This window comes from Cannabis sativa, chromosome X (genome assembly GCF_029168945.1).
Source record: "Cannabis sativa cultivar Pink pepper isolate KNU-18-1 chromosome X, ASM2916894v1, whole genome shotgun sequence".
NCBI lineage: Eukaryota > Viridiplantae > Streptophyta > Magnoliopsida > Rosales > Cannabaceae > Cannabis > Cannabis sativa.
Window position 1 is genome coordinate 10892190 of NC_083610.1, and position 71035 is coordinate 10963224.

The 71035-nt window shown below is 32.0% G+C and overlaps 8 protein-coding genes across 11 annotated transcripts; 3 read left to right on the forward strand and 5 right to left on the reverse strand.

Moving 5' to 3' along the window:
- Positions 1–4837: 4837 nt before the first annotated feature.
- LOC133031772 (pathogenesis-related protein 1A-like) lies at positions 4838–5838 on the reverse strand. The gene has a single exon (XM_061105428.1). It carries the CDS (start codon positions 5758–5760, stop codon positions 5272–5274), a length of 489 nt encoding a protein of 162 aa, XP_060961411.1. The 5' UTR covers positions 5761–5838; the 3' UTR covers positions 4838–5271.
- A 6618-nt stretch (positions 5839–12456) lies between these two features.
- Positions 12457–17191, reverse strand: LOC115711543 (uncharacterized). The gene is made up of 3 exons (XM_030640127.2): positions 17031–17191; positions 16628–16737; positions 12457–12983 (listed from the first exon to the last, which is right to left on the reverse strand). Exons 2-3 carry the CDS (start codon positions 16722–16724, stop codon positions 12739–12741), a joined length of 342 nt encoding a protein of 113 aa, XP_030495987.2. The 5' UTR covers positions 16725–16737; positions 17031–17191; the 3' UTR covers positions 12457–12738.
- On the forward strand, positions 16973–24858 carry LOC115710745 (uncharacterized). The gene is made up of 11 exons (XM_061105822.1): positions 16973–17113; positions 17517–17699; positions 18152–18220; positions 18301–18698; positions 18814–18937; positions 19055–20369; positions 20875–20931; positions 21058–21573; positions 21721–23093; positions 24527–24570; positions 24688–24858. The coding sequence occupies exons 1-6, from the start codon at positions 16973–16975 to the stop codon at positions 19322–19324; spliced, it is 1185 nt and encodes a 394-aa protein (XP_060961805.1). The 3' UTR covers positions 19325–20369; positions 20875–20931; positions 21058–21573; positions 21721–23093; positions 24527–24570; positions 24688–24858.
- Positions 24859–25918: 1060 nt separating this feature from the next.
- Positions 25919–27968, reverse strand: LOC133031768 (probable xyloglucan endotransglucosylase/hydrolase protein 10). Its single transcript, XM_061105423.1, has 4 exons — positions 27600–27968; positions 27417–27517; positions 26801–26994; positions 25919–26716 (listed from the first exon to the last, which is right to left on the reverse strand). Exons 1-4 carry the CDS (start codon positions 27805–27807, stop codon positions 26314–26316), a joined length of 906 nt encoding a protein of 301 aa, XP_060961406.1. The 5' UTR covers positions 27808–27968; the 3' UTR covers positions 25919–26313.
- Positions 27969–29186: 1218 nt separating this feature from the next.
- On the reverse strand, positions 29187–33974 carry LOC133031769 (uncharacterized). 2 transcript variants are annotated; one of them, XM_061105424.1, is made up of 7 exons: positions 33897–33974; positions 31464–31645; positions 31163–31254; positions 30955–31050; positions 30248–30351; positions 30023–30159; positions 29187–29595 (listed from the first exon to the last, which is right to left on the reverse strand). In XM_061105424.1, exons 3-7 carry the CDS (start codon positions 31220–31222, stop codon positions 29513–29515), a joined length of 480 nt encoding a protein of 159 aa, XP_060961407.1. In that variant the 5' UTR covers positions 31223–31254; positions 31464–31645; positions 33897–33974; the 3' UTR covers positions 29187–29512. The 2 variants fall into 2 exon arrangements, with proteins under 2 accessions (XP_060961407.1, XP_060961408.1); XM_061105425.1 differs by lacking the exon at positions 33897–33974 and having other exon boundaries at positions 31464–31646.
- A 21410-nt stretch (positions 33975–55384) lies between these two features.
- On the forward strand, positions 55385–58341 carry LOC115717030 (uncharacterized). Of its 2 annotated transcripts, none has more exons than XM_030646287.2 (2): positions 55385–55659; positions 56347–58341. In XM_030646287.2, exon 2 carries the CDS (start codon positions 56398–56400, stop codon positions 57979–57981), a length of 1584 nt encoding a protein of 527 aa, XP_030502147.2. In that variant the 5' UTR covers positions 55385–55659; positions 56347–56397; the 3' UTR covers positions 57982–58341. The 2 variants fall into 2 exon arrangements, with proteins under 2 accessions (XP_030502147.2, XP_030502570.2); XM_030646710.2 differs by having other exon boundaries at positions 55519–55659; positions 56313–58341.
- Positions 58342–62111: 3770 nt separating this feature from the next.
- On the forward strand, positions 62112–63876 carry LOC133032014 (uncharacterized). The gene is made up of 2 exons (XM_061105823.1): positions 62112–62833; positions 63084–63876. Exons 1-2 carry the CDS (start codon positions 62112–62114, stop codon positions 63874–63876), a joined length of 1515 nt encoding a protein of 504 aa, XP_060961806.1.
- A 1771-nt stretch (positions 63877–65647) lies between these two features.
- On the reverse strand, positions 65648–67873 carry LOC115703004 (ergosterol biosynthetic protein 28). Of its 2 annotated transcripts, none has more exons than XM_030630488.2 (4): positions 67722–67873; positions 67277–67408; positions 66467–66673; positions 65648–66252 (listed from the first exon to the last, which is right to left on the reverse strand). In XM_030630488.2, exons 2-4 carry the CDS (start codon positions 67389–67391, stop codon positions 66182–66184), a joined length of 393 nt encoding a protein of 130 aa, XP_030486348.1. In that variant the 5' UTR covers positions 67392–67408; positions 67722–67873; the 3' UTR covers positions 65648–66181. The 2 variants fall into 2 exon arrangements, with proteins under 2 accessions (XP_030486348.1, XP_030486341.1); XM_030630481.2 differs by having other exon boundaries at positions 67616–67796.
- Between the last annotated feature and the right edge of the window lie 3162 nt (positions 67874–71035).

Below are 71035 nucleotides of genomic sequence, written 5' to 3' on the forward strand. Positions count from 1 at the left end.
ATAATTGTTATAGTTCAATATTAAAGGTTAAATTGAACTGGTATTTTGGACGCTATCTATCAAGAAACTATCATTTTTAAAATGGCCACAACTATTTTCTTGTTGTTCAACCCATTAGTTATTTCAAACAAAACTTTTTTTGATATAATATATATATTAAAATTAATGCAGTCCAGGTGGGAGAATAATGTTTGACTTTTATTTGGGCTTACAACAACTTTTATTGGTTTTAGTTTTTTTGTTGTATTAGCCCATAATGGGTTTAGCATCTATGTTATAAAATCTAGTTGAAATAGAAGTGTAGATTTTTCTAGTTAAGACTACAAGAATGTGTACTTTTGCTGGCGCAATGAAGGACTTACGCCGGCAAAAGTTAAGCAATGCCGGCGCAAGTCAACAAAGTCGCCGGCAATAGTGGTCAACTTTTTTTGCCCACATCAACCTTTTGCCGGCGATTATATTCGCCGGCAATAGACAATATTGCCAGCACCGTACACTAATTGCGCCGGCAAAAGTTGGAGCCAAACCGCCAAAAGGTGGGAATTGTTGGTTGTACAGTTCCCACTTTTGCGGGCGCAGTTAATTGCGCCGGCAAAACCATTAAATTAATTTTTTTTAATATTATTTACTTTTGTCGGCGCATTGTAGCGCCGACAAAAGTAGGGGAAAACTTGACGGTCAATTTTTCCTCTCAGTTAAAAAACATGCGCGCAAAAGTAGGTAGGGGTTTTGCCGGTGCATCACAGTGCGCCGGCAAAAGTGGGAACCGTTTCACCATAGGACATGGGGATAGGCTCCTGAAAAATTTTGGCGGTCAATTTCCCACCCAAATGAAAACGTGTGTGGAAATTTTGTGGGAAACTTTTGCCGGCGCTATTAGATGCGCCGGCAAAAGGTAAAACTTAAATGAAACGTTGCGTTTTGTGCGTTTTTATTCAGCATCGACTTTTGCCAGCACATCGAATTGCTCCTACAAAAGTCGATGCTCAATAAAGCCAGGGACGAACCCTTCTCCCCCATGTTCCTCTTTCTCTTTCTCTCTCTTCTCTTCTCTCTCTGCAACCTTCGCACCTCACCGCCGGCAACCCCTATTCTCCCCCTCCAAACACCATTTTCACCATCCCAAAACCCCATTTCCACTACCCAACCTCTTTTTCTCTCTTTTTCTTCATTTTTTTTCATTTTTTTTCCAAAAAATCACATTTATACCGAGACTCCGGCGAGAACCGCCGCCGCACCTCCGACAGTCGCTGCCTGAGCCGCCACCATCTTGCCGCCGCACATCACCGCAGGTACCTTTTCTCCTCTATTTTAGTTTTATTTAATTTTTTTTTAATTTGTGTATATATAATAATTTTAATTTATTGTGTATAAAATTGTGTTTAATTTATTTTTTAAATTTAAATATGTGTGTAAATTTTTATAGTTTTATGTGTATTTTAAGAAATTTGTGTGTATATGTGTATAATAGTTTATATATGTGTATTTGTATATATGTGTAAATGTATACATATATATATATGAATATGTATAAATATATATGTGTATAAGTATATATATATGTGTATTTGTATAAATGTATATAACTGTATATATATGTAAAACTATTGTTATATGTGTATATGTAATTGTATGTTAAAATATATTGGTGTGTATATATATGTATATATAAAGACATATAGGTAAATGTATATATTTATGTGTATATATGTATATATATGTAAAAGTATATATTTTTGTGTATATATATGTATATATATGTGTATATGTAAATGTTTATATTAGGTATAGTTCTATACTTTTAATTTTATTTAGTTAATATTTTTATGGCGTACTCAAACAAGTGTACGAGTTCACTTACTTGAAGGATTGTAGTGTTATTATTTTTAGGTGCAAGTGGTGGGACACAAACGGTACAGGACAGAAAGTGATGGTTTTTTCACTAGTGTTTGCGTTGCCCGTGAATGGTACCAAAATGAACCATTCATACTTGCATCCCAAGCAAAATTAATATATTACATTCCTGACTTGAAGAATGGAGTTGATTGGAACCTTGTCAATTTTTACACCCCTCGCAATGTCTGGGACTTTTCGAATGAGGATGATGATGAGACCACAACTATACAAGAAAGAAACTCTTCGGGAATTTCTTTAGTCGTTCAACTTCCACAGTTGGATTATGTTCAATATGTTCGTGATGATGTGGACCCAATTCAAGTGACCAACATGGGCCGTCATGAGCAGTCTAACCGTGAAGATTTAGATGACTTCATTGTTTATAGTGATCATGAAGACACTAGTGATAGTGATAATGAAAATAATGTAGTTGTTAATGATGATGATGATGATTATGATGACTTGTAGACTTTCAAGTATTATAATATAGACGCCACTACTGATTTAATGAAATACATGTCTTTTTCGTCAATAGTATGATTAATTAATTACGTAGCTTGTATTTGTAGAATGGCTGATGCAGGTTCAAGTAGTGGTCAGAAAAAAGTAGTTAGGGGAAAGTACAAGGGAAAAAATATTGAGGAAGAACTGGCCAAGTTGCCAGCAGGTCAAAAATTGAAATTTAGATTTCATATGGCGACTGGGGCCCCTGTAGATGACCATGGCAACAAGTTTAACAATTACATAAAGTTTCTTGTTCGCAATACTATTCCTATGAACAAGTTTGAGTGGGAGGACGTTGAGGCTACACTCATTCAGACTATATGGGATAGAATAGCAGTAATATTTTAATAAACGAAATCCTTATATAAAAAATACAATATATATGACTTTGGTATTTTTTTTTTCAGACCAAGTTTGAGTTGCCAACTAATAATCCTATGTTCGTGGATTACGTCACCAAATCTATGTCAAAAGGATTACGTGACTGGAGATCAGACACGAAGAAGGCATGGAAGGAGAATATTGAAAAATATGGGGAGGAAGAAGCAAACAGGAGATCACGTCCAGATATGGTGATACCAGAGGTGTGGGCGGAGGTTATCGCATACTAGAAAGACCCGAAACAACAGGTATTATTTGAAAGTTTTAATAATTTTTCTTATTTACTTAATATTTTTTTTCTCAATTTGCTAAGAATAACTATACGTCAAATTACAGGCAAGAGCTGAGCAAAATGCAAAAAAACGAGGTAACATGAAGTGTCGACCATTGTCATCGGGGTATGAAATTTTCAATATATGATAAAAATATGGTTTACTTGGAAATTTTTTAATAACATTGTTCTAATTCCAATTTTGTAAAAAATTAGGCTGATCCGCAGATGGGAGAGCTTCCCAGTGCTGTGGATACATTTGCAAAGTTCCACTGCAAGAACAATAAGTGGCGAGACGAGCACACCAAACAACTGCATGTAAGTAACTTTATATTTTTAATAAATTAGTTTTATAATTTAAATTTCTTTCACTCTAACAGTTTCATTATGAAATTTTTTGCAGGCCAAAATGGTTGAGATTCGTGACACTCAACCAACGCCAGCTGATGCCCCCCGCCAGTACAGTGTCCACCCCACCCAATTTCCGACAGATACGCATATCATGACACAGGTATTGGGTGAGTGGTGACGCCACTTGAGAGGACTCAAGCAGTTGCCAAGACTCAAGGCGGGGGCAAAAAGAGCAACTCTTAGGGCAGGTGCATCTGGGCAGGCCAGTGTCACTCAAGAGGAATATGAGGCACTGAAGCGAAGGGTGGAAGAACAAGAGGCACGGAACCAGTGGCAACAACAGATGATGATGACTCAAAATCAGATCATGAGTTTGTTCCAACAACAAATGATCCAATTGGCAATTGAACATGTTTCGTCTGTGGTTTACCATGCCGGATCTGCCTCCGATTCCACCATTTCAGCCTCCTGGCCATGTAGCTGGTTCCTCATCACAGGCTGCCCCTCCCGTTGATGACGAAGATGATGCTGTTGATTTGTAGTTTTTTTTTTTACTTTACACTGTAGATATTACTTTTATGAATTCAGAATACTTTTACTTAATTTTTATAACGTTTAATATATATAGTTTTGTAATAACATTACAAATTTCGATTTTGTAATATATTGGATATTATATTTAGTATTATTTCGATTTTTAATATAAATTTAATTTAAAAATAAATTTTTTTTAAAAAAAAAAAAAACTTTTACCGGCGCGTAACATGCGCCGGCAGAAGTAGTTACGCGCCGACAAAAGTATTATATAAATAAAAATAAAAAAAATAAAAAAACCTTTTGCCGGCGCATGTGTCGCCAGCATAGATAAATTTAAAATGAAATTTATTTTTTTAATTAACGTTTTGCAAAAAACAGGCGCCAAATGCCCTGGTTCGCACCAAAACCTTTGCCGGCGCAGTACATCGCCGGCAAAACGTCGTCAGAGACACATCAGTCGGCGGACTTATTGCTGTCGATTACGTTATACCGACAAACAAATGTGCCGGTGTAAATACTTTTACCAGCGCAAGTCTTGACGTCGCCGGCAAAAGGTCATTCACCGACGAGCCATTGCCGGCAGCTTTTGCCGGCGACAATTGGCGCCGGCAAACGTCTGCCGGCGAGTTACACGTACTTTTGCCGACGAGCTTATGCGCCGACAAAAGTGGCTTTTCTTGTAGTGTAACTGAAGCTTTTGATTAGTATGCCTATGTCCAACTAGAGTTATGTAACTAAGTCTCTTCCTTAACTCTATAAATACTTATTGTCTCATTACAATTATATACTTTTGATAATTAGGTAAATAAAAGTTACTTCTAAAAAATTTAGAGATTTAAGAAAGAAGACTTATTTAATAGTATGACACTATCGAATTGAGATAATTGTGATAGATATATATTTGAGGGAAAGAGTTGGATTTCATATGTATCAAAAAAGAATGATGATCATTAAAAAAATAATTAAAAAGAAAAAATTGTAAATAATAAAGTCACTAACAATTTCCATATATAGTGTTAATTATTTAATAAACATGGAGAATGTCACAGTACTTTAGAAAAGTATGCTTCTCTTGTTTGGCAGTAACTGCTATTCCAACAAAAAGAAGGGTTGCAGTAGTTTACATAGTTAAACACATATCATCAATATATATATATATATATGTATATATATATATATTAATCCTATATTTATATAATGGTCATTCCTTGTATATCAAGAGAAAACCAAAACAATCTTATTATTACAAACCTTTCTTCTACTATAGCTTGTTTATTAAAGATCAATGTGCCTAATTATATCAGCTCATCATGATCATAATCAGTAAGTAATTAATAAGGGTACTCCCCCACGTAATTGCCTGGGGGATTGTAGCTGCACACAACGTAATACCAGCCGTTGGTGCACTGGACCCTGGCGCACCCAACTTGAGTGGAGTCAGTCCAGACCACCTGAGTGTAATGGAGGCACTGCTGTCCATTCACGCACGAGTTTGAGTAGTAGTCATAGTAAGGCTTCTCGGCCACCCACAGGTTGACCGCGACTATGCCCGTGAACGATGCTGAGCTGCCTTTGGCTAAGTTTTCCCCATAAGGGCCGTTAGAGTGGACCAGATTACAGTCTCCTTTTCTTTGGTTTGCATAGTTTAGTGCATAGGTTGCCAGAGTGGTGTTCCACACTATGTTGCTCACCCCAACTTGGCTCCTAGGTGTGTTGTGGGTGTTGACGAAGTCTTGTGGGGCGCTTTGGCCTTGGCAAAGTCCCAAAACAGAAGTTAACATAATAAGTACTAACATTGTTGAGATTTTAGACAAATCCATTGTGTGTTGTACTCGTAGTAATGTATATAAAATAAGATAAGTTAAATAATCTTTGTAGTATTGTATATAGTGGGTTGTTGTGATGATTGACTTTGAGGATGTTAATACGGTATTTATAGAGTTGGAAACTATGTAAGTGCATGAACAATGGTTGAATTTAATTAGAAGTAAATAGTAATAAACAAATCATTTCCCACTTTTGAGAGTTTTGTACACTTTGCTGCAACTTTTAGTAAAGCATTAATCGTTAATAATTAAAAGAAATCTTAGTGGTACATATTGTTAAGATAACTTCTATGTGTGTTATTTTTGTCAAATTACTCAAAGTAGAAATGGGTGAAATTAATAAAAATACTATTGAAAGTGTTTTTCCTCATTGATTTTATCCCAGTATAATAGTAGTATAATCAACTTGTAAATGATAACTCAATAATCACTAGAGTATAATGTGAGCATAATATATTAAAATATATTTAGTGTAATTGCTTAAAGAAGAGTAGTCCAAGATAAAATACTCGGACAGAGACACTTGGAGGTACAAAACTAAAATAACAAAGCGTAGTTTCATTTATAGGAAATGTACATGCACCATGAGACATGTAAAATTTTAGTTATATTTGGCACAAAATACGGTTTTGTGAATTTTTTACATAATTTTTATTATTGTGATCTAACTGATAATTGTAAATTTTGATATAAAATTTAATATGTCATTTAATATTTTTTTAATAATTTATTAAAAATATAAAATAATAATAATGTAAAGATAAATATAAAATTTAATAATAATAATAATAATAATAATAAAGGTCATTTGATGTAAGAGTGATAATTTAAATCATGACACTAGCTACAACACGATATGAAGTCCACGAATTATTGTGGGTTAAGGTAATAAAAAATAGGCATTGGTCAAAATTGGGTCGAACTCAAATGACACGATTATTATTTGGGTTGGGTTAGGGTTAACACATGTGACATGAAATCAATACGAATTGACTCGCTTATTATTAAATTTTATATTATCTTTATATTATAGAAAAATATATAAATTAAAAAGAAAATTACTTACAAGAATTTAAGATAAATATGTATACTTATATCAATAATTTTACTCATTCTATTTGTTAATTTGTGATAAATTATTTCAACTAATCAATATTATTTAATTACAACTTGATGTATTTTTATTTAGTATATTATTTAAATGAATAAAAAAATTTATATTTAAAAATATATATGAATTAAAAATGGGATATGTATTTTAATATAAATATAGTCAACAAGTAAATAAGACAGGTCGATACGAGAACACGACACATCGTGTCAGGGTTAAGATCACTACAAAAAAACAACTATTTTTAGTGATAATTTTTTAGTCACAACATAAATTTTTTGTGACTAAATGTGACTTTTGGTCACAATAAAAAACTATTTGTGACGAAAACAAAGTATTTAAAAACAAGTTGTCACTAATTTACTTTTAGTCACAACAAGTATTGTGACTAAAACCACATTTAGTCACAACAAATTGTAATTTTTGTGACTAATACATTTAGCCACAGACTTTTTAGTCACGACATAGGAATAATAATTAATAATTAGTTATAACTTTTTTACTTTTAGTCACAAATTTTGTTGTGACTAAAAGTAAAATTTTTTGTAGTGGATTTTTTAACATGAAATATATAGAAGAAATTGCATTGTATACCCATTTTATTATATTTATTTTGATTTTTACCTTTATTTACATATTTTTTAAATTAGTATCTTTTCCCCATAAACTTTAACATGTACCAAATCACGCCCCCTGAACTTTTTGGTCGTTAAAAATTCCCTTTGAACTATTTAGATTGTTGGATTTAAGGACTTTTGTCTAATTTCATACAATTTTACTATTTTAGTGATTGTTTAAGTACTAAACCATGCTCCCCAGACTTTGATATCTACCAAATCATGCCCCTCGAACTTTGACATGTACTAAATCATGCCCTTTAAACTTTCATCCATCCTATAATTTTATACTTAAATTGGACAAAAATCCTTAAATTCAACAATCTCAATAATTCATGGGGCATTTTTAACGACCTTAAAAGTTCAGGGGGCATGATTTGGTACATGTCAAAGTTCAAGGGGAAAAAAACCTAATTAGCCTATTTTTTAAAATATACCCGCTTTTATAGGTGATGTTCCCATTATGCCCTTAGGTTAATGTAAAATATGTGCTAGACTTAAGTGAAGAGTGATAGTATATTGGTCAATCCACTCAAAAAAGTTGGTATATTTTAATAAAATATAATAGAGAGTATTTTTGATTAATAGATAAAAAAAAAAAAAACATTCCTCAACTTATCCCAAATATATATGGATCAAGTTAGAGTTGACCAATTAATATTAGTTTACTAAAATATCATTACAAGTAGTTAAAGTGTTTTAAGAATAAAATACATTGAAGGGTAAAACAGAAATTTATCCCTACTTGATGTAGATCATCTATAGAGGATCTTTGAATATTTGGATTGAAACAATATGTGATTCAAAGCGCATCTATTTTTGGTATATTTAGTGTTCTATGTAATTAGGAATGCAATTCCGAATCTATAGTGGAGTTAGGAGGAAATAATAAGTTAAAAAATTTACTTGGTAAATTTTGAATCTACTTGTTGGGAGCTTGATTATATATGGTCCCTACACTAATTGGGATAATATTATTTTGTAGTCCCAATTTATTGATTTTAATTAATCAATTAGAATTCTAAATAACACTATGTCTTGTTTGTGAATTTTTCACTAAACAAAGGCTTATTTGAGAAGAAAAGAAGATTTAGGATTTGTTTATTATTAATTAAAAGAATCTGCAATGTATTATTAATAAATAATTTAAATAATAATGTTATTTGATAATTAATTATAATTATTAAATAGATAGAATTGACATTTATAGAGTTAGAATTAAAATATGGCATTTGTGAAAAGAAAGATGAGTTAAATAAAATGGCAAAATTGAAATCTTAAGGCCCATTAAGGGTTCAGCCTAGGTGGATCAATAAAGCTATAAATAGATAAGTATAGCTCTTATTTTTAGATGACTCTATTATCCTTTGTTAGACAAAATAGAAAGAGAGTCACTATCTATTTCGAATTCCCTCTTCCTCTTCCTCAAATAATTCGAAGCCTATGGTGAATTGAGAGTGTGCTCACTCATGTCAAAGCAATACCTAGCATAGTGAGGAAGACTGTGTCTAACCAAATTGAAGGAGAGAAGATCCAAGTTCAGATCTTGATAATGCTCTGCTACAGACAGGAATCAAGGGCTAGAGATCTGAATAGAATGAGTCATTATATTCCGCTATCATCAATGTAAGGATTTGTTAATCTCTTAAGTGTTTATTTCATTGTTTTAAGAAAATCATATTTAGGATATTAGATTATAGTCTATAATAAAACATACCTGTTAGTAAATCTAAATCCTAGTAAAATAAATTTCAACACAAAGAAGCCAGAAGGCATAAGAAGACTAAGCACAAGCGCTAAGATGGAACTAGAGTTTGAGTGGAGATCAGAGGGTTGTGCCAGTGACACTTAGTAGTCATGTGAGCTTACGAAGCTCAGGAGGGGTGCTAGAGTTTTCATGAAGGCCAGAGGGTTGCATCGTTAGAACTTAATACATCAAGGGAGCCTGGAAGGGTGTGATGCTAGTGGGAATCAGTTGGATGGTTGAGTGGACAGTGCATGCATATAGAAATCAAAAGGGGTGCTATATGAGAGAGTTGACTCGAGAGTCACATCTTGTGGGATGCACTTTTTGATGGTATGGTGAGCATGAAGAGTTGGGAAATTAGGTATTCACGTGTGGGCATGTTGTCGAGGACGCCAACAGATGAAGTGGGGGAGAGACCCTCACTGTTCACTCAGTAGACTAGATATTCATTTCAAGCATCGAGATGATTATCATGGAGATGGATAGTTATTCAGGATGTAAAGTCAAGAAAATTCAGAACATAGGCAGTGCAAGTTATCTAGGGTGAAAGTCACCAAGACTCAAGTACTAAGATAACACCATGGCTATATTGGCCTAAGGTGAAACTCAGCAGGACTAAGGTACTAAGGCACTAAGGCAACATAGAAATATCGAGGGGCAAAGAGTCATAATGACTGAGGCATTAGTTTAACATCTTCATCAAAGTGACATTTAGAATAGAGGGACTGTATGCAAGTATGAAGTTAGCTTGCGAGCTATACCTTGAGAGATATTCCTCTAAGAGAAAATTTCTTTCCAAGTTGAAGTGGGAGCCCACTAATTCATATGTTTGAAGAATCTAGGTACTTGTTCAGTTTTGGTGTGTGGATCCAGAGAGAAAATTACAACATATGGATTGTTTAGTGCAAAGACTTGCATGATTTCTGCAAGCTACATATAGATAATATGCATGGATGTAGGCTGAGATCAATAGTGAGCTAGTTTGCGGTATGTTATGGGTGTGATTTGCGTTTATGGGAATAATGGTATTGTATGGGATATTATAAGTCGAATGGTTCAAAAAGCATATGCTGATGGGAGATAGCAGATTGGGATGACTTCAAGTCTTAAGAGTAAGACTTCGTGTTATCAAGTTTGTCAAAATTTAGCAAGTCGTTAGAGGATGCAGGGTTGAGTTTGGGAGATAGACTTGTGACACAGTGTAGGAGAAGCCAGAGGGCCAGAGGGCCTTTTGTATGAAGTCATGGGTGTGTGGTAGTGCTAGAGGGCCAATATTGAGTACTTCGCGAAGAGATTGTGTGCAAGAGTGCACTTGGTGCTGCATTGGGTGCAGTTGGCTTGCGAGCCTCGTCCAAAAGAGGCATATCAAATTTTGTCCTGCGCTAAGAGTGTCTTGGTCGATTGCCATTAGGAGGATGGTGCGCCAATGAGTTGGCTTGTGAAGTTTTTGGAGGGACTTTTCTAGAGAAACTTTGCTTCAGTGGAAGCGTATTCTGTAGGTGTTGTTGGATACAGTTGGTTGCGAGCCTCACCTTGAGGGGTGCACCATACTTAGTCCTTATTAAAAAGAGTATGCATTGAACAATTGGCGAGTGAACTACCATCAGATGATGTGTTAGCTTCAGAGTTAATGTTGCAAGAGCTACTTAGTTAACTGGAGGGACATTGTGATAGACTCAGAGGAGTTCATGTTGGAGTAAGTATTCAAGGGCGGAGGGACTACTCCATGGGTGATTATGAATAACGACAATGGCGCAGGTTCCTTGATTAACTCTAAGAGTGGGCGAGGGAGATTGTCACCAAGAGGATGTAACTATAAAGATAGAGAGACAAGTGTAGACATAGGATTCGGAAGAAGCTTAGAGTAAGCTTAGGATTTGAGATCAGGAAGATTTGCCTACAGTTCGTCGATGAGGGCATCAACATGTTAAAGTGGGGGAGATTGTAACGTGCTACCCACGATGGCACGATACAAGCTAGGTGATGCCCATAAGGTAGCCAAGTGGTGGTCAAGTAGTGACGCATGTTGGTGTGCATGCTGGTGGCATGATAATGCTTAGTTTGTATAGTAGTGGCATTTTTATAAATATGTTCAATATTGTTCAAATTGGGACGAGACTTGGTATTTGCCATTTATTTAGGTTTATGAATATAATAGTGCAATTGGATTCAAGAAAATTTATGATTTGGTATATGGTGATGACCATATGTCTATAGACCAAAATTATATATGTTCCTAGTAGAATGTTAAAAGTTTAGAATGCTCCTTAAGGGGGAGTAGCTGGTGTCAACTCTCCACCACCCATTGTCACCTTAGTTCTAAGTGAACTACTAGTAGTCAGTGGTAGGGCGGGCATATGAGGACCACAAGGGGACTCATATGTCTCCATAAGTTGGAATACTCATGGACACTATCTAGCCGACCTGATAGCGGATCTAAAAATGTTGCCAAAGTTTAGCATGTATGTTTCTATTGGTTTGCCGGTATGTCGCTTGCACGAGACATGGACTAAAACTTCTGAGAGACGTTATGGTGCGCCTGGCCACGAGTCTTAACAGGAGATGACACGGGTAGTTATTCGTGGGCTAGTTTACACGCTCATGGGGCAGATGCACCATGCTGAAAAAGAGACAGAGATTCAACGTATGCTACTAGTTTGGTGGCTTGTCTCGAGGGCCTGCCAACATGCGTGGAGGCATGGTGCCTTGAGGATTGGACCATGAACGTATGGAAGTTCTTGGGCGATGAGGAAGATTTTTCGAATAGTATCGAATGGGACATAATTAGAAGCATTGGCACGTTAGTTTAGTGTTGGCATCTTGCCAAAGATGCTACATTGGTCACGAGTGACTAGGTGAGCGATGGTGTTGGAATTGGCCTTATCATAGTGGGAACCTATAGATAGTGCAAGTATCTTGACTAGAAAGCCTCGATGCATGAATACTCATTAACGCTTGCTAGCATGACTTGGCAGGAGTTGAACCGTGTGAAAAATAAACTCATTGTCACTCGAATGGTTAGAAGGCTGACCTTAGCTTAAAAAAGTCAATGTGTCGCACAGTGATTCAACTACCTAAAAAGGTGAGCCCATGCACTAGGCACCACTAGCACTTTATAGTTTATACCAATGCTTGTAATATATATATTTTTCATTTAACCAAAATATATTTACATTGATTCTAAAACAATTCTACGATGTATATATTTTTACACATTTTAGATCACATTGTAGTATATTCTAGTTCAGTAAAATATTTTACATTATATTTTCTTTGCTAGTAAAATGTATTTACATACAAGTGAACCAAAATCTTACCTTTGCTTATTCCTCTACTTCCTAATTGTTTATTACAAAATCAATTTCATATTTTTTTAATAAACATAAAATATAATTCTCGTAAGCCTCATCTGCTTTAGGTATTTTGTTACATAAACCTCAAATCTCTAGTTCAAAAATAGAAAATACTAAAATGTGAAAATGACAGAGTAGTTCATGTCACTCTTGTTTTTTTGAGAATTGCAATGATTTACTGGAGTCACCTGACTGGTTTTTACCAGAGTCATCCCCAGACTGGTTCACGCTAGCTTTGGCCGCCGCAAGAAATGCAGGATCTGGTTCGTGTTTATCTGAAGGTTCCTTCATTGCCATGTATATATAGAATGCAATAACTATGTTGACTGATATTACAGCAACAAATCCACTCAGTAGTGTCAGAGAATGGGGAGATAAATCACTTGAACCTGTTCCAAACGAACATATATAGCTCAGATTCTAACATAGTAACATCTTGTATAAAAAAGAATTCGAATATTACATTTTCCAGTATCCTCATATATTGATGGTTATTCTAGAAGTTTTCTTTCTTGCAATAAATATAAATCAGCACAAGTTCAAATTATTACTAGTTCTGTATGTTGAAACAACTCCTCTGATAGCATGGTCACATAACTATGATATAAGCTCTTTGAACTAGCTTCAATATACACTCACTAATAAACCCTATTTTGTGTTATTTTGGTTTAGGAAAAAGATAATGGGGTATTTGTGTTGGAGAGTAGTGAAGTAGTGTATATCGTGGTAGTAGTAGCTAGTAAGATGCGCTAGTGATGATGAGTTGATGTTGTTGGTGTAATGGATGATAATAGTTCGGCTGAGAAGAGCTTTATGTATTAGATCAGTATAGTATAGTAGTAAGTAATAAGCTTTATTGATGGTTTGTAGTTTTTGGTGTTACACATTTTGAAACACATGATAGAATATTTATGCTAGCTAGCCTCCCAACACTCGCGGCTAAAATATTTGGTCTGGATCATTTATCCGTACAAATCTATAGTTTTCTGTGTACAACTAGAAGATTCAAGACTAAAGTATTCTAGAAGTTTTTATGATGTTCTAGAGCATAGTATTCTTTACATGTTTACAAACCTCTAGAGTAAAGTAGTTTCTTTAGAATTTGTTTAATACATCGTATTAGACTGCATTATATTATATTGTATTAAATTTTAACATATTGTATATTTATACACTCATAAAAATTAATACCTCTTATAATTTTACATAAAAATATAACATAAACTACAATTCTATATAATATTACACAATACACTACAGTTAATACGACGTACCAAACGAATCGTTAAGTTATTCCAAAAACATCTAAGAAGTAGTAAAGTATGCTAGAAATGTGTAGCATCTTCTAAAGCATCTTATCAAAAAATTAAAAATGTAATAATAATCTTATTCTTCCAAATCTTCAGTTCAACTAGATAAAATCAAAAGAGTGGAAGGCTAAAAATTAGATAGCTCGTTGTTCTATGGAAATTGCTACTAATTCATTTATCTTCAGAAACAGAAGAGAACTATCAACTCACTCATAGCTCACTGAAAGAGATATAAACTCCATAGGGATGTAATTAACACAGCTCATTTACTTGAGCAGAAGCAGATATCCTCAGAAAATATTATATAATTCAATTTTGATCTACAATATTAAAATTGAGCAAGGTGGTGTTGGTTTGAATGAATGTAAAAAATACCATTATCGCTATTTGGTAGTTTTAGATGCATGTATGGTGATAACAATCCCAATGCAATTACTACTGCTGCAACTAAGACTATCCAGTATCCACTTGCCTTTCTCTCTCCTCCATATCTCATTTTTACGTTCTCTCTCATCCCTTTCGGTAACATTGTTTACATTCACTATTCTTACCTACATATATCGTTATCTAGTTACCCAATTGTATAGTTTCCTAAGATAGATTCTTAATTGTGTATATATGCATCACTTTTCAATGAAGACTAAGAGAATATAAATCTTTTCTCCTCACGTAAAAATTATCTTAAAATATACAATTATAACCCCCACCCTTAAGGCCTTCACACCCACCTCCATCTTTAATTCCAAGGCAGGTATTTTGTCAAAATCCAAATAAAATTATCTCATTCATAGTTAATCTTAAGTTTTCAACCAGATAATTTAGTCAATCCTTTATTCAAGCTACACTCCTATTCCATCACCATCGTTATTCCTTGCCTTTTCATTCTATCAAGGGTCATCTACAAATCCCACCATAATCAGCTTCTAATTTCCAACTTATTATTATCATTATTATTTTAAGAAATAGTTAGCCCTTAGTCCCAAGTGGACTACAAACCCCAGACTCCTTACACACTCATCTAACTACTTTTTTTTTTATTTCGAAACTAGGATCCCGCCTAAGCCTACAATATTTGGAGACCAAGAAACTATAGCAATTTCTATGTAGGTACCAGGAAAGACTCCTCAAACCTTGTGGGAGCAAACCACATCAAACCACACTCATCTAACTACTTGAGCTAGATTCATGTGGCACACGTCATGAAATTGTCAAAAAATTAATTTCTATAAATAAAGACTAATGGGAAAAAAAAATCGCCAATGCTTGCCAACGCAAAACAGTCTGCTGACTGATATAATGAGAGGCAAAACAAAGCAATTTTTAAGATACACATGCAGTGAGCATTTACCCAGCAAGCCTTATAGCAGTAAATACACTATGTATTTCACTTGAATACCCATATTTATCCTCACATGGCTAGTTACTTATTTCTCAATCATGCTAGAATTTTCTAAAAGATTAGTGTTACTTTTTCAATCTTTTCTACTTGATACCCTTGTAAGGAAATCGTACTTGTAATTTCTACAGCTATTAGTTGACCTCTTTAGAAACTTCCCATGGATTTGATGAATCACAAAGATAAAAAGGTAGAGAAAGCTTAGATGTGAAATAAAATCCTCTCATTCCACAGTAGAAAGTTATTAACTTCAGAGAATATATACCCAACAAGCAATTCACAGAGAGTTTGACTGATGAAATCAACCCAACTGGTGGGGGTGCCCATGGGACTCCACCTATGATGGTTAGAGCCCATTTTGCTCCACATTCTTGTAATTCTTCTCTCAAAACAAATGCCCCTTGACTTATTCAAATAATCAGAACAAACGAACTCTCCATATCAATCTCTACATCGGCCACGCACTAACCCCAAAAACTATAAACATTTAGTAAGCAAGAATTTCCAGCTGTCATCAACTTGGCTACACCTGTGCTTTACTAGACACTAATACATTATGAACTGCAATTAGTATTTCAACTTTATAAACTTTCTTCAACTATTGAAATACTAATATCACATTAAAAAATTCTAATGCAGAACACGTGTTCTGTTTTCTTAAGCTAATAATAGACAGTTGATATCTCATCATCACAATTGATAAGTACACTTTATATAGGACATTAGGATGCTCGAATAAAAGAATAAAACATATAAACATTAACATCTGCATTCATCAGCACCTCAAGGCAAGAAAATGCTACTCTAATAATTTTGGTCATGTAAATTCATGTAGTAAATAGCCCAGACTACAAGTAAGGTTAACAATTTAAACAAGGATGAAGACAGAAATTTTGTTCAGAGGAGGGTAAAACGATAAACTTAACATTATTGAGTTTCTCTCGAAGACTTGTGGGGCTTATGCATTTGCTTTAGGAGTTATAAATATGGTTATGATAAAGTTTTTTAAAAGATTAAACTGAACACGGAATCCATCTCTGACCCTAGAATCCACTGTAACTAAACTAAACCCATCTCTGACCCTAGCTATTAATTGATTTGAGATTATAAAGTTAAAAATATGGTGTGGTTAAATGGGTAAGAAAGTTTATAAAGTTTCTATCAAAACAAGCATTGTAGTATGTAGACCGTAGTACGTGAAGAATTAAAAGGTTTGTTGAGTAAAGGAAAATTACATATGAAGCAACATTACTTGTAAGTTGTTCTAGGGTTCCAATGTATAAAATGAATACACAAAACAGAAAAACAAATTCACAAAAGAACTTACCAGGAAACAACTTATGGTTAAACCCGTACAAAATCGCAACGGGAACCATCCACATAAACATTGACGCAATGAAGAACTTCTGTATTACTCCTCCCATAATTCTCCGATCTCTATGAAAAGTGATATATCAGAACAATCACACAATAAATTGATAATAAAAGGGATTCGAGAAAAGATTGAGAAATTGAAGTGATGAGTAGAAGCTGTTTCAACTACAGATTAATGAATTGGAGAGTAGTGAGTAGAATTCTCTGATTCAGGAAAAGAATCACGTTGGCGGAGTAAAAGAGAGAAATGAATAAAACACTTATGTGGAAATCTCAATGAAGCATTTCCTCAAACACAATGTCAACAAAAAGCAATGAATATAATAGATTATTGGGTGAAGATTTCGTAGATTTACAGTCAGGGGTGGGGAGGAGATCTGGGCGGGTTGAGGACAACGAGCACCGAAGACAGAGGTTGGGTTTCTTCGTGAGAGAAAGAGTTTGATTTAGGTGGTGGAATGGGTGAAACAAAGTGCAAAGGGAGGATCTAGAATAGAAATGCATATTACGATTAAAGACCATTTAATTACCGATACACTTTTTTTTTATTTTTTTTAAATTTATGGTTTAAGTTTCTAAAGTATGTGTAATAAGAGTTTTTATATGATTTTTTTGTTGCGATTTCGGTTGCCGGGCGAGTTGTTATATAAATTTCTATGTAAAATTCTTTAAAATAATATAAAAAAAAAATATTTTAAAGTATAAAAATTTTTAAAAAAAAAAAAAAAAACCCTCAATTTAAAATTGTGCTAAATTTTATCTCAAAAAAATCGGTTAAATTATTGTCAAAACAAGCACAAAATTTTATCTACTGCAAATTATCTCATGGAAAGTTGGACTAGATTTGTGCTGAAATTACTTCTATCAAAGAGTGCCAACAACAAATTAAGGATGGTATTTCTAGCTTGAGGATTGAATTTTTGAGTGAATTTGCTAAATTAGCAGAAATTATCAATGGATTGAAGAAGAAGGAGAATGATGGAAGTTATAAGGACTCTGAATTTTTTTCATCCCCTATAAGAGAGGTAACTAGTTTCTTTGTTTAGTGTTTTTTGATTATAGGTTTGTTGTTTATGGTTTTATTATAGTTTTTTATTATAGCTTTTATTATATTATTTTACACAGTTGTTTGAAACAGGTTTCTGTTTTGGGTTTGGTTTACATTTTTTTTGTTTATTGGCACTGGTTTCTGGGTGGGGTTTAGGTCTCTGTTTTGTGTTTTTTTTTTTTTTTTGTAAGAAACCAGTTTCTTGATTTATGTTGTTCTTGGTTTTTTTTTATATTTTTTTCATCATCTTGTTTAATGTAGTTTCTGTATTGGATGTGTTGTTATGATTTTTGACTGTTAGTGAAAACAGGTTTCTGTAGGAACTGGTTTCTGGTCTTTGTTTATGTCTATGTTTCTGTGTTATTTTCGGTAGGAAACCAGTTTCTATATTTATGTTAAAAATCTTGTTTCAATTAATTTATGGTTCAGGCATACTATCAGGATATATCGGATGATGGTGGTGGGTTACAGTTGTCCGTTCATACTGTTCAAGCTGAGGTACAAGCTTTTTCACATTTATGTTTTACATTGTTTGGATGCTATTGTTTGTTCTAAATATTTTTTCTTCAATTCTGTAGGAGGAAAAGGACACTTTGAATTTTGAAAATATGTTTATCGATCCTGATTTTCTTAAGGGTGTGGTTGATAGCACTGTTAAGAGTGCTTTGAAGACAGATGATGTTTCGTTTCATGATGATAGTGATAAGTTGAGTTTGGTTTTGTACGATGAATCGTATTTGTCTCCGGAGATTCAAAAGAGGCAGCCTAAACCAAGCTCTGTTGTTCTGTCGCCATATGTTGTGGATTTTGGGTCTTCGTCATCTTCAAAGGAAGACTTAATGAGGATTGTGCAAGATGATAAATTTATTGTGCATGGAATCAATCCTTTTAAAGATGAAATTGGTTTTAATACTGGTGCTGAGCAGTGCATTAAGTTTTCCAAGTTTATTGATGAGAACATAGTCATGAATAGGGGGTTAGTATTTTTTTTATTTATATTTATATTATTTACATTTGTTTTTATGTCTTTTTTTTTTATATGTGATTCACTTTTTTTTTTTTTTTGTGTTTGTTGTTTTTTGTGTTGTCAGTGTGAAGAAGTACTCCGATGCGAACAACATCTTATGTCCACCGATAGATTTTTCTTTCATTGAAATTTCCGAGAAGATGTGGTTCTACGAGCTTCATGCTTGTGGTGAATTTCTGCGTGACAGTGTAAGAAACTAGTTTCTTTTTATTATTTTCTATGTTTTTGCTGTTTGAGTCAATGTTTTTGGTATCGGTTCTTTCGAAAACCGGTTTCTAATACATGTGTTTATTGCTTTTCTGTAGCATTTAGATGTGGTATTCTATTACCTTAGGAAGAAGATTAAGCAAGATGATACTTTGAACCAGAGGATTACCACTACCGATTGTTTGTTTGATCAAGTCATGTGGAATTCCTACAATCAGTTCTTGAAATCGGGTTCTAATCCTTCTAAGATTGACTTTGATAATGTCATTCCTAGATACATTGTTGGTGAGTATTTGTTTTGCAATACTCCTTGGGTGCTTACTGACCATGTTCTTATATATGTCAATATTCAAAAGCAAAAATATTAGATATTGGTCCATTTTGGCATCAAGGAGAGGATGTTGAACGTATATAACTCCATGTCTAGTGCTCTCAACAAGAAACGCGCCTTGGATCATGTGAAAGCTTATTCTACTATGCTGCCATTTTACTTGGAGTATCTTGATGTTTATTCTTCTAGGCCGGATCTTAATTTGGATCAAGGTCCATATTCTGTTGGAAAAAGAGAACCTTTGAATTTCAAGTTCATAGATGGGCTTCCAAGTCAGGTCAATAGGTAATTCTTCTTATTTTCATCATATATTTTTTTTAATTGAAACTAGTTTTATGTTTTGTTCTGTTTATATTTTTTGTCAGGTTTTGTTTTGTTTGCACAGAAATCGATTTTTTTACTTGAATTAATTTTTTTTATTGCAGTGATTGTGAAGTGTTTGTCATCAAATTTGCTGAATTTTTCATTCGTGAAAAAATTGATGACATTCCAGCTAAGATGTCTGATTTGGTAGCGGTATATAGAGATGATCTTGCTGTGAGTTTGTTTATTCATGCTAGGAGGAAACAAATTAGTGGTTATATAACTGATGATGAAGTGTTGAAAAAGGAGAAGAAATCAAAGGATAATGCAAGTGTTAAGGCAAAGGTCAAAGGGAAGGATATTCCAAAGGGAAAGGGCAAAGCGAAATGATTTCAAACAATGTTCTATAGTTTTTAGTTTTCAGACAAACTGGTTTCATTTGGTTTTTTTTTTTTTTTTTTTGTATTTGGTATTTTAAGCAATGTTCTATAGTTTTTTACTGTTGTTTTTTTTAAAGACTTGTTACTTAGTTAAAGTGGTTGTATTTTTTTTTTGTTTGTAAAGACTGGATGTTTCAATGAATCAGCAACACTTTGTATTATAAGTTTTTAGTTGATGGCCAAATTTTTCTTTCTTTTTTTTTTGTAACTGGTTTCTTTTTTACTATTAATTTCGTTTTTTTTATTTGAATGTACTGTTAACTGATTTTTGTTTTTGTTTTGTTTTGTTTTTCTTTTTTGTAGGTGATACCAATGGCAGTATGTGTTTTTATTTATTTGGTAAGTGGCAATTATTTTTTTTTAGTATACTTTTGTCAAAAACTGGTTTCTTGTTTTTATAAAATTTATAATTTTTCATGTATCTTTTTGAAATAATCTAGGATATTAAGAAAAAATCTTTAAAACAATGATTATGTAAACAGATAAAATTTCAAAAGTGTAAAAACGTTGTTGAGTGTATCTTTCTGAAAAAAATTATATTCTGTTCAACTTTATTCAATGTTGAGAAACCAGTTTTTATAAAACTGGCAATCACTAAAATTATATTCTGTTCAACTTTATTCAATGATGAGAAACCATTTTTTATAAAACTGTCAATGAATATCTATTTCTCTTGTAGCTGATCAATCATTCTTCTTTGACTCGTTGCTTTTGTTATTCTGTTTTGGAGGTTTGTAAAGCTGTGGGTTATTGCACGTTCTTCGGTTGTGGCCAACTTGTCCGCACCTTGTGCATTTCAAGACAACTTTTGGTTCTCCTTTTGATCTTATTCTTTTCATTCTAGGTCTCCCAGCTGGTTTTCTTGATTTTGGTGGCCACACTATTCTTTCCATGCTCTCAGGTATAGTCCATTCTCTTTCATTTGGTAAAGGATGTACAGTTCTTTCATAGGTTGCCTTCATTGTTTCTGTTTTGTAGTAATCGGCAACATAGTCATAAGCTCTTAATCCTCTTTTTGCAAATACAGCTATTGCATGTGAGCATGGGATCTCATCTAGTTGGAACCTTCTGCAGCTGCATGTTCTTTCCAGTATGTTGATTGTGAAATCACCTTTTTCTTGCACCTTTACTTGGTATTGGATTGTTGTGATTGCGATGACCTATTTTTTTTTTTTTTTTGAAATATAAGATATGTGTTAGAAACTGGTTTTTCATGATGATCAAGAAACAGGTTTTTTAATAACTGTTGTCTTCTATGATTTAGTTATTGTACCTGGTATTTCATTGCTTTAAGCAGATTGTCTCTCAGTAGTTTTTCAGCATCTGATGCTACTTCAGTAAATATTCCATGTGCTTCATTGCCATTTTTTCACACCCATTTTTGTACAAGGCTTTTGAAGCACTCAATCATTGTTGTTATAGGTAATGATCTTGCAGCTAGGATCGCCGAATTTATTGATTCTGCTATGTTTGAAGTCATCATTGTGTACCTTCTTGTAGGGCAATGGCTCCTGGTCCAAACCTCATGTCCAATTTTCTCAAGGTATGGTCTTATTCGTTTGTCGATTCTATCTATCTCTGCCATGTATCTCTCGAATGAGGTGAGCTTGTACGTCTTTGCTGCCTTTACAAAGTTTATGGTCAGATCGTCTCCATGCACTCTAAAGTTTGTTTTGATGTTGTTTAGCAGGTGGAAGATGCATGCTCCGTGGAAGTGGTTTGGGTAGACATTGCTCACCGCCTTCTCTATACTCTTATGCCTGTCTGATATTATTGTCAAACCTGTTCACAGAAACCAATTTTTAGAAGATCAGTGGGTATGTTTTGGAAGCCTAATCATTTTTTTGTGGAAACCAGTTTCTAAATTTTGTTATCTTTTTGTCTGAGATCAGTAGCTATGAAGTTAAATTTTTAGCTGGAATTTACATTAAAGGGAACCAATTTTTTCGATAGCGTACCTTCTCTATCTCCGAATGTTTCCCTTAGTTTTGTGAAGAACCATTCCCAAGAGCAGTCATTTTCTGAGTCTCCTATGCCAAATGCTAGAATGAATATGTTGTTGTTTGCATCCATTGTAGAGGCTGTGAATAGGGTTCCTCTAAATGATGTTTTTAAAAATGTTCCGTCGGTTACAATGACTGGCCTGCAATGTTTCTAACCTTCTATGGAGTTTGCAAAAGCTAGATACAAATATTTGAAACGATCCTTCTTATCGGTTTTCAATTGTGCAATTGTTCCAGGAGTTACTACTTTTAGCATGTGCAGGTATTTTGGTAGTTGTTGATAAGATTCATCTTGCCTTCCTCTTGCCAACTCCAAAGCTTTCTCTCTTGCTCTCCATGCTTTTTGGTAGCTCATTGACACTCCAAAATCATCAATCATGTCTATCATAATGTCATTTGGTCTGCGATTTCTTTTGATTGACATAAATTTCTTTTTTATCATTTCTGCAATCATGTTGCAGTTTGCCTGCTTGTGGTCGCCCATTACAATATCCAGTGAGCAGTTGTGATCTTGAACATGTTTTCTTACTTTGAATGTTGAGGTACTCTTGAACTTTGAAGCTCTCAGAAACCAGTTACAGTTGTCATCCACACAAGTCACCACATACTCTCTTGGTTCAGATCTTTTGGTTTTAAACTGGAAATTGTTGATCATAGCAAAAAAAACCCACTGCAGTCTTCAATACTTTTCTGTCCTTGTAGATCTGTCCTTTTTCAATGTTGAAAATCTTATGATCTGTTATTATTTGTCTTTCTTCTTCTTGTCTTTTCCTTTTGTGTTCTTGTATTTTCTCAATGATACAATCAGCAACACTATCAGCTACTTGAAATATGTTTGGTAATGCAAGTACCTCGCTTATTTCTGAGGTTTCATCATCGTATTCCATATAGTCGTATGTTGGCTGGTTGGTTATTTGTAAAACCAGTTTCTGAACATCTGTATCTTGTCTTACAAATTCACTTTCTGGTTTTTGTTGAGCAATGATCTGGAGTCTTGTCTCGTCTACTGTTGTGATGCAGAGTGGAGACTCACTAACTGCATTTTGTGTCTTTCTCAGTTGTAAATAGAACATCAGTGAGTTGTCACTAATTATTTTCATTGGTGGTGAGTATGGGCATAACTGGTAATGCATTTCTATTGTTGTGTTGCATTTGATTTCAATCTTTACTAATTCCAACAAACTTTTTAGATCGCAGTTTGTTGGTATTAGTAGTCCAGTCATTATGTAATCTTCATGCTTTTTATCCTCTTTCCATTGCCCTCCATATTTGACCACACACATTATTGAGTCCATTCCTGTACAGTATTTGAAAACTGTTAGTTAAAAATTACAATGTATTAAGAAACCGGTTTCTTTTTTTTTTTGTTTTGTTTTTATTTGTTTTAAATTTATATGTTTTTTTTTTTCACTTTATATTTGAGAAACTGGTTTCCAACATTACTGTATATTTGTTTATTTTTAACAGGTAATATCATTTTGAAAACTGTTAGTTAAAATTTATAATGTATTTAGAAATCGGTTTTCATTTTTTTTGTTTTTATTTGTTTTAAAATTATATGTGTTTGTTTCACTATATATTTTGAAAACCGATTTCCAACATTACTTTAGAGTGCGTTTGGAAAGCCACAATGTAATTGAATTTGTGTGTAATTGGAGGTAATTACACAATTTGGCATGTTTGTCTGACCATGTAATTACACTGTAACTGTGTAATTGGAAGTAATTGAGGGGTTCTAATTACACTCTCCAATTCTCATGGCCTCCCATGAGAATTGGATGTAATTACACTGTGTAATTACTAAAAATTTTCCATATTAAACATTACCTACTAAAAAAATATTATTTTCCCATGTAATTACTAAATTATTTTACCAAACAAGATATTAGGAATTCATATGTAATTACCACCTCATATCCAAACACATCTTGCATTTTAAAATATAGTGTAATTACTAAACTGTGTAATTACCACCCTAGTAATTACCCTACCTAGTAATTACACAGTTACTACCAAACACACCCTTATATTTATTTATGTTTAACAGATAATATCATTTTAAAAACTGTTAGTTAAAATATATAATGTATTTAGAAACCGGTTTTATATTCATAAATTTTAGTAATCTTTTCATTTTTGATCGTGGACGTCTAAAACTAAATTTTTCATAATGTTTAATTTTCGTTTTCTTTTTTTTTTTTTTGTTTGTGAAACTTCATAGTCTAAATCTAGATTAAGTATGGACATTTCATTATGAAGCAATGCAAGATCATATAGTTTTGGTATGAAATTTACTTCAATCTAGTTTTTTTTTCTTTTAACTTTAAATTGAAAATGCACATATTCGGTGTATTTTTCTTTTTCAGTATATATATATATGCCTATAATATTCATAGCATAATTTATATAGTTGTACCTGTATTTTATTTTGATCGTTGTTGACAGGGACGATCGGAGTTGGCTTGATTTGTTGATTGAATTTTCTGTGTGCAGGTTGATCGGTGCTCTGAGCTTAAGAATTCGTTTTCTGCTTTAAGGTGAGAGCTTCATTGCTTGTCAGGTGCCGATGTTGCAGGTTGCTTCTGTGTGTATGGCCATGGCCATGGCTGTTTTTCAGATCAGTTTTGTTTGAATCAGAGGAATAATTTGCACAGGGAGAAGAGAGGAATTGAATCAGAGAAGATGGAGAAGTGAATCGTAGGCCAGTCGAATCGCAGTAGAGAGAGAGAGAATCGCAGGAGAGAGAGAGAGAGAGAGAGAGAGAGAGAGAGAGAGAGAGAGAGAGAGAGTGTGTGTACAGAGAGAGGATTTTGTTTATATATGGTTAAAAATAGTAAACTTTATTAATTTAAAATTAGTTTCTGTTTTTAACTTATTTTATGGTTTTTTTTTTTTGACATATTTGTAGTTTGCTTCCTTAATGCCATATTTTGTGGCATTTAGTTTTGTTACCATATATATCATAAGATGGTTTATTTTTCCCATATTTTTGAAAATATCCCTTATTTAATTAATAAATATATAGATAAACAAATGCTATTTATAGTTATATATCTATTTATACTAAATGCAATTGTATTTTTTAATTATATTATTTATTTATTTTTTTAATTTTATAATTATATTTTATTGAAAATATGAATCAACCACTACAAAATTTTTTACTTTTAGTCACAAAAAAAATTATGATTAAAAGTAAAAAAAATTGTGACTAATTATAAAATATCATTCTTATGTTGTGACTAAAAAGTCCGTAGGTAAAGGTATTAGTCACAAAAATTACAATTTGTTGTGACTAAAGACTAAATGTGTTTTTAGTCAAAATATTTGTTGTGACTAAAACTAAACTAGTGACAACTTGTAACTAAATGATATGTTTTAGTCACAAATAGCATTTTGTTGTGACTAAAGTCACATTTAGTCACAAAAAATTTATGTTGTGACTAAAAAATTGTCACTAAAAGTAACTATTTTTTATAGTGGCAACTAATACGTTCAAATATTTCACCTTAATATATTTTAATAGGATTTAATGGACTTATGGTGATGAAAGTAACATAAATGTAACTTTAGATATTTAATCTGCCAGAAAATATATATAGTATATAAATATATGAAATTTAAAACATCAGGTATTTATGTCGCAAATACTTTATGTTTGACAGGATTTAACAAAAAAAATAGTGACAGAAGTAATAGAAATATAACTTAAAATGCTTAATTTGCCGAAAAAAAACATGTGGTATTAAAGTATATAAAACCGAAAACTTATGATATTTATATTGTAAATATCCTTATTTTTTATAATTTTTCAAAGATAAATAACAATCAACCAATAATGAGTCAAGCCCAAAAAGTTAGGCAGAAATAAAGTGCACAATTCAAAGACCAAACAAAAGCACCCCACTCCGATACAAAGGTAAAATCCCACAATTATCTATAAACAATACCAATTTGAATGTAGATAAATGAATTATTCATGCTCATGTACATATATTGTAGTATACACGTTCAATTCATCATATCGTAGCATTAAAATACAAATGATAATTAGATCATATAATTCATTTTACTACCATTCTTCATTAAAACGACAATAATAAAAAGCAAAAAGGAAAGGAGACATTTTGGTGTACTGAAGAGAATTAAAGGCTTACTTTACTTCCAAGTGACAATTACTTTGATCTAATTAATGACCTCTATGATTCCGTTTTATATCATATAATAATAGTAATAATAATAATAAAACAATCTCACAAATTAAACTACTTTTTGATTAGTTAGTACTTTGGTAGAGAGCATTCCTTGGGAAGATCATTTTGGAACCGTTGATTATCTTGGCAATAATCATAAATCATGTGATACTTCCTAACCCATTTGAAAAGCTTTCTTTGTGTGGATGTTAGTGAGCTGAACTTGCCTTTGTGCCACCAATTAGTAGAACTTTCTGCTCTACAAAACCTTGCATTCCCATTCCATACACACGCATCTATCTTATGATTCCTAAACGAAGCCAAGAATGGACCTTTTGACCAATCAATTTTCTCCTTCCCACCTCGAGTGGCCCAGCTGTCACCATTCCATAGGCTGACTTTGATCCCCATTGGCTGCCACCTTGGAAACCCTACACCCTTCTCTGCATGGTTTCTGTACACTCTTATGGGGACCCAATCCACCATGAACCTATCAAAATTATCATATCATTCTAATCATATAGATGGGACGGTTATGTTTGAAATTAAAAACGAGAAAGAAACAAAGACTTACACAATTTGGTGAAGGTTCCATAAAATAGAATAGGTATGGAAATCTTTGGTGGGATCAAACCAGAGATTAATCCTTTCTTCGCGGTTGTCATAGCCATCTGCAAAAATATTTGTCTGAAGAATATATGGTTTACCATCCACATTTCCAAGGAACTCATAGTCTATCTCATCACGATTTGGTTGATCAGATGTCAACTGCATTGTGTTGCACATTTATTTATTACTGAATTTTACATCATGAAATTTATATAAGTCATAAGATATAGGATATATATGAATGAGTATTGATCAAATAATTATTAGAGTTATGCTTGGAAATAAATTATCATTCATATGTATCCCGACGTGTACACTTACAAATTTTTCAATTTGACCTTGCCCAAACGTAGTAATGTATGGAAATAATGCTATATATGTAAGATGAATAGACTATCCATCTCAATGCCAATTGGAACAATAATTTTGTTTTCTTATTAATGCCTTTTTGAAAAAATAATTTTTTTTATATATGTAGCTTTATTTTGTAAAATAGTTCTCTAGACAGAATATGAAAAAAAGAATTCTTGTGCAAAGTAAGTGGTAAAAAGTGAAGGAAATAAAAGGAGTGTAAATCTTACATAATAGGCCACAACTGTGCCAGCTGAATGGCCTGGTACGAGCTTTATTTGCATGTCAACTTGTCCAAACAAAAACATTTGATTTGAGGCAAAACCAGCTCCTATTTATTTATATGCACAAAAAAAAAATGAGAATGTTTTAAGACAGAAAATCAATTTCTTCAGGTTTTTTTTTTTTCATACCGGATTCTTGGTCAAGTTTCAAGCTTCTTTGGTGGCCATCAGCTGAGGTATTTACATGGTTAGGAGACCATGTTACGAAGAAATCCTTATTGAAATCTCCAGTAGAAACGACAGAAGCTTCTGCAATTAATATTTGAGTAAATCTCATGCAAAGAAGGCTGATAAAGATGGTAAAAATCTTGTAATATTGGTCATTATTATTATTCATGGTGTACAACTCTTACTTTGTCAATGGCATGAGATGTATAAATAGGTATTGTATGGCAAAGGATAATGAAAATGTGAGCAAAACATTCTCTCAACAAAGAGAAAATGTGATGTTGAAGTAAAGGTTTTGATTAAGGAGGAATATCTTTAGGTTGAAGTAAAATTAATTAGCATTTCCTACATAGTTTCTTTTAGATTATGTATGTTATACTATACTACTCACTAGTAATGATGGTAGTTTAGTTCAAATAATTGGTCTAAATATTTTAATCTTGTTTTTTTTTTTTAATGATATTCATTGATATAGAGATACATGTAAAATATACCAAGCTTTGAGAACACACATAGGCTTTTTGATTAAGAGTCTTTCTATCTGTCAGTAAGATGAAGAAAGTGAAGGACTTAGTAGGTTGCTTTCCTTTCCTATAATATATATTATCATATATATGTATACATGATCATATTTGATCATATTATGCTTTTCTTTTCAAAATAACTTAGCCGTTGATCAATAAGTTTGTTCACTCATATGCTCTTTGTTTATGGAGTCTGTTCAAGTTTATTCCTTCCCTCTTTTAAAAGGAAAATGATCACATTAATTATTTATTTTTCTTAGGTACACTAAGCTACGACTCACCACATAATGTTGTGTAAATCTTCCTGTTAGACAGAGTTATGTTTCATTCATTGTAATCATAAGGATATGCGCCTTGGTATCTTTAAAAACAAATTTTGGTATGCTTAATTTCATAGTAGCATTGCTAGCTAAAAGTCTAAAAGTCTAAAAGTCTAAAAGTAACATTTTAATATTAAAAAAAATGTGGAAAATAAGCTTGATTAAATATCAATATTACCATTGGTGGTGGCTATAAATAGTAATAAAAAGCCCAGAGCATGTTATAAATAAAGCTAAGTAGCTAATCAAAAATTAGCCCATAACTTGCTGTGTACATGAAGTATATTGTTGAAAGGAAGTGTCTTTTGTAATATATTGGACTTCCTGATAGTTCCATTTGCTTTTAACAAAACATATATTCAACTATACCTCCTTTGCTACCTAACATATATTAGCTAATTTGTGTTAAAATGAAAAATATGCATATTCACTTGTAAATAATATAGTACTGTTTACATACATTATTCTTGGTAATAAAAAGTGTTGCCAACTGAACAAATAAGAGTTTATTGCTTCTACAAAATGGAAACCTTATAATATATATTTAATATTGATAACTCAGTGAAGCATAGTTAAACAAATAAATAACTGGTAAAATAATTTAATTTTATTAGTATTAAATCTATTAATTTATGGAGAATTTACTATTTAGAAATATCGACCTAAAAATGTAACCCAGGTCCATAGAACAAGACACATAAAAATGCAAACAAAGCTACACTCTGCTATCTTTTCTGATGACATATGGTCGAATAAATAAATAATATACTGAACACACTGCGTAGTAAAGGCACATATGCAAGTGAAAGTAGCGTTTCGAACCATAAAAGGTCAGAGAACAAATTGGCAATCTGATTATTCACTTGTCTGGAACATCAACACTAAATAATAGGCATAAAGAAGCAGAGTACAAATTTAGAAGAACTGAAATTGTAACTTGGCGACAACTGAGATTTGAGATGGCCACTTTTCTGCAACATCTTCGCCCTGGTTCCATTCAATGACAAAACTATATAAGAATGTAATTCTTTCAAAGATCAGGCATGCCTCGTCCTGTTTTTGCATCATAAGTCTTCTCCATCACAACATCCATTGGGGTATCCTTGGGACCAGCTGAAAAACAAGTTAAAGAAATTGTCAAAAGCAGGATATGAATTGGTGTCTCAGAAACAATCATAGAATTACTAACTGGCAATGTCAACTGGAATGATAAATAACTACAAGATCACAGGGAGCCAAGCAGAGACCTTTAACTCAGCTCTTGATTACAGGATACAATAGTTCAATACTTATTATATATTTGTATGTATACAAAGATTGGGACAAGTACTTTGGCTAACTTACTCCGAGTTAAAGCTAAATTGCAGTGTTAAACATCAGCCCTAATTCTATTCCTTGGGCAAATAAGATGGTGTTTATCATAATATTAGTATGCAACATCTTAGCTATTGCATTAAGTGAAACATGCCCCTATGCCTCAGAAAACATCATGCAGACAGGGAAAAAGAAAAAGAAGAGTGTTAAAGATTTGAGTAAGTACCAACTGTAGGCCTTGGCGTAGTCCTTATTTTCAATATCTCAGGTCGAGGAATAATGGATCCTGATGCACCCAGGCCTCTGGATACTCTTACTTTGGTTCCATCTTCAAGATACTTAATCCCAACTTTACAAGGCTTCCTGCAAAGAAATCACTAATGTCCACTTACAAACATGGGAGAGTGAAAACTGAAGGATTCTTCAACCAGAATTGAAGGCAATCACATACCCTGTGACTGGATCAATAACTTGAACATTTGAAACATGAAGAGGAGCTTCAACCGTAAAGATCCCACCTTCATGACCCTGACCTTGCTTGATATGCTTCTTAACCTGCAGACAAGAAACAAGTTCATAACATAATCAAATACTGTAGTCTTGTGCACACAAACAAGCGTTAAGTACTAACAATTAACATTTCATACTATGCAGCATCATCTTCAACCAAGGAATGTGATTGGTTTGCATTATTTCATAAATTCCTACATCATATTATAAAGAATTTCACGGTTATGTCAAATATAAAATGAATGGTGGCTCACTTTAAAGTTTCAAATATTAATGAATACATGAAACACAAATAAACAATCAAACTTCTTCCGTTAGCTACACATTTATTTTGAGGATTGATAAATAATTGACGATTAATTGGGGATTGAAAAGTAGAAATCCAACAAACTTATCTTCCAGGCCATTCATTTAAAATCCAATGAACAGCCAAAGAAAAACAATGCCAGGTATATCCAACACAAGTACACTAAGAATTGGCCTGTATTAACTCAAAGATTATTTCAAACCGTAATCGAACTATTTTCTGGTTAAAAAATAACCCTTTATTAAAAAAAAAATGCTGACCGACGAAAGAAAACTATAAGAACAAGCAATACCCCATCTAATTACATCAATCAGACGTAAATAACCACCCATTACTCTCACCAGATTCTTGCCTTCGACAATTACACGATTTTGAGAACGAACAACACGCTTAACAACACCAGTCTCTCCTTTATCTTTACCCCTGATTACCATCACCTGAGAAAGACCGACACAAGGAATATCAAACCCTTTTAACTATGTTACAAGAAGTTCAAAAAACCAACTAACGATTTTCAATTAGAAAATCCCATGGACTCACTGCACATACATTATCACCTCTGAGGATCCTCCAATGTCTAATAAGCTTTTCAGCTGCTTTCCAACCCATATTTTGACACCCGAAATGCAGGTCGAATGTATCTACAATGTCCAACACAAACGCAAATGAAATGCTTATATTAACCAATTACAGACCTTTACACTCTCTTAATTCAACCTAGAATATCATTCTGAAACGCGAAAACGTGTACGGATTTTCACATAAATCACATAACAATGAGTTGAAATCAGCATAAAACGGCTCAGGTGGAAGATTTCTTAAATCATAGAAATATGCCACTGGAACGTACCAAACAGTATACTACGAGGATATAGTAGCGGCGCCGGTTGAGAGCAAGAGAGTGACCGTGTCAGAGGGTGATGAACGGTAGTGGCCGGCGAGGCTGTTAGGGGGCGGGGTGAGAGACTTGGGCTACTGAAGTAATTCTAAAGAATTAGGGTATTTGTCTTCGATTAGTTAGGCCTGGCCAGGCTGGCTCAACCAATTTAAGGCCCAGTTCAATATCATCATTCAATGGGGAATTTTGATAAACTAGCCAATATAGCTGCTAATTTAATTTTTTTTTAGTATTATAATATAATTACTTAAAAATATAATATAAATATATTATCTTATCTCATATTATTATTAATAATTTATTTATTAAAAATTAAATACGTAATTTTATTAATTATTATTTAAAATTTATTTATTGAGAAATTTAAAATTTATTATATGTAGTATTTTAAATTGATTTGTTAAAAGAAATTATTTTTATAAAAATAAATAAATAAGGTGGTGTAAAAAATTACGGTGTTTCCCATAATACATTATTTTTATATCTCGATCATTCAAAACTATTGTTTATATTGTATTTCACTTGTTGTCTCATTGTATCTTACTTATTTTCATCATCATATTTCACCCGTTGTCATCACTGTGTCTCATCATTTGTCATTACTGTAATTCACTTGTAGTTATAATACATTATTTGAGATTTTATACTTAATTTTTCTATTTAATTAAAAAAAATCTCTTATTTTTATATTATATAGATAGGGATTATTCCATTCGGTGAAAAAAAATCAAGAAAAAAAGTTTTTCAGCAAAATAAATATAAAAAAAAATTGAGATTAACTTAAATATTTGTATATAAACATATTGTTGATATAGTGTAAAATAATATATGTTTTTTTAATTTTTTTTTTATTAAGTAACTAAATTAAGTATAAAAAATCAAATTTCTCTTTAATTTTATTATTCGTCATTGGATCAAAATCTAATGATTTAATATTTTAAAAATAATATATAGTAAAATTATAAATATATTATCTTATTTTATATTATTATTTATAATTTATTTATTAAAAACTAAATGCATAATTTTATTAATTATTATTTAAAATTATTTATTAAGAAGTTTAAAATTTATTATATGTAGTATTTTAAATTACTTTGTTAAAAGAAATTATTTTTATAAAAATAAATAAATAAGGTGGTGTAAAAAAATTACAGCATTTCCCATAATGCATTATTTTTATATCTCGACCATTCAAAACTATTATTATTATTGTATTTCACTTGTTATCTCATTGTATCTTACTTATTTTCATCACCGTATCTCACCCCGTTGTCATCATTGTATCTCATCATTTGTCATTACTGTAGTTCACTTGTAGTCATAATGCATTATTTGAGATTTTATGCTTAATTTTTCTATTTAATTAGAAAAATCTCCTATTTTTATATTATATAGATAGGGATTGTTCCATCGGCTGAAAAAAAAATCAAGAAAAAAAGTTTTTAAGCAAAATATAAAGATAATAAAAAAATTGAGATTAACTTAAATATTTGTACATAAACATAATGTTGATACAGTGTAAAATAATAAATGTTTTTTTTTAATTTTTTTTATTAAGTAGCTAAATTAAGTATAAAATTTAAATTTATCTTTAATTTTATTATTTGTCATTGGATTAAAATCTAATGATTTAATATCTTAAAAATTAATATTTATAGTTAAATTTATTTAGTAACCATCAATGGGTAAACCTATTAAGAAGTATTCCTTATATATATTGATTGATATTTTATGTTATATAAATAAAATTTACGATTAATTATATTTGATTTAAGTTTTAATATTTTTTTTAGAATTTATTTTTTATTTTCTAACTTTTTTTAAAATATTTTATATTTTTATAGAAAATTAAAATAATAGTAAAATATTAATTTGTAGATTTATATTTTTTTCATAGAAAATTATTAAAATAATAGTAAAATATCAATTTGTAGATTTATGTTTTAATAAAATATTAAAATTGAGAGAATTAAGGTGGCGTTTGGTTACTAAGTGAAAATGGAATGGGAATATGAATAGGAATAGAATGGAATTTCTATTCTTTTGTTTGGTAAAAGCTATGGAATCAACAATGGAATAAGAATTATTATGTTTGGTATTGTATGGAATGGAATAGAACATTTATTATTTTAACCAAATTACCCTTTACTTTTCAAAAATGATATTTGTTTTATTAAATTACCATTATTTTACAAATTGAAAAAATAAATAATATTTTTAGCAAACAAATATATTTATCACGTGACAACAATCACAATCACCTGTCTAGAAACATATATATATATATATATATAAATATACATATGATATTTAAGAAGAAGAAGGAAGAAGAAGAAATTCTCTGTTAAAGGAAAAAGAAAGAGAGAAAGGATGAGAAAGTACCGTTGGAACTTCTTGGACAAAAATTGATAAGGGCAAAATGGACTTTTGTTGGTAAGGAATTAGCTTTCTACTAATTTTATAATGGAAAAGGAAATCCCTAGTTTAGGTGATTTATAATTTCATTGGAATGGGCTTTCAAGCTTTAATAAAAAAAACCAAACACTTGATTGGGCCCTCCTAAGGAATGACAAGTCCATTCAAGTGAACCAAACACAACCTGAGGAGAGAAGAGAAAAATAGTTTTGGAGTGATTTTAGAATGTCATGTCACCGCCTCATACTTTATATATATATATATATAGATATGGGATTGAGGGTATAGTTTATAAAGAATAAATAAATAACACTACTGTGTTATGGTTTTTTTTTATTATTATTTTTTTATATTTATATGGGTTTTTTTATGGGAATATGCCATATTTTTGTAAAAAAAAAAAAGTAGAAATACCATATTTGTAAAATAATAATAAGTTTTGCCGGAAAAATCATCGACACCGAAAAAGTCGTCGGCACCGAAAAACTTACTAGAAAGTTAGTATCACCGAAAAATTCGCTGGAAATTTACTGTCGCCGAAAAATTCACCGTCACCAAAAAAATTACTGAAAAAGTCACCAGAAGTAGATGTCTCAAATATAACTAAAAATATAACCGGTTCTATAAATAAATATTAATAACTCAAACGGGTAATAATTAAAATATAACTGGTTATGTAACATAATAAATAAAAATAAATAACATAAAATAACTCAAACCAGTTATAATTAAAATAGTTACGGTTCTACAATAGTATTATAATGAATAAAAACCAATAACACTAAATAACTCAAAACCGGTTATAACTAAAATAGAATCGGTTATATAACATAATGAATACAAACAAGTAACACACAAAAATTCAAACCGATTTCAATTAAAAAAATAAAGGGGAAATCAATTCCTAAAACACTAAAACATAAATTAAAAACAAAACTAGTTCTACAATAAAAAATCTCATAACACATAAAACCTCATAAAATCGATTATAATTTTTTTTTTTTAAAAAAAATAGAGATTAATTTCAAAAAATATTAAGGCATAAATATTAAAAGAACCAGTTCCATACCAAAATAAATAAACACAAATAATAACACACAATAACTCAAATATAATATAAAGAAACTGGTTATATTTATCAACTAGTTAAAAATTTAAGACAAAAAAACAGGTTCCGTAAAGCAAATATGATAAAAACTCACACACAAAAATCAGTTAAATAAAATAGTTCAAACAAAAATATCCATTCAACATTCTTCAACCCACCAAATAATTACACTCATACCATATCTACCTCAAAAATACTCATTCATTATGTTATATAACCCATTCTATTTTAGTTATAATCGGTTTGAGTTATTTCGTGTTATTTGTTTTTATTCACTATAACATTGTTATAGAACCGATTCTAATTTAATTATAATTAGTTTGAGTTATTTTGTTTTATTAATTTTGTATTCATTATGTTACAAAACCAGTTATATTTCAATTATAACCGCTTTGAGTTATTTTGTATTATTTATTTTCATTCATTATATTGTAGAGCCGGTTCTTTTTTTTGTTTATATTTGAGACATCTACCTCTGGTGATTTTTCCAGTAATTTTTTTTGGCGACGGTGAATTTTCGGCAACGATGACTTTTCCAGCGACGGTGACTTTTTCAGTGACACTAACTTTTCTGGTGACTTTTCCGACGTCAGCGACTGGCGACTTTTCTGGAAAAACTTATTATTGTTTACAAATATGGGATTTCTATCTTTTTTTACAAAAATATGGCATATAAAAAGTCCATATAAATGTAAAAAAAAAACACATAACCCCTTTAGCATTATTTATTTATGCCATAAAAAAGTAAATTTCTATAATTTTCCCATATATAGTGTAATTTATGTATTACAACTTGGTTAAAGATTAAAATTAATTTTTTTAAAAATGATTTTAATAAAGATAAACACATTTTAAAATAGTGAGTGGGAGAGAGTTTTCATCTGTTATGAAACCCACGATCCATTATTAGTCCAACACCAAGAGTATGGGAAAGGCCTCCACACGACTTTGTTTTCGTCCCCCTAAGAAAGGTGTTGAACCATACATTATTAAGGTTGGCTTCCTTTATGGATAGGACAAAGTGATATATTTTAGTGTGATACCGACCCTTAAGGGATGCTACTAAGTTAGGTCATAGAATCCAAAATAATGGGTTACACTCACAAAGTCATGTCCCTGTCTTTGACACTAGGGGATATAACTTGACCAAATGAACGGTACTTTATTTTGTAATGAAAATAAGAGCTGTTTTAGTTGTAATTAATAAAGACAAGAACAAGTCTTGTAGATTATTCGATATTAATTTGACCGACCCTAAGGTGGAACTTTAACCTTTACATAATTTTACCGTGAAATTTCTAAATTATTTTATGTATTTTGTTAAGTGTGCTCATGCATCATATTTAGATTCCAAACTTGATATTTATTTTTATTTATGGTACTTATATTGTATTTATATCCTATTGCTTATTTCTCGCATTATTTATCTTTCATTTTAGTCTAATAACAATATAAAATGGAACAACAATATTTTGTGAATGACTATCCCTATTACAATGTAACTGAACTTTATGGTAACTTCCAATGCAAATGGAGAATCTAAATAGTCTTGCAAAGAGAAAATCTATTTCACCTTGTCTTTGTTGAAACTCCGTGGAAAGAAATGCGTAAACATTCTAGTTATGCAGTCAAGAGAACTTTTAACCGATGGCATGATGATAATGATTGTGCTAGGTATATCATGTTGGCTTCATTTAATGAAAAGATAAGATATTGGTATGACTGTTTAGTTTATGTATGTGACATCTGGAAGGCAGTATATAACAAGTACACTGCCGCTCATGACCAATTGGCCTGTGAGAGAAATGCTCATCCTAACAAGATGGATATTTTGATAGAGTTGCGAAGCTGGAAAGGAAGGTAAATATGATTTACTTTTCTTTCTGTCTTATTAAATAATGGTGGATTGAATTGTTCTAAATTACTGACATTATTTTCTCTCTTGCTTCTAGATTTGTGAACAAAAGACAAAGATGATTCGAAGAAGTGAGACTTCTACAAAATTCGTGATGGAAGAAGATTTTAGAAGAGCAGAAGAAGTCAACTTTAGTTTAAAATTTTGAAGATAATTTATTTAGTTTATTGTTCTAAATTTTAGTTATATATTTAAAGTTTGTTTTAATTAAATAATTTTATTTTGAACACTTTATATTTTTTCAATAAAGTTTATTTAATATTCAAACTTATGTGTGCAAAGTTAACTAAAGACTTCAATACTCATAGTATAATTCTAAAATCAAGTTTAAATATTTTAATTATTTATAATAAATAAGTAATTATATTCTTTAGGGACTTATAAATGTTTCTATATTTAAGTTTAAGATGAGTTAAAATATGATTTTAATTCTATATGACTAAACTTAAAAATTAAATGAGATTTAATCAGAAAGTTTAAATTACTATTCAAACATATACATGGATATGGAATTCCATTCCCAATTATTAGTAGAATCATATTCATTTAATTAGATAGTCTAATTGAAATGAACTCACATTTAAACATTCAATAGTTGAGTTTATTAATTGTAATAGATTGTAACTAACTATTTAAATCAATATGAGATATGATTTTAATACATGAAAAGAGTTATAATGAAAGTGGTTGGACTACATCAAGATTGAGAACAATTGATAGAAAGAATTCATACAATTGAATCTCAATAAAGATGACAATTAAAATGAGGATAATTTTAAAGAGTCGAAATTAAATTTTAATAGTCATGACCATCAATTAAATTTAGCAGTAATAAAATAATTTAGTGGGAGTATACTACTCATTAAAATACAAGATAATTTTGAAAAAATTAGATTGTTCTTCATAACAACAATTAGTGTTTCTAAATCATGATTTCTAATAGAACTATAAAGATTTCAATGAATGAGATTTATCAAAATACAAGATATACCAAGGTAAGGTTTGAAAATCCAACTAATTTAAATTAGTAAATATTTTGATATATGGAATATCAAAGCCTTAGTGAAAAAGAAATTAATAAAAAAGTTAATTCTTTCTAATTTTAAACTTTGGAGTCGAAATATAATTATTCAATAATCATGCATTAATAGTCTCATTGAATTATTCAATACACTAAGATGATATTGAACATTGAATTTTCATAATTGAGAAACTTTAATTTTATTAAAATTGTATTAATTAGAGTAATCAATAAAATGGTATATAAGATAGTTCAGTTAAATATCCATAAAGAGAAGGATGACTAGGTCATTGACTTCATAAGCTAGACATTTAAATTATTATATTCAGATTTGAATTACAATGAGATTGAATTCAAGTAATATAATAAATTAGTAATTATTTGATATCACATATTCTTGGATAATATAGTGATAGATATCTATCATTAATAATTACAAATAAAATTATTGTTAGATGTAGATTTAATAATACAATATGGAAATAGGGGATGTTATTAAAGTATTGGATAAACAATTTAAAATAGATGTTCAAAGTATGAGATACAAGTTTTGAATATCATAATTGTTTAATTGTTGAAATTTATGAATACTTGTACAATGAGATTAAACAAGTAATAAACTTGAGATCATGAATTAAGAATAATCTTAATAAAAATAAGTAATAAATATTCATATCATAGACAATGGACAAATAAGTAATTGTCTAATTGAGTAAGAGTATTAAGTATACTTGAAACATATTTAAAAGACTATTCATAAGAAACTCTCTAATTGAGTGAGAGTATTAAATATATTGAGAGTGTATTTAAAAGACTATTTAAGAAGTGAATACATTTTTAAAAAGTTTATTGGCATTTAAAATTATGAGAGATAATTGATTTGAAGAATATATATTATAGTATCGTTTACGAACCAAAAAATAAATATTCTTATTAATTATATAATCTTAACCAAAAAGAATCACTTAGTTATGACAAGTGATCAAAGACTAATAAGGATGTGAAATAAAAAGATTCATTCTAAACATTCAACTTGATTAGCCATAGGATTTATTGAATTCATTAATTATCATAATTAATATAATTAAATAGATGTCACTAATAGAGGGTTCTAGATTAATCAATTTCAAAACTAAAATTTTAAATAAATACCTACATTTAATATTGAGAATATTAAGTGACTAATCAAACAAAGTGAACCTAGAAGAAATAAAAGGATGAATAAACTAAATATACGAAAAATTTGATTATGTATATTTATTCAATAATAATGTGGTGGTCTTTGGAATCTAGTGCTATATCATGTGGAGTAGGGCTGTACAAAAAAATTTGTAAACCGCTTAAACCGAACCGAAAAAACCGATAAAAATTACAAACTGAAATAACCTAAAAAAATTACAAACCGCCCAATCTGTTAATTGGGCGAATTGAAAATAGGTCCAATCCGCCCAATTAAACCGACCAACCCGATTTTGCACCTTTAATTTTTTTTTTTTAACTTGTTTTTATTATATATAACATAAATGATTAAATATATAATAATATAAAGTTATATACTTAATTATTAGTTTTAAAGCCATATATATGGTGTTGTACTTTGGTGAAATGTGATATTTTAATTTATCTTTTTAATTTTTTATTGATTTTGACTTTAAAACTAAAAAAAAAAAAAAAAAAAAAAAAGTTTGCCCGGTTTGGGCAGGTTAACCCGACCAAACTGCCCAAACCGTTGGTCGGTTTATAGATTTTTTTTTAAAATTGGGCGGGTTACACTTAAATTTTAGCAACCCGAACTTTAGATTGGGTTAGAAAATATACAGGATAAACCGCCCAAACCGACCGATGTACAGCCCTAATGTGGAGGTCTCGTTTATATGACTCAGTTTGAACAATCGAATGAGATACATCGTCTATAAGAGTTATAGAATGAGCTACACTTACTTTTAATGCAAGTGAGAGATTACATGTTGGAATTTATGCCCTAAAAATAGTAATTAATATATGAAATACAATTATAAAATAAATGATATATTAATTATAAGAGTATAATTATCTCAAAAAAAATTATAAGAGTATAATTATTAAATATCATAAAATTCCTTATTCGTATGGAGAAGGTATAATCTTGTAAGGATGTACAAGAGAATTAAAATTATACGATATGAATAAAATAAGTCTGTATTATTAAAGTATTGAGAATCTTTAATATGGAGCTGTTAAGTACGATTTACTATACACTATACTTCTAGTGTGTGTAATTTTGATTCGGATCACATATGTAGATGGACATATAGTAAAGGTACTGTGTATAATTAGATTATGCACGAATGAACCGATATGTAATAAACATCTTTCATCAAATTTGTCGTTTACCAAAGAGTTTATCATATCACAATGATGATCATTAGTAGATCAGCCTGAATCCTGAGTATATATGAACTCTTGTTTGTGTTCATTATGTTATTTGATTCACTCGTTAAAATTTCTCAGAGAATATGATTCTTACAATTTCTATTTTGGGAACTTAATAACATGAGTGGCTGGAAATATGTTATACAATAGTGAAATCCAAGCTTTCCTAACAAATCGAATATGAGTTCCCTTGTAGTGTCAATTCAGCAAGTGCTAACAGTTGAATCTAAATCCATAATAAGTTATAGATTAACTGTTTACATTGAATTAATGGTACATAAGAAATCAAGAGATTATTAGAAGAGTAAAATAGTATTTTTACCAACTCTAATTATGAACTAATAATTGGAGGGCGGGCTACTTAAATTGATTATATCAATGGACTACAAATAAGAATTCTGTAAAATATGATTCTATATTGTCAAGAGTGTAATTCTATATTCATAGTGGAGTATTAATGGACTTAATAAACTATATTAATTTGTCGATGAGATTGATGGTAATCTTGGGTTTATTGGAGCTTTGAAATACCATGGTCTTCGAGTTACTTCTATACAATACTATATATGGGAAGATTTTATTTGACGAATGGATTTCAAGTGGAAATAAATTCTCAAGGGCAAAATAGTAATTTAAAAAATTATTGTTTTGATTAATTATGACAATTATAAATTGTATAATTAATAGTATTTAACTATTTAGTTTTATATTATAAAACTATATTAATTAGTTAAATATAATATTATTATTTAATAATATTGAAGATAGAAATAGATTATTTTAGAAAAAAATAATATTTATTTTAATCCTTGTGAAATAAGAGATTAATGAGAATTAATTAATTATTATTTATTGGCAGAATAAATAATAAATCTTATTTTTGGCAAAATTGAGAAATTAATTTTGGACCTTAAAATATGACCCACACGTATAGGACTATTCTACACTTGTGAAATGACATATAAATGTCCATGATTAATTTAATTTAATTATTTTATTAAGTTAAAATAATATTTTTTTTGAATATTAAAAAAAAGTTAAACTAATATTAATTAAATTCAGTTAATTATTTTTCAATTATTAATTAAATATATTATTGGATGATAATTTAATTAAAAAGGATAATTATTTAAATAAAAGATCTACTGATATTTTGATATTCAATTATTAGATATTTGTATTTGAATTTGAATTCAGAATTTAATCAAACTAGATATTTATCTTTTATTTAAAATAAAGGATTAAAATAGTTTATATATAACACTATATATAGGGATACATAGTATCATAATTATAGGAATATATAGTATCATAATTAAGCATCTAGAAATAACAAAAAATAAAGAGCTGAAAGGAGAGAAAACATGATTGATATTTTCTCACTCCTCTATCTCTTTCTCCTCACGCCATCTCTCTCTTCTCTAGTCTCAGCCACTTTTAAATGTATGTGAGATTAGTCCTTAATTTCATTACAGTGTCTCATGAATTGAGTACACACTGTAATACCTAAATTTGATCATCTTTTAAGATCTAATAGTCCACTCTATTCCTGAGTGTTGAGGTTGGCTTAGAAGATCAAGATGTAGATTTTTCAATCAAGTTCTTGAATTGTATGTTCAATTGTAATACGAAAAGAATCAAGGATACCCTAATAGGCATCAAAAGGTAATTGAATTTCTTTCATTAGATTAGATTTAATCTATATTCATTATGTTGACACCCTTGGACTTATGGTTCATATTAGATAAAAATTGTTTTATCAAAATTCTGTTTATGCTTTTATAACTCTGATATGGACCATAAAAACTAACAAGCATAACACATTCAACGAATAATTTTAATCTCATAATTATCTAATAAGGCAGTTATACATTTTTTTATTTCTAGCAAATTCTACTATTGATAAATCAATTAAATATTAACAATAATTTTATATATATCTTTATATATTAAAAGTGCCTATCTAACGGCATTTCTTGGTTTAACAGAATATACCTAAAAAATAAAAGAATATTCTGTTAAATTTAACGATTACGTTTGATCTCCCGTTAATAAATAAACCCAATAATTAAACCCAAAAAATTAAACAATCTTTTAAATATTAATAATCTCTTTTTAAATTAAAAAAATCATCTTACCCCATCTCTCTCTAACAAACCTAGAGAATATCAATAATTTTTTTTATTTATCTTTTAAAAAAGAAAAATATAGATAAAATGTCTAGAAAAGATAATATAAATGTGAGACTGTATATGAGTATTTACCTTATATGTTTGTGCTTATTTTTAGTTTTATTTTTAATTTTACCACCAAGAGGAGAAGGTTGAAAAATATTAGAATATGAAAATATTATTGGTGCTTATTAGTAATTTGCAAAGAATGTGAAAGTCTATAAATATATAGTTGTGTAGCTATTATTAAATATGAAATGAGATAATAGAACTTTTTTCAATTAGATTATTAATGTATATTTTACTATTAATAACATATATTATTATAACACAACTATGTTTTACTTACTAAATATACTGACACATATTTTATTTTTATAAAACAAATTGTTCAAATAATTATACTATTTTAATTATTAATTAAAATAAAAAAAAAACTAAAATATTAAATAAAACTAACACTACGTGGTTTGGCACGTAATAATCACCTAGTATATAATAAATGCGCAAACTATGATCATTATTTTATTACACATTTTTCACAGTATATATCCCGAAAGAATTCATAATAATAACAATAATAAAATTCACAAAAAATTCTCAAATATCACCAAGGGCATATATATATAATAAAATTATAAAATGATAATTAAATGAAAAATAGCCTTGTATGAGATTATGAGATTAAATTAATCGACAATAAATTTATCACAATTCTCACGTATTTATGATTAACAAAATTGACATGTTTAAACTCACAATAAGTGAGTACATAAACACGCAATTAATTATTCACTAACATAATTATATTATAAAAAAAAAATCAATCATCTATTCAAATAATTTTATGGCATGAAAAAATTCTGTTTTCATCCAATGAAAAAAAACAAAAATAAAATTGTGAAAAAGAACTATTTAGTTCAAATTAACTATGTGATTATGTGTCAATTAACAATTTTAATTGACAAACCCAAAATGTAATCACACAATTAAATGAAAAAATTAAAATGGTAAAAAATTTGGTCTGAAATGGACTCTTCATGCGCCCCCACGTGCCCAAATTTTTTTATTATTATTTTCTTGCGGAAAAACTATTAAAACTACATGTAGTTTGTAATAAATGACATGTAGTTTATGGGAAAACAACATGTAATTTATGGAAAAACGACATGTAGTTTGTCTGGAAAAGACGTAGTATATCCATAAAATGATATATAGTTTCCAAAAAAAAAAACGGCATTTAGTTTATCAGCCAAGTCAGAAACGACATGTAGTTTATCAATCAAGCCAAAAATGAAAACAATACTGAAAAAAGGACATATAGAGGTTGAAACCATACAAAAACGACAAGTATTTTTTTGGGGTCGTCTTAAACCTCTTGATGGGCCATGCTAACCATGTTTGACCTATTTATTTTGGATCCGATCACTGATCCAATTAGGTTTTAGCCTTCGGTACACTGTTTTTGATGTCGTTTGGGGGGTTTTGGTCCAATTTTCATGATCTTTCAATTTCCCATACCTATTTTCGATAAAAAAAAATATAAAACCTAAAAAACATTAGACCCATTTACCACTATAAGTAAAGCTTGAAAAGTTTGTTGTTCACCGAATTTTTGACAAGAAGAAACATAAAATATAGTCCCAATCATTGATAAACTCTATACTCATCATCTCATCTGATTTTTTTTTAGCATTAAACACAAATCAAAAAAATTATGTGTCAAAAAATTTAGATTTGAAAAAAAAAAAGATTGAACCCAAATGTAAGCTCTAAAATCAAATGAGATGACTCTAGATACTAATTGTTAAAAATCACTACACAAAGAGCATGCAATTATCAATAATAATCAATACAAACTCATGCTCATCTCATCCAAGATCAAATATTTAATTTTAAAGCTTTAACTTTACAATTAGTAAACATACCTTATTTAATATTTGGTATTGAATTTTTAAGAGCTATGAACCATTGTTGATTTCATAAACCTCTTTGATTTACACACATAAAGCAAAACAAGAAAGTTTGGGTGTAATGAACACTACTCTTTCATTCTCTCACATACCATTGTCCACACCGATCTCACATCACCATAAATAAAAGACAAACTCTTATATGAGAGATTATGGGCTAATTGGGCCAAGAGGTCCAATTTAAGAGAATTAGTTGTTTTGGCCCAATGGGCTAAATAAAAACGTTTTTGAGTGTGTTCATGAGCCCTAAGCATGTTAATACATTATGTCTATTTTATTATGGCATGATGATAATACCATGGAATACTAATTATATACTGGTCTTGAGTGAACAATATTTAATTATGTTAGTTTACATAAAATATTCTAACATAAAAAAAATCTAAAACAAATGCAAATTTTTATTTGAGAGAAAAAAAAGAAAAGAACAAGAAAAGACCATGTTGAAATAAGTTATAATAAGTTGAAAAATGTAATGAATTGATGGCAATCCCACTTATAGAAACCTCATGTTGTAACAAGAAAAATATGGCGGCAAAGAGGATGTACCAAAAATCAAAGAGGTTGTTAGGTATTGAAATTAAGTTGAGTGTTTTATATATATAAATATATATATATCTATTCTATATAAAGTGTGTCTATATAACTAAATTATTGGTTTATGAGAAATTCATGGATCACTATTTATTTATATTTAATAAAATAATAAAATATTATTTATATATAATAAAATAATAAAATAAAAATAAAACAAATCTCATTAATATTTGAACTGATATTTGATGCTAATTATTTATCTGTTTTTATTTTTTAAAAAATACTTGAGCTTACCAAAATCTATAAGAACAAAATCAATGAAGAAAATTTTAACAAAAAAAATGAACGAAGAAAAAAAGTGTCATAAACATTATTGAATAATGACAATTGCCAATACAAGAATTTCGGCACAAAAAATTATACTTGATCCCTAGACAAGATTATCATATTCTTAGTTTTACAATAATAAATTATTAATAAACTCACAATTTCATAAAATTATAAAGTAGTAATTTCAATTCATTTTTAAAAATAATTTATAATTTTTTTCAAAGTATTGGTTATAATTATTATTTCCAATTTTATAAAAAATAAATATAATTTTTTTAAAAAAAATAATTATTAGAAACTTGCCATAAAAAGTTATTGATTGTTACCTTATTAATTTTTTTAGTGACCATCAATGGGTATTACCCATTTAGAAGTGTTCCATATAAATATATAAAGTATTTTAACTAAAATATTTCACATTATAATTTGTAAAAAAGAGACTTTTTATCTACAACTTTTAGATAGATGTTATCTTCAATTATCAATAATTTAGAGATTGATTTTTAATTTTCTTTTTTATTTCACACACATTTAAGTTGTGTTTTCTTTAGTATTTGAACATGAATTTTTAGTTTATTTTTGGATTATCTTAAGAACATATTACACTTAAATTATCAAGTTTTCTTAAACAGTATAATATATTACATCCAGTATTTACTTTTAATTGTCAAGATTATAAATTACATTATTTAGATATACATAATAATAATCTCACCTAATAAGTAATAATATTTTTTCTTTAATTGTTAATTATATCTTTTAAATAAAGTAAAAAATATCTAACATAAAATTAGTATACGTGCCTCGCACGTAATTTTTTACTAGTATATATATATATATATATATATATAAAAATAAGAGTCAGATACATTGTGGCGTAAAGTGTTTTATATTTTACAATTGGAAAATAATCACATAAGTGACGAGGCTGAATTCAATAAGAGAGTATTATTGTATGGAACAATATATTGGCTGGAGAAAATAATTGGATTTAGATGCATTATGATGACAAAGAGTCCATGTGGATATGTTGGTACTTAATTGGCAACTTGGTATTATACAAATAAAACTAGGTGTACATCTGGTCTTGTTCTTGATTAAGGCACATTGATGCTCAACAGTATCGGTAATAAATTTGTAAGGTTAATTAATCTTATCAATGCCTTATAATATGGACATGTTGCCAATTAGAATGGTCTATGATAATATCATCCATGTGAATGCACAAACAATTTATAAACACATCACTCATTGAATAGAGTTACTTAGTTTGAATGGATACATGAGTTGCATCATTCATGTTATATCATGAAAATTTAAGTGAAAGCAACGCCACATTACTTTTTAGTTTCCAAAAATTAGTTTTTTCTTTTCTCCAGAAATTCATAACAAATTAATATGCATTAGGAGTGTGCAGATAGTCATCCGATCGAATCCCAACCGACCGATTCAATTCCAACCGATCCAATAGAATCGGATATCCAATTATAATTGGATCGGATCGGATGCAAATTTTAAAAATCCAATTGGATCGGATTGGATGTTGGATGAGACATTTGATCCAATGGATAACCGAACCGATCCAATCCAATATCATCCAATGTCTATCCAATCATATTTAATATTGTAAAGTCCTTTTTTGGCAAGTTAGTTGACAAAATAATTTTTCCTTTTATGGTAAGATTGTTGTGCATCATATTCGATTTCTTGCCTTATAAATTCGGATTGTAGTTGCCCTTTTCCTTGTTAGGAAAGTTGCACTTTCAGCTGAACTTTCCTTTGTTGAAAACTTCTTAAAAGAGAAGAAATTCTCTTTTGGAAAGTTGTCTTTTTTAGGGAAACTTTGTTTATTGCCTTTTCCTTATTGATTTCGTTTGTATCTTGATACAATCAGAATATCTAATCTGTTTTTGGCAGGAATCAAGCATTGATAGAAGATCGGACCCGATTTTAGCAAGTTTCCCGATTCTGGTGTGATCCGTCATGCGTCAAGCATCCGATTCGATGTAAAATAGATCGTGTTTTCTTAGGAAAGTTTTTGTACAGCTGTAGATTCGAACTTGTGGTTGCCTCTTTGGTTTCTATGTTCTATAAATAGAGCCTAGAGAGCAACCATTCGAATTCAGCTCTTCCATTATTCATTTTTTAAATTTATCTTTCAGAGAGAAGAGTGTTTCTTTGTTTTGTGAGAGCCTAGTTGTTCATCTAGGTTCTAGTTGTCTATTTCTGTTTTTACTCTGTCCTAGAGGTTGTGAAGAACTACTTGACTGAACAAGAGATTGGTCTTCGGGAGAAGACTTGATAAAGCCTTACTTCGGGAGGAAGTAAGCACTTGGTCTTCGGGAGAAGACTTGTTGAAGCCTTACTTCGGGAGGAAGTAAGCACTCACACTTCAAAGACGAAGGGAGTTCGGGCTTGAAGGTGTTTCAAGAAGTCAGATTCATAAAGTGGATTACAAAGGATTGCGGCAATACTTTAGAGGGAGTCTAAACTTGTTTAAGTCAATTGTCTTTGTAATTTTGATACTTTATTAATTGATTTCATTCTCTAGGCGTGGCCCCGTGGACTAGGAGTGTTCGTGAGAACACTGATACCACGTATAAATCTCTTGTGTCAAGTTACTTATTTTTCTGCAAATATTTTATATTCTGCCTGTTCTGTTTTGCTGTAGCAGAATTACTTTCTGCTTTTGCAGACGCATACTGTTTCATATTTTCTTATATATAATTGACATTTGCAAAAACACGGTTTTTCAAATATTTATAATTTTATATATTTAATTATTTTATTTAATATTTTATATATTATTTTATTATCTATGTTGGATTATTATGTTTTAAATTATGTTTTTTCATACATTTTTTTTCTTTTTAATGAAATCAGCTTAAATAGTGGCTAAAATAGATTGGATTCATCCATTGGATCCATTGGATGGATCCAATCCAATCCAATAAAAAACCAGTTAAAGCATCCAATGGATGGAACCGATCCAATCCAATACATCCATTGGATCGGATCGGATCAGATGACTCAATTCAATTGGATTAGATCGGATGGGTCCAAATCCATTGGATGTGATCCAATGAACACCCCATATGCATGTTCGACATCATAAACAATTTTTTAAAAAAAAATTATTTTTTTGTTTTTACAAACAAAAACTTACTTCTTGAGAATAATTAAGCACGTTTGGTCATGTTTTTTTTTAAAAAAATAATTTTCAAAAAATAAAATTTTTGAGAACATCAAAATTTTAATTTCTAGTTAAAATAATTGTTTTTTAAAATATTTTTTTTTATTTTATCTCGCTTGGTTTTTCTCATCATTTTCTCATATTATATTTTCTCTCATCATTTTCTCACATTATATTCTCTATCATCCCTTTTTTGTATTCATTTTCACACACGTCACTTTCTCTCTCACCACTATCTCTCTATTCAAGTTGGGTCCAAGATTCGTGTCCGTGTTCGAGTTCGGACCAGGGTCCATGGGCAGGTCTGAGTATGGGTTCAGGGGCCAGATCTGGGTCCAGGGTCTGGGTTCGAGACTGGAGTCTAGGTCCAAGTTCAGATTTGATTTTGGGGTCCAGGGTTCGGGTCTAGGTCTGGCACCAGAGTTCGGGTTTAGGGCCAGAATTTGGGTCGAGTCTTGATCATATCAGTGTCACAAAGTATTGAAGTGCTTTAAATAATAAAAATAAAAAACTATTTTTAAAAAACATCAACTAAACACAACTTGTGTTTTGAAAAGTTCAAAAACTGTTTTGTTCTTATTTCTAAAAATAGGATTTCAAAAACCAAAAAGTGATCATAAGCTAAAATATAACCTACCTAGCTAAAAATGTACTCGAATAATGCTGTAAATTTAACATATAGTATATATTGTGCCAAATTTGAGAAACATTTATTATGATATAGAATTTTACATCACCATAAGTGCACTGCTTTTTTATTTATTTTATGTCATTTTTATTATCTTATTAGTTTTTTTAGTTATAACATTAAGTTATAAACTATTTATATTCTTTTTTTAATTGTTTAACATAATAAAATTAATGATATTATTATATGTGTTTCTAAAAGGAGACACGTGGAATATTCAGTTCAATGTTAATCAATTATATTGGGGCTGCTCAAAAAGCCCTAACAAGATAATGGGCTAGGACGATTAGGAAAGATGGGCCTCAAGACTATCTAAGCTACTAGGTAGTTATTTCCAAAATCGGATATCTCTAGATTTGGGAGGGCGTCTCACCCAAATAAGGAGAAAAAATAAGGATCCTCTGAATGAGTGTTTGGGATACATCCAGAAGGGCTTTCGAAGAGACATCTCAGAAGCCAAGTTGAAGTTGATGTGGCGATTCTCTAACACCAAATCCCACTGTATTAGGGGTTGTCCCCTATGTCAGACTCTGAGAGTGCGTGTGCCACAAAAAGGAACATCTCTTTTTTCCTACGGCCACTACTCTGACACTACAATATGCAAAGGAAGCGCACGCACGACACCTATCAACCTCAAATGGTCCTCTATCGTACGGAGCATAATAGCCCCACGGGCTGGGCCTTAATCCGCATGCCCAAAGTCTGTGTATTTTATGTATTTACTGTTAGAAATTTATTTACCAGGATCTTAGATCTAATCACAAGTATGTTGTTTAACATCCTAAGTATGAACTTTCTAAAACGATAATTAAACACATATAAAGTTAAAAAAACCTTACATGAATCGCAGCGGAATAATATGTCTCCTTCCACTCAGATCTCTAACCCTTGTATCCTTTCTGTCGCAGAGCATTATCAAGATCTGAGCCCGAATGTCCTTCTCTTTGAATGTGATCCTTCATAGTCTTCCAATCTATGATTGAGGTACCACTTGCTGAGTGTGGGCACTACTCTATCACTAGAGGGTTTCGAAAATATGAAGAAGAAAAGAGAGAGAGAGAGAGAGAGAGAGAGAGAGAGAGAGAGAGAGAGAGAGAGAGAGAGAGAGAGAGAGAGAGAGAGAGAGAGAGAGAGAGAGAGAGAGAGAGAGAGAGAGAGAGAGAGGAAGGCTCAGTATTCTGAAAGGCAATCTTAAAAACTGTTGAAAAACTCTTAAACTCTTATTTTTGACTGAGCCATCACTTTCTATTTATAGGCAACTACTAGGTTTAGGTTAGTAATTACTTGACATTAAAATAATGAAAATATTAATTGGAAAAAGCCAATCAAGTGGCCGGCCATAGGTGTTAGTGGGCCTCACTTGAATTTTGCAGTTTTCACAATTTTTATTTCTATTTTCTCAAAAACGCCAATTTTCCAATTCTAACCATTTAAATGCCAAAACTAATTATTTAATAACTAAAATAGATTATTAAATAATATTGTCATTTAATATAATTATTAATTAGACATATAAAGTCTCTTAATTAATAAATAAACCTAGAATCTCTTTTCTTTACAATTTCACCCCTACTTAGTGAAAATTCACAAATTAGACATAGTCTAACTTTAGAATTATAATTGATTAATCATAAATCAATTATTGAGTCTTACAAGCAGTATGGTCTCAACTAGAATGAGGACCATGGATCTATATTGCTGAGCTTCCAATAAGCGAACCGAATTTACTAAGTAAATTCCCTAACTTATTAATTCCTTGTTGAATCCACTCTTAGAACTTGGAATTGCACTCTCAGACTTATATAGAGCAATCTATATGCTTCATGATATAGATATGTTATCTCATTTAACCATTGTTATAATCTTAATGTGATCAAAGATCGTCTATATAGATGATTTACATCAAGATGGGATAAATTTACCGTTTTCACCCCTCAATGTATTTGGCCCCTTAAAACACTTAGCTCCCTGTAAATGATGTTTTAGTGATCTAAGATATAGTCACTGAAACAAGAGCTCATCCATTTACTTCTATTTAGCTAAGCTCGAAGGGAATCATCACTTGACTTCTATACACCTGTAGAAGCTATAGATTCCATATTTATGTTCAGCGCTCCCACTCAATCATACTATAATGTTCCCAAAATATACGTATCACCCTGACCCAAAAGTAGGCTTAATTAATAAATCAAAGAACATGAATAGCACTCTTGAGTTGAGCCTAAGCATGTCAGGATTTAGATTCTTTTAATCTAAGATCAACTACTGATATTGACTTAGAAAGATACAACGGTAAGATTATAATATCTTGACTAAGTTCAATATCGGTCCAGTCCAATGTTTACTCCATACATTCGAAACTAGTATACTTTACCAATGTCCTGGAAAGAACATAACACTTACTCCAAGTGTAAGTACACATCATCGCTGATTATCACATCAGTGTAAATCCAAAACACTGATGAAACAGGGACTTAGTCTTTTGAATCATATAATCACAATCACATTCCACTGTGTTGACAACACTGTTACTGTGAATAAATATATGTTCTGGACTTAACTGATTTTGTGCATATATTAAATATATATTAAACCATAAGCATGTAAAATTCATGCAAACATAAATCACTTCAAATTTTTTAGATTGATAACTAATCAGATTGTAATGGATTTTATTTAGGGCACAAAACCAAACATTTACCCCATTAGTGAGTCAAGTTTACATGCCAACTATAGAGGGTCACGGATATTCCCGTACCCAGATCTTAGCTTATAAATACTACCTTATACCGTCATGCAAATGGTGAGAAAAATCATGGTGTAAACACTATAGCAAAAAGTTAAGGTTCTTAAGCTTATCAAGAACATTGGTGTAATACTTCAAGGCTTCTTAGCCTAATACCACCGACTCATGGACTAGGGTTCATTAATACCCAAACCATTTGAAAACTCCATCTCCATCTCTCTTATTTGATTTATTTTTACTTAACATATTAAGTTTTTGAAAATCTTGATAAATATTTTGGTACTTTCATTGAGAGTTGAGGAAAAACTTTGAGCCAAAGTGTATCTCTAACAATGGTGGCTACCAGAAATGTCATCACTAAGCCCACCGCCCACGGTCAGGACACCGTCATGGACGACGTTAACCCACCTCCCATAGTGCATGTCCACTAGGAACTGCGAGAGACGGGTAGACTTTCAAAGATGGGGGCTGTCCAGCCAATAAAGCCCAGCATCAGGAGAAATTTGTCGGTGAAAACCCCATCGATGAAGATGAGAAGGATGACAGAGAAGAAGACCCTAAGGGCGAAGGTGATGGTGAGGATGATGGCAGAGACAACAGTAAGATTAAAGACGAGTATTACAAAAAGGAATATTATTATGAGAAAGATCTCGAGGTATATCGGATGGTTGAAGAACTTATAGTAGCTCAGCAAAAACTGGTTGCACAAGAAGATATCTCCCATCAGTTGCAAAAAACACTAGCGCAGCTACAGGCTAGATTCAAGGCCCATGAGGAAACTTCAGAGAAGAACGCTCTAGAAGAGCCTGTCCCTAAGAAAAATAACCTCACAAAAAAGTCAAGTCCAGTTGATTTTGGACATTCTGGACCTGTAAAAGACAAGGGGAAAGGTGTTACAGGTGAACCAAGGAAAAGCCTGCTCCACTGTTCCTAGGACTAACTAGCCTACAGTCAACCAACCTTTGTGGAAAAGGAAGGCTACCCCTGCCTGAGGGCCAATATGATCCGCGGGCCAGGGTTGATTGGAATAGTAGGCCTAGTGCTCTGGTACCAAGGCCTGTCGTTCATGGATGGAAAAACTGCCCATGCAATTCTGTAAACCAAGGTGGGGAATTAATTTCTCCTGAAGATAGTTGGTCCACTGTAGATCTCCGTAATTACCTAAATGCAAAATGGAAAAAAGCTAGAGGCAAAAGGGGGAGGCCTCATGGAGATGATCTCTAGAACCATATTAATGACGGGATTCGTGAGCATGAGCTCCCGAACAGTGACACCAAGCGCTTGGAAAAGCAAATAGCTGCCCTGGCCAAGCTTGTAAGGAAACAAAGTGGGGTCATCTCTAACTCAGAGGATGAAGATCCAGAACCCTATGCCAAACGGATCATAGAGACTCTGCTACCATAACTTCAAAATTCCACAAATGGAGTTATACGAAGGCAGGAAGGACCCATGGGCCCATTGGTCCAATTATAACTTCTAGTTGTAATTGTGAGCTCTCACAATTTAAGCCTAAACATTAAAAAAGATTGATTTAATAGAAACAAAAGAGTTTAATTCTAGGGAGAGAATATTCCATGCACATATCTAAACTTAATGTCGTCAAACTTAACTAGTAACATTCTATTTATCAAATAAAGTCTTATGAATTCTTAATATAATTTATTCTAAATTTTCAAGAAATGAACACTGTCCTTCCTAGTTTCAATTCAAGACAATAAAGAAATATAAAACCTATTCATCTTCTTCGTAAAAAGTGTAATCAATCATAAGAGATAGGACATTCTTAATTTCTCTAAGCATCACTTCAGACGAGGCTCTAATTCTAGGAAACATATTTTAACAAAAATCTACGTATTACATATAAAACTATTAATGGCAACACCAAGCATATTAAAACTAACACTTACGTTATAGTGAGAGTGATCTTTTTAGTCTTCTGTATTTAAAGAGATAAAACACAGAATTATCCTGGTTCGGATCTCAATGTGAGCCTTACTCTAGCTCTCCCTCAAGGAGTTTCTCCACTATGCAAGGTTGTTTACAAACACCAATAGAGTGTATTACAATCTAAGAATCACACGGAGAGAAAAGGACTCCCCAACCACCATGTTACATTCTTCTAAAAAATAATAATTAGGCAAGACTAAATTCTTTAATCGCCCATAAAAAATAATGTAATACTAATTTTGAGACAAACTAAAGATGAGAAAATAATTATCTATATATAGCCTATAATACAACATTCACAATAATTTTTAAACCATGTGAAATTTTTTTCTTAAGAATTTACTAATGAATAAAATTACCAAAATTTTAAAAAAATAAATAAATAAGATAAAAAAAAATAAGAAAAAAGATAAAATGTAGTAAAACTTTCCTAAGATGTAATCTCATTTGTTTTATATTATATTAAGATGTTTTTAAATTCAAAATGATTTTTTTTTTTGGAAAAAAAAAATTAAAGACTATATGTTAATATTTATTTATTTATTTTAAATAATGATGTTACTATTTATTGTTATTCTTCATAAAGCACACAAATATCATGCCCCTTCATCAAGATGACAAAAGTTTTGAGACTGATGTGTTTCGTGGATTTCGTGTGACTCTCAACTGTAAAATATTAGGAAACCCACTCAAATCAAATGCCTATAAAATAAGTAAATAAAGTAAAAGGTTTTCCAAATCACAAACCTAAATATATATGAGCAATGTTAGATTTGAGATGGCATACACATTTTTTTACACATAATGATACAATAATGTATATTAAATTTTTATTATATATTATATATTATATATAACACATTATATATTATTGTTATTATTATTATTTGTAATTTCAGTTTGTTACTATTGTTACTCGAATATATACATAAAAAACTACTTGTTTAATATTATAATAGTTCCTTTTTTTTTAAAAAATATTATAATAGTTCGAAAGTCATACATATACACCCTAATGAGAAACTGTTTCACTACTTGACATAATCAACAATTAAAAATGCTGAATAAAGTTTAAAACAAAAAATTAAAGAATGAGCTTTTTATCAACTTCCTTTACTAATTCAAAAAATTGAATAACGTGTAAAATCATATAAGACTGTATTAAATTGATGATTTTTTTTTTTTTTCATATTATATATATATATATGTTAAGTTCCACATTTGTATGATATTGTACACTTTGGTCTCATATATAATTTTTATCTACTTTTCAATGTGGGATTTAAGTTATACCCCACTAAATCTTCTCTCAAACTAAAATCATATACTCGTAGTTTCCCTTTCAGCAAAACCACTTTATGCTATTTTATATTTTAAATTTAACAATCTCAATAGTTCAGTCAAAAAAATTAAAAAACTCAATTTAGTATATGTTAAAATTTAAAGGAAAAATTACTAATTAGTCAACCTATAAAGTACATTCCATTTATTATTATTATTATTATTATTTTTAATTTTTACATACCGAAATATTTCAATGAAAAAAAAGAATAAAAGAAAATATATTTGGTTGGGTATCAGTCTCTCACACACTCAACTTAACCATAGAGAAACCTCTTTGAAGACCGGAACAAGCATCTCCTTGTTCGAGTTCTGGCGGCATCTTCTTCTCAAAGGTGACATTTTCAGGTACCCATCTGCTCCATTAGCTTCCTTATCGTCGTGGTCATAATAGGGTTTCATTGCATCAATTACACTGAAGTCTTGTCATAATATGTTACTGTAATTAGTTTTCGAAAGATTCATTTTCAGGTGTTTATTTCTGCTCTAGAATGGTTTCGTGATCGTAATTTACTATTTTCGTAAATGGTGCTCCGATTTTGAATGTGAACAAGTATCTTATTTATTTATTTTCTCTGTGCTGATCTTTTAGGGAAGTGGGTTTGGTATGGTTCTAGGTTTTATTTTGGGGATTTGCTTTGAATTCGGTTGTTATACAAACGTTGAATACCTTAGTTTTCTTGAACCCATGAACTTTCCAATTATGAGAATTTATATTTTTGGAGCTTATTCATTTTTTTTTCTTGTGATTTTAATGCTAAGATAACTTTGGATAATATTTTGTTGGGCTGATAGAACTAATTGGTTAGATTTTATGAAAATTTTGATGCAAAAGTCTGTGATTTTGATGAAAACTTCAGGAAACATTGCACTTGGTTCGCTATAAGTTGTAATGAGGTTAAACTTTAGAATTGCACGAATGGTTTGTGTATTTCTTATTTTTCATTTTTGTTTCTTATTGGCTTGAATTTATACTACTTTTGTTTTTTTCTTTTTCCGAGTGGCTGGAATGATATTCTTTGTTTTGGAATGAAGGCGAGAGTGATTGAAGGTGAGGGATAAGAATAGAAACTTCAGGATTATATCATGTTGAAGCGGTTGCCAAGTAGAAATCAAAGAACCAAAGGTTTTAGGGCGAAGCATGCCTTGCAGATTTGTCTGCTTCTTGGGGTCTGCTTTTGGCTAATTTATCAGGTCAAGCATTCCCATGATAAGAAGAAAGAATTTGATGAAAATGATGCGAAAACTACAATTAGGGTAAGTGACGGTGAGATTCCCAAGCTTGGGAGGAAGGATCTACATCCTCGAGAGGATATAACTAAAGTTGAGAAGCATGAGGAAGAAGAGGAAGAAGAAATAGCAGTAGAGGAAGAAGAACAACATGGAGAAGAGCGGGAAGAAGAAGAAAACAAGAATGAGTCACAAGAACAGGAGGAGGAGGAGGAGGAAAACAAGAATGAAGATGCGGAAGATAACAAGAATGAGGAGGCAGAAGATGGTGGAAGAGGAGGTGGAGATGATGAGATAGATGAAAGTGACCAAGAGAGAAAAGAGGAAGAAGGAAATCATGATGAGGAGTTTGTAGATGAAGAGAAGGAGCGAGAAGAGGAGGGTGGTGATGATACCAAAAAAAATGACAATGAAGAGATTGAGGATCAAGTGGACAAAGAACACTCATCTGAGGATCAGGATAGTGATGGAGGTGACCAAACTGATCACGAGGCACGAGAGGAACATTACATTAGGGATGATGCATCCAGTGAAGTTGCTCATGATACACAAGTTATAAACACAGGAACTGAGAAAATAAGTTCAGAAAGTACAATTGAGAACACAGAAGCAAAAAATCTAGAGCAGGATGACAAATCGAACAACCCAGAGGATGTTAAAAAGATTGAAAGCAATGCAGGATCAAAGGTGGCAGAAGGTGAAACTGGTGGGAATCATACTTCCTTGGATACGGTTTCTCTTGCACAAAAGGTTGATTATGATAATTTGCCAAATTCTTCCGATAACCAAGTTTCAATAACTATGCAATCTAATAATCGTCCGGAAGCAGGCAATTACTCTGAGATGGGAACTGAGAAGTCTGGCTCTTTTGAGCAGATAAAAATTGAAACAAATGACTCTTCCCAGCAGAATATAACAGAGTCTGTAACTGATTCAGTTCCTGCTCAAATTACCAAGGATGTTGCAACCACAAGAGGGAGTGAAATAGAAGAAATTCCATCACTGGCGCAGACAGATAACTCCACCATTGGTTCTTTGGAGAATAAAATTGAATTTAATTCTACAAATTCAACAAAAACTGACAAAACGGATGGAGCCTCTGAAGAATTATCTGATTCGTCTAAAAATCCAGTGTCTAATGCTTTGGAACAGGTAGTAAGACCTGAACAAACACTTCAAGTAGAGGATGGTACCACTTCAACTACGAAGCAGAATGCCGATGCTACTGAGAATGGAAAATCAGACAACAAAATTGATTCTGATGCAGAAGAGGACAGTTCAGACTCTACTGGTGGGACAGAGGACGCAGTTCAACATGATCCAATAGATTCGTCTGATACCCAAATAGCCCAAGAAATGAATGAGGTTCGAATGGATCTCAGTACATTACCAGACATGGATTCCCAAAGGGTTGACAGTGAAGAGATTGCTGCAGAATGATGATTATGATTACAAGGCTTTTGGCTCTTTTCATGTCCATCCAAGGTCTCTCACACTTATGTTATTTTTTATTCCTATGTCCAAAGCATGATAAATTTAGCATTTTTTTCTTTTATTATTTTTTATTATATAGATTAACTGCGTGAAGCTGTGTCGCCTTAGAATCAACACTGCAGATGATTGTAGGCATCTGTATAACTTTTAATCTCAAGTTTTTACCATGTACTGCCTTTCTTTCTTATTTGCTTTTTCTTTTTTTCCTTTTGTCTGTGATGATTTGTTTATATTAGTAACTGTTCCTAATACTAACAGTACAGTGCTGAAAGCTAATGGTGAGATTGAAATTCGTTTGCCTGCTCATTGATCAAATAGTACTCACAATTTTTCACTTCTCCTTTATTGACATTTTCCTGTTATGTAAGACCTCAGTGTTTTATCATCGAATACAGATTTTGGGTATCTAAAATTTGAAATCATACATAATACTAAAAATGAGAATAAGTATGAAGTGAAATAAAATTTAAAATGTATGAAAAAAATATTAAATTTGTTTTTATTTTGTATTAGAATTTTTTCCATTCCATCAAAATAGTAGAAAAATTATTATATTGGAATGACATTCTAATAATTTAAATGCAATTATATAAAATAATAGAATAAAGATTAATTCATTTTCATACCATTTGGCATTTTGTTTCATTAGTTCCAACCAAAAGCGCATGGGGGTACTACAATAGAAAATAATCAATTTGTATTGTATTCTTTTGTTTAGTTATATTTTAAACTATTTGAATGAATTTTCTACTATTTTAGTAGAATGATATTCTAATGTAAGATGAAAAAAAAATTAATAACTTTTTTTTTTTTATCAATTTTTTTTTTTTGTATATTAAATTTTATTTTGTTTTATTCTTATTTCTATTTCTTTGTTTCAATTCTTTCAAACTCAACGTATCATTAAGCATAAAAATATTACAACCTCTCTTATATCAATAAATCACAAGTGGATTCAGCTAATGATTTATAATTTTAAAATATAAAACAATTGAACAATGTTCAAATGTAGTTTTTTTTTTTTTTTTGATAGCAAATGTCATTTAGTTAATGATGAAGAAAAAGTGTAAAATAGAAGTATCTTAGAAGCTCAACATTTGATTCGGGAAGGAGTGCGTTGGTGTGTGGGTAATGGTCAAGACATCAATATTCTCGATGAACCTTGGTTGCCTATCAAGGAGAACCCGTATGTTTCTTCCCTACATCTTGGATTGTTTAATGCTAAAGTTTCTATTTTATTATGTATTGATGGCTCTCGTTGGGATAAGGAAATCATCCTTGATTTGTTTGAGGAAACAGATCAAAGAATCATCTTTAATATCCCTATTCAAATTTTCAATAGCATCGACCACTATGTATGGTCTTTAAAAATTTCTGGCTTGTACTTAGTTAAAAGTGCATACTCTCTTCTCCAAAAAAATTGTGGTCGCTGGTATGACAATGAGGATGTTATTTTTTGGAAAAAAATGTGGGGATTAAAGCTCCCTCCAAAAGTAAAAAAATCTATTTTGGTGTGCAGCTAGGGGTTGTCTTCACACTAAGCTTCAACTTCGAACTAAGCATGTGGATGTAAGTTCGCTTTGTCCCTTCTGTCTTCAGTATGAGTAGTCTATTTTTCATACTCTGGTCACATGCGAAGTGGTGAAAGCTTGCTGGAACAGAGTTGGTATTGGCACCAACGTAGCCAGGAATATGGATTTTTTCGACTGGTGTGTGCATTCTTTTGAGACCCTGGATGTTGATCATCAATGCACTTTAGCAATGGTATGTTGCGATTTGGGATGCAAGAAATAACCTTGTTTAGAATGGAAAAAATTTCAAAGAGGATGATGTAGTTGCTAATACAAAAAGATTCCTTGATATATGGAAGAGTGCTTAGAACTCGAAATATGAGTCGTCATGGCCTGGTTTTCAGGCGGGTGACGGAGCAAAGCGCTGGATCTCACCACAAGTTAACAAAAGCAAGGTAAATGTTGTCACAACTCTATTTGACTCTGATCAAAAATATGGTTGGATTTGGTTGCTAGAGATGAAAAAGGATTGTTCATTGAAGGTGCGCAATGCTGTCCAATGGCAGTATTGAACTAGAGCTTGTCGAGGCTATGGGGGTTCAAGAAGCTCTTAGTTAGATTAAAGAGCGAGGATGAAATAATATTTCAGTGGAAACAGATTGCTTAAGTGTTGTTCAAGCTTTACGAAGCTCCATTATTATGATTTCTATGTTTCGTCATGTAATCAAAGATTGCAAAGCTTTAATTTATGAACTTGGTAATATTGTTATCTGTTTTGTTAAGTGATCAGCGAATAAAGTAGCTCATAGTTTTGCTAGAGTTTCTTTACTCTACTCTAGGTGTAGTTTCAGTTTGGAGTCTGTTCTAACTTATTTGTTACCATTGTTGGTGATGGAATTTGATGGTTAATGTTATCCCAATTTTAGCACTCTGACGTGGCGTCACATGATGGTGACACGTGGAATCAACTTTATGTACATGCTTGCAAGAGATATGCCGAACAGAGCACCACATACATTCGCTTGGACGAAGCCTTCTTAACCGGGCAGTAAAGTCCGAACAGCACGCCAACAGTTAGAAATTTCAGTTTTCGCATCGTGAGTCACAGAAGAAATCCCTATAATTTTGGGATCAGATCACAGAGATATGACAAGCTGTCCGAATCCCTTGATTAGTGTATTTTGTACTTAATACGCAATCTTTCCAATTATATCAATTATAATCAGAAGGGAAATTCTTCTCTCAAAGCTTGTAGCCCTATAAATAGCGATTCATACTCACTAGGCAAAAGGTCGAAAAACTTATCTAAGAATTCATATTCAAAGATATTATTGTAAGAGCTCTAAGGAAGGGGATCATTATATTCCTTGTTCTTAAGTCAATACAAACCAAGAGAATTAGACTATTCTCGAACTGCTCGGGGCTGAAGCTCTATAAAATTCTTGTGTCTTATTTTACTTCATTATATCACATATATATCATACTACTTGTCGCTTACAATCAAGACTCACTGTCGTTGGCCAAAAGCGAGGTTGACATTTTGGTGCTTTCATTGAGAGGAGAATCGCAGGATCGCTCTTTGTTTCAAACCTAATCATAAGTACAATGGTGGTACAAACTCGTAGAGGCGTGGTTGATCCAGAAAATCCACAGGCGGTGGATCCTGCACTGCAGAATCCAAAGAACGCAAGGGTTCCACCAACCACAAATCTCGAACAACCATCAACTGTAGGTCACGGTGTGACAACTCCTGTAAGTAGAATCACGCCTGGTGTGCAAGAGACTGGAAATACAAGTTCAGCAGCCAATCAGGGCACTCCCAACACTGTCATTCCGCCCGTAACAAATGTTCGAACAACCATTGGAGATGACACCAAAATACAGAACCTCTGTGCTGCTCTTGGAGTCATGCAAGGTCATACCAACACCTTGCATCACGATCAGGAGGAACTCTGTGCTGCAGTAAATCTCGCGTTTGAAGAGCAAAGGCGCATGTTCGCTAAATGGAAGGACAAAGAGATGGAAACGTTAAGGGCTCAAAGGGGCCATCATTGAAGACCGAACCAGACAGGCCACCGTGTTGATATGAAAAGCCTATCAGGCTACCAGTCAACAGCCTGCAACCGTCATTCCCCTGGGCGAGATAGACAAAGATCCCGCTGTGAACACCTTTCAAACTCTAAATGATCAATCGTCCAATCCCCGGTCACAGGTTCCAACTGTGGACCAAGCGGTAGGCGGGCAGACCTTTTCTAGCAATTCATCAGGAGAAGTCATACCTAATACTTCCACCCAAGTTAATGGTGCCGGCCAACTGATTGGTCAAACCAACCAGTCACAGAGACAGCCGGGTGTTTCTATATTTAATCGATTGGGAACAGTTCATGATCTCAGAGATGATCTGAACAGAATGAGAGGGTTGGACGAGCAGCATGACGCGCCAGTCGTTTAGCCCGGGGCTCGTGCTCAAAATCCCATTCAAAGAGATGCTGACGTGACTCTGGTCGGCCAAGAGGCTGAACAAGCTAATCCAACCGTGCAGGCACAGCTGGATGAGCTATAAATATGTTCCAAGGCCTGGCCGGTCAGAAGAACAATGACCTCGAGTTGGACCGAGCACGTGGATCCCCTTTCTCCCTAGAGATTAATGTCTTAGAATTGCCTCACAAGTTTAAGAGGCCAACCTGGAAGATGTATACAGGGAAGGAAGATCCCTTTTCGCATCTCAAGTATTTTGAAAAGCAAATGGACCTGCAAGGAGCACGAGGAGATGTATGTTGCAGAGTTTTTCCTACCACCCTCTCAGAGGCCACCCAACAATGGTATTTCAAGTTGGCGCTCGGAAGGTTTAACTCATGGAAGGCTTTATCCTCAGAATTTCATGCACAATTCTCCTCTTCTCGTCAACTTCTGTTGCACTTAGAAGACTTGGTCAAAGTGAAGCGAAGACCAGGAGAACCTCTCCGAGCTTACATCAGCAGATTCATGACGGAGGCAACTAAGGTTGCACGGGTGACTGAAGACGGAAAGTTGTCCGAGATACTGGGGGACATTGAAGTTCTTAGAGAACTTTGGAAGGACATCAGAAAGAACAGACCAATAGATTCTATGAGTGACTTCCTTGATCGTGCGGATGGTTTTATCAAGCTTGAAGAAGCCATTCATCGAGCAGAGGTTGAGCAAAAACCTAGCCAGCCAAAAGTTCCTTCTGTTGGAACATCCGTCCAGCTCCCCCAGTACCCTAGAAGTTCAAACTCGAGTGGTAAACGGTCCAATAACAACAATAGGTAAGGAAATGGAAAAAAGGGAAAGTTTGTTGGCAAAACCGAACAAGCTCCCAGGGAGAATACTACCAAGTTTACTGCTTTCTCCGTCCTGACAGAAGATATAAAAACTGTTTACATGGCTACTCAGTCATTAGCTCCGTACAAAAAGCCCGCACCCATGAAAAAAGACGTGACCAAGAGAGATATGACCAAGTTTTGTCGTTTTCATGGAGATTATGGCCATGACACTAACGAATGCAACAATTTAAAGTGGGATAAGAAAAAATAATCCGCACGTGCAAAAATATGTCAAGGCTGATCAAAATCAAAAGGGCGATAACAACAAAGATTTACTACCACCACCAGTAGATGGACATCTGCAAGTCATTATTAGAGGTCCGCACATAGCTGGAGATTCAGGCAAAGCCCGGGAAAGGTATGCCCGAACAGTACAGCATGAGCAAGAAGAAGTAGTTCTGGCCGTCGAAGAAAGGAAACCAAAAATACCACGAGCAGGGGAGCCCACCATAACATTTAGTGATGAAGATGATGTCAAGATTAGTTTCCCGCACAACGACCCGTTGGTTGTGGAAGTCCAGATAGCCAACAAGATGGTGGCCCGAACCATGATAGATAATGGAGCCTCTACGAACATCTTATTCAAAGCACCGTATGAAAATATGGGGCTCGAACTCAAAGACCTAACCCCCTGTCTCCAGCCCGTGTATGGTTTCTCCGGCCAAAATGTTACACCTCTAGGGCGAATTCGCCTGCCCCTCACTGTTGGGCAAGCTCCGAGGAGCATAACTATAATGGCACAATTTTTAGTGTTGGACGTTCCATCAGCATTTAATGTCATGTTAGGCAGACCAGCTTTATATGACTTAAAAACTGTTACGTCGATATTCCATTCGTGCCTTAAGTTTCCAACAAAGAATGGGGTGGGGTGCCTGAGAGGAAATCAACAAGTAGCTTGGGAATGTTACAACCTTGCCCTAACCAAGGCTAAAAAGGAAGTATCCTCTAGCCAGAGTTCGGACAAAGGGAAAAGTATTTCCAAATAGGAAACCGCCCAAGGCGGGGATGAAGATGTGGATCCTCAACTTGGGGACCCAAGAAACAATGTTGGACCAATGGAAGAACTAGAAGAGATTGAAATCGACCTAAATATTCCGACCAGAAAGCTTAAGATTGGAAAAGATTTGTTGCTCGTAGTAAAATCAGTATTGATAAAATTTGAGAGAGCAAACCTAAACATTTTTGCCTGGTCGCATGAGGATATGGTCGGAATTGATCCTTCTATAATTTCACATGTCCTAAATATTGATCCAAACTTCCGGTCGGTTCAACAAAAACGAAGACTGTTGGATAAGGAGCGAGCCCTAGCTCTGAAAGAAGAGGTAGAAAAGCTACGGAACAATAATTTCATAATTGAGGCTTCCTATTCGGCTTGGGTTGCTAATCCCGTACTGGTACCCAAGCCGAACAAGAAATGGCGAGTTTGTATTGATTTCACCAACCTCAACAAGGCATGCCCCAAAGACTGTTTTCCACTTCCAAGAATTGATCAGCTTGTGGACGCAACAGTAGGGCACGAAATATTAAGCTTTATGGACGCCTATTTGGGGTACAATCAAATCAAAATGCATCCACCAGACCAAGAACATACAAGTTTCCGAACAGATATGGGTCTGTATTGCTATAAGGTCATGCCATTTAGTCTCAAAAACGCTGGAGCTACATACCAAAGATTGGTAAACAAGATGTTTAAAGACCAGATCAGACGAAACATGGAAGTGTACGTGGATGTCATGCTCGTCAAATCCAGGAAGGTTGGGGGCATATAGATGATCTGGACGAATGCTTTAAAGTCCTCAGGAAGTACAACATGAAACTCAATCCCCTAAAGTGCTCTTTCGGAGTTAGCTTGGGTAAATTTCTAAGCTTCATGGTCAACGTCTAAAGAATTGAAGTCAATCCAGAGAAGATTCAAGCCCTTCTGGATATGAAATCGCCAACAAGAACCAATGAAGTTCAAAGTTTGACTAGTCGGATTGCCGCACTCAGCAGATTTGTTTCAAAATCAACAAACAAGTGTGTTCCGTTCTTCAACATCCTACGAGGAAATAAAGAATTTGAGTGGACGGAGGAATGCGAAAAAACTTTTCAAGAGCTAAAAATGCAACTCGCAAAACCTCCTATACTATCCAAACCTTTGGAGGGAGAAGAACTTTGGATATACTTGGCTGTCATGGAGCATGCTGTAAGTGCCGTACTGGTCAAAGAGGAAAACAACATCCAACATCCGGCCTATTACATCAGTAAAAGACTCATTGAAGTTGAAAGTCGATATCCATTGATAGAAAAACTCACTTACTGCCTATTTTAAGTTTTTATGTATTTTTTTATCAATTGTTTTCATGTATTTTAAGTTTGATTCCATTTTATTCCTATTCCTATTTTCATTCTCATTCTTATTCCTACGTTTTTATTTCTTCTAACCAAATACCACCTAAATTAAATTGTATACAAAAAAAAATGTTTCGTTTTATTTTATGAGATTATATTTTTCTTATATATAAAAGTATAATATACATTTGATATATTAAAATTTAAAATATATTTATATTATATGTCTTAGACTTTTAAATTATTAATTTTTTTACATTAAAATATTAATTATATATATAAATATGTCTCATTTAAATTAGATCAATTACTTTTATAATTTTTTTTAATTGAATAAGTGCAAATTTTAAATTTTTCAATCCTATCCAATCTGTACAAGTACACATATCTAAACTTTCCAATTTAAATTAAATTGAATCGTACAAATTAGATTAGATTGAGTATTTTATGATCACTCCCGACTTCTTTCAAACAATAAATTCTCTCCATTTTCTATCTTTTCTACCCTACAATAAACATCAAATATCAATTTATTTTTTCTTCTGGTAAAATAAGCAAAAAAGAAAAAGAAAAGGTTTATTCTACAAACTTCAGAATTGGTCAGATGCATGTGGAATGGAAGAACTCAGACTCAATGAGCCAACAGGGCTGAACCCATAATGAGGCTTTTGTCGGTTTCATATGTCGTGGGGTTCACAAGGACAACAAGAGCTGGTCAGAGTTCAGTCCCACAACAACCAAAGGGGAGAGCCCACTTGGACAATCGACGTGCTGTCCTTGCAACAATGGAAGGGAGGAGTTTCCAACAATACTTCGAAAGTGAGAAGAAAGAACCAAGAAAATTCATTTAAAGGGTTAATCAGAAGAAACAAAACTAAGGCTTAAGAGGAGAACAAAGCATCATGTGATTACATGTAAACAAAGGAACAACAAGCTTTGTCTTCAATGTGGTCAAACAATTTAGTCTGCTTTCGAGGAAACTTGGGGTTGATGGGAGTTCCACTGCAGAAGCATCCATACTATAGATGTGCCTGATCAAATCACAGACATCAAATTTAGTCAACTTTAATCCAGCTCAACTAGGATGAGGCAAGGCAAGTGTACATGTTGGGGATTCTTTTGTTTCAAGATTAAGCAATAAGCAACAGAGCAATCATGAAACGGGAATAAATTAGTCCCCACTTTGTGTTAAAAATACATAAGAAATAAAGTAAACAATGAATAAGGTCAAGAAATAATTTATACCTGCGAAAAAACAGACGGTTGAGAGATTAGCAATAGCCATGGTGTGGTAGATAATGTATTCAGTTAAGAAATGACCAAGTGCATAAACAAATGATAAGAAGGTGGCCAAGTAAAGTGGCTTGTTTTCAAGGTTAAATGCGCACAGGTAGCAGAGAGTGCAAGTGAGAAGAGTCCACACACCGAATGTTCTACCATGAACCTCAGTCACTGTTGACAAGAATAAAAAATTAAAAAAAAAAAAAAAAACTTCATAAGAAAACACACACAAGTATACGTAGCATATCATAATTCATAACCATGTTATTATTATATAGTTCAAATGAACCATAGAAAAGCAGGACCACTAATCAGAAAACTAGTTTACACTTCTTAGTATCCCAGATATCTACACTACACAGGTAGGTTTTGGTGTCAATATAGAGCTCAGCAATAAATTGGCACATTATTATTATGACAATAAAATTCAATTCTTACTAAAATGACCATGGAGCTGTGACTTATAACTGCATGTGAACAATGCCAATTGATCCGTTGGCATTGAGAAATTTAACCAAGTTGAATAAGAATCTCCTAATTACATAACCAAATAAACAAAGTGCAGGTTTCAAATTTCACAAACAGCTATCTTCCTTTCCTTACCTTAATGAGTCTTTTTTGGACTCAAACAAAATATGCTAAATACACCACAACAAGAAGTATGAAAATTTTCTAAGTTTCGAACATAAAATTTGTTGATTTGAACTCAAAACAATCAATTGTTGAGAAATAAAAAATAATAATAATAATTAAAAATCAGGATAGTTGACATACTTGGAGATTGAGAAAATACAGCTAGCCGGAGAGCCCAAATGTTAAAAAACCCGAACCAAACGGAGGCCAAGCGAAGAGACCCCACTAGCAATAACCACATACTCAAAGGCTTCATGTTTGTATATGATTTAGCTGAAACCAAGGGTAAATCACAGATCATCAACTTCCTAAGTTTCAAAATCGGCACATGCTATTAACATTTAAAGAAAAACCATAGCAAGGATTCCAAGTAAATCCCCAAATAAAATGAAAAACTTAAGATCCGATTGATTTGTCAAGTGTTATTGGAAATATGCTTAGATGCATTGTTTAATGTAATAGAATTCGAAATAATCAAACCTGAGTGTGACCGGAAAATGAGCAGCGACTGGGATGGCGAATAGGTAGTAGCAATTGAAACCCTAAAATGAAGATTGAAGTGACGAAGAGGAATAGATGATAGTACCTGAAAATATATCTTATATGTTCTGCAACTGAAAACCAGCGCCAGTGACTACTGAGGGTGAGCAAAGAGTAGGGGTGTTCATCCGATCCAATCCTCACTTTTTTGGTCAAACAATATCCACTCCGCACTAAGTGCGGATTTCATATTTTGGATCCAATCCGATCCGCATAAGAGTTTAAATCCAATCCAATCCAATCCGCACTATTGCAGATTGGATCGGTTATTTTAGATCGGTTATTTTTTTAATAATAAATTAATTAATATTTCATAAAAAAAAATTAAATAAAGACTATTGTTTCTTAATCTCCAATAATAATCTATTTCCATCTCTATATATACAAATTAAACTAATATACATATATATCTTTATATATTAAAAGTGCCTATTTAACGGCAATTCTTGGTTTGACGGTAATTCTTGGTTTAACGATTCTTTTATTTTTTTTAACCCAAAAATAAATAATTTTTATTTTCTTTAACGGATTCTTTTAACGCCGTTAACTTTTTTTCTTATAAAAATATATATAAAAAAAAAAAAATCATCTCAATCGTAGCTCGTTTGCTTTCCGTTTATTTACATAAATGAATTGTTTCTCTTCTTAGGGCTACCATCGATACCTTCTATGGCTGCTATCTCATTCAACACGCCGAATTTCCCATCTGGGTTTGCTTTTCCAGGTTGAACTAAGCTAATTTTTCACCATTGACATCGTAAATTCAGATTCTGTGTTCGTTTTATAGTTTCAATTCATTCATTTTTGGTCGTTTTGACTTCTTAACCAAGTCGTCTCTCTCTTTCTCTGAAGGTGTTGTGGAAATTGATGATCTGGGTTTTCATCAATCGTTCAACATATTTTGAAATAAATATATTCCGTACATTCAATCTATGAACGTTCCCTTATCGAGATCCATTTTGTCGGGTTTTCATCAATCGTTCAACATATTTTGAAATAAATATATTCCGTACATTCAATCTATGAACGTTCCCTTATCGAGATCCATTTTGTCAAAAATGATTTAGCTTTTCTTTTAAAAACAAATGGAACGAATAAATCGAAGCTCATCCCTGAGCATATGCTGACGTTCAAGATTGTTGGAGAGCCTGAGGGTCCGTATTACGCTCACTATGGTGTTGTGGGAAGTCATTTGGTATGTGGGCAGTCTATTTCACTTTCCTCTGATTAAACCTATTGGTTATTAGGGCTCATTCTGTTGTTAAATGCATTTCTTTAACTTTGGGTACCAAAAATTGCTGCATTTTTGAAATATTGGTTATAATGGTCACATTTAATTGTGTTATTTATACGCGGAAAAAGGCCTAGAGATTTACTAAATCCCAAGGTTGTTAAGTATATGCAAATTCGTGTTTAATTTAGCATTATTATTACCTGGCAGGCTTTGAAGTTATTGGGAAGTGAAGTGCTTGTGGGCTAATTTCTATATTCCTTTCAGGAGTTTGACTTCAAAGAGAAGAAAACTTTGGAAGAAAGGAAAATGGCGACCGTCGGTGGAATCAAAGAAGTTGATGGGAATCAGAACAGTCTCGAGATCGAAAGCCTTGCTCGTTTTGCTGTCGATGAACACAACAAGAAACAAAAAGTGCATCCTCATTTTCTATCCGATTACAATTTTTTTTTCTTATTTAGTTATTCGTATATCGATCGATGACCGATCGTTGTGTGTAGGAAAGAACTCGAGATTGATTTCTTTGTTTTGGGATGCGTAATTCGCTTCGCAATTTGAGAAGGTTGTAAACACGAAAGTGCAAGTGGTTTCTGGTACGATGCATCATATTACGTTGGAGGCTTTGGATGGGGATAAGAAGAAGGTTTATGAAGCCAAGGTGTGGGAGAAGCCATGGATGCATTTTAAGGAGCTCCAGGAATTCAAATATATTGGTGATGCTCCTTCTGGATCATCCTCTTAATTCTGAGCTATATGGTAAGCTGTAAACGTCTTTGATTTTTTTTTTCAAATCTATTTATCTAATTCTATATATGATTATGAATACGGGAATATAAGAAAAAGACTCTGTTTTTGCAATCTTACTTTTATTGCAATATTATGAAAATATATATTTCTTTTGAGTAGTATCATTAGACGCTCTGATAAAATTGAACCTCAATTGAGTTGTTTCATATTTCAAAACTGACACAAACAATGATCCTGATCACTTAACTTTGACCCTTGTGCTATTTGGTTACAAGTACTATTGTGTAAACCATTGTTTTCATGTTAGTATTTGCTTAAGTTTCATGAATTGACATCATTAGACTTGATCACTTAGTAGTTAACATGTTATTGATCATTATATAAGAACGATGATGTGTTATTATTATTATTTTCAATTCGTTTGTTAGAGAATTCTTGGTCATGATCTCAGAATCGGTTGATTACGGTAATGGATCCTTATTTAGACATAAACTATAAGATGTCTTTTATCTTGCTATTTTATATCCACACGCCACTTGAGCTATCCTCCAAGTAATTGGGTGTGGGTGCTTGTGGGTAAGAGGTCTGGGGTTGGAGCCCCAGTGACCAGTAGGAACCATCATACTATCGGAGCACTCTGCTAAAATGCTACCTTAAGGCTAATTTTCCCTTTGATTGATATTGAAATGTATCTATATGTTATGTGCCTTACATTATGTCTTCAAATGATTTTAATGAAAATGTCTAATTTAATTCAACTCCTTGCTTTAAGCTTGATTCACCTCCCATAATCTTCACCTCTCTGTTTTGATAGGAAAATGTTGCTGGTAAGTCAGGATTGGCACACTGTATTGACAGATCAAGTTATCAAAAGATCAAGCATTTCTGTGAATTGGAAAACTAATGTTAGAAGATAAATGTTGGGAAAGAATTTATAAACAGAACATAATGTAGGATCTCTTATTATCTTTTTAATACAAGTGGATGTTTTTTTTCTGAACAAAAAAGAAAAAAGGAAAGACAGAAAAGAAAAAGGGAAAAAGACAAAAAGAAGAGGCTGTAGCTACTCAAGGCATTTGATGAACTTATAATAATTTAGTGTATGATCAGAATGTTAACAAAGATGAGGTTATGATTGACAACAATTAGTCACTAACATGGATATGTATTTCAGATTTCCTTAGACTGCTGTGGAACACTCTAATTGTATGAAAATCACAAAGGAGTTGCCGAATTTCTTGGTGGTTCCCGCACCCGTGCCGATGAGGGAGGTTGCCTTCGATCTGATAAGGGTCCGTGGAAGAATCCAGAAATATTGAAGGTTTAAACTGGAATAATAATTTTTCCTGTTGTGTAATATTTTTACAAGCTTTAGCTATGAA

What these genes read in the sequence shown, in the direction of transcription:
- LOC133031772 (XM_061105428.1), bottom strand. Translation starts at nt 5,760, where the DNA reads ATGGATTTGTCTAAAATCTCAACAATGTTAGTACTTATTATGTTAACT.
- LOC115711543 (XM_030640127.2), bottom strand. Translation starts at nt 16,724, where the DNA reads ATGGGAGGAGTAATACAGAAGTTCTTCATTGCGTCAATGTTTATGTGG. An exon ending in TAACCATAAGTTGTTTCCTG is followed by an intron (nt 12,984 to 16,627) that starts GTAAGTTCTTTT and finishes CGTTTGGAACAG; the next exon opens with GTTCAAGTGATTTATCTCCC.
- LOC115710745 (XM_061105822.1), top strand. Translation starts at nt 16,973, where the DNA reads ATGTCAACAAAAAGCAATGAATATAATAGATTATTGGGTGAAGATTTC. An exon ending in GTTTCTTCGTGAGAGAAAGA is followed by an intron (nt 17,114 to 17,516) that starts GTTTGATTTAGG and finishes AAGTTGGACTAG; the next exon opens with ATTTGTGCTGAAATTACTTC. An exon ending in GTGAATTTCTGCGTGACAGT is followed by an intron (nt 18,938 to 19,054) that starts GTAAGAAACTAG and finishes GCTTTTCTGTAG; the next exon opens with CATTTAGATGTGGTATTCTA.
- LOC133031768 (XM_061105423.1), bottom strand. Translation starts at nt 27,807, where the DNA reads ATGAATAATAATAATGACCAATATTACAAGATTTTTACCATCTTTATC. An exon ending in GAAACTTGACCAAGAATCCG is followed by an intron (nt 27,518 to 27,599) that starts GTATGAAAAAAA and finishes ATAAATAAATAG; the next exon opens with GAGCTGGTTTTGCCTCAAAT. An exon ending in TGGAACCTTCACCAAATTGT is followed by an intron (nt 26,717 to 26,800) that starts GTAAGTCTTTGT and finishes TAATTTTGATAG; the next exon opens with GTTCATGGTGGATTGGGTCC.
- LOC133031769 (XM_061105424.1), bottom strand. Translation starts at nt 31,222, where the DNA reads ATGGGTTGGAAAGCAGCTGAAAAGCTTATTAGACATTGGAGGATCCTC. An exon ending in TTGTCGAAGGCAAGAATCTG is followed by an intron (nt 30,352 to 30,954) that starts GTGAGAGTAATG and finishes TCTTGTCTGCAG; the next exon opens with GTTAAGAAGCATATCAAGCA. An exon ending in GTTATTGATCCAGTCACAGG is followed by an intron (nt 30,160 to 30,247) that starts GTATGTGATTGC and finishes ATTTCTTTGCAG; the next exon opens with GAAGCCTTGTAAAGTTGGGA.
- LOC115717030 (XM_030646287.2), top strand. Translation starts at nt 56,398, where the DNA reads ATGTTGAAGCGGTTGCCAAGTAGAAATCAAAGAACCAAAGGTTTTAGG.
- LOC133032014 (XM_061105823.1), top strand. Translation starts at nt 62,112, where the DNA reads ATGTTCCAAGGCCTGGCCGGTCAGAAGAACAATGACCTCGAGTTGGAC. An exon ending in CGGTCCAATAACAACAATAG is followed by an intron (nt 62,834 to 63,083) that starts GTAAGGAAATGG and finishes AACAATTTAAAG; the next exon opens with TGGGATAAGAAAAAATAATC.
- LOC115703004 (XM_030630488.2), bottom strand. Translation starts at nt 67,391, where the DNA reads ATGAAGCCTTTGAGTATGTGGTTATTGCTAGTGGGGTCTCTTCGCTTG. An exon ending in TGTATTTTCTCAATCTCCAA is followed by an intron (nt 66,674 to 67,276) that starts GTATGTCAACTA and finishes TCTTGTCAACAG; the next exon opens with TGACTGAGGTTCATGGTAGA. An exon ending in AACCGTCTGTTTTTTCGCAG is followed by an intron (nt 66,253 to 66,466) that starts GTATAAATTATT and finishes TGATTTGATCAG; the next exon opens with GCACATCTATAGTATGGATG.